The sequence below is a fragment of the Telopea speciosissima genome, chromosome 8, assembly GCF_018873765.1.
Source record: "Telopea speciosissima isolate NSW1024214 ecotype Mountain lineage chromosome 8, Tspe_v1, whole genome shotgun sequence".
Lineage (NCBI taxonomy): Eukaryota > Viridiplantae > Streptophyta > Magnoliopsida > Proteales > Proteaceae > Telopea > Telopea speciosissima.
Window position 1 is genome coordinate 18862840 of NC_057923.1, and position 56958 is coordinate 18919797.

General features: G+C 41.5%; 3 protein-coding genes across 4 annotated transcripts; 1 reads left to right on the top strand and 2 right to left on the bottom strand.

The window, feature by feature from the left end:
* Positions 1 to 21684: 21684 nt before the first annotated feature.
* On the top strand, positions 21685 to 26275 carry LOC122671451 (auxin-responsive protein IAA27). The gene is made up of 5 exons (XM_043868661.1): positions 21685 to 22446; positions 23076 to 23305; positions 23632 to 23773; positions 25094 to 25155; positions 25902 to 26275. Exons 1-5 carry the CDS (start codon positions 21938 to 21940, stop codon positions 25937 to 25939), a joined length of 981 nt encoding a protein of 326 aa, XP_043724596.1. The 5' UTR covers positions 21685 to 21937; the 3' UTR covers positions 25940 to 26275.
* Positions 26276 to 31983: 5708 nt separating this feature from the next.
* On the bottom strand, positions 31984 to 36162 carry LOC122672111. The gene is made up of 2 exons (XM_043869608.1): positions 35112 to 36162; positions 31984 to 34712 (listed from the first exon to the last, which is right to left on the bottom strand). Exons 1-2 carry the CDS (start codon positions 36160 to 36162, stop codon positions 31984 to 31986), a joined length of 3780 nt encoding a protein of 1259 aa, XP_043725543.1.
* Positions 36163 to 46948: 10786 nt separating this feature from the next.
* Positions 46949 to 52700, bottom strand: LOC122638295. Of its 2 annotated transcripts, none has more exons than XM_043831188.1 (4): positions 52346 to 52700; positions 50974 to 51418; positions 50705 to 50820; positions 46949 to 47401 (listed from the first exon to the last, which is right to left on the bottom strand). In XM_043831188.1, the coding sequence occupies exons 1-4, from the start codon at positions 52641 to 52643 to the stop codon at positions 46980 to 46982; spliced, it is 1281 nt and encodes a 426-aa protein (XP_043687123.1). In that variant the 5' UTR covers positions 52644 to 52700; the 3' UTR covers positions 46949 to 46979. The 2 variants fall into 2 exon arrangements, with proteins under 2 accessions (XP_043687123.1, XP_043687124.1); XM_043831189.1 differs by having other exon boundaries at positions 50974 to 51414; positions 52346 to 52484.
* Between the last annotated feature and the right edge of the window lie 4258 nt (positions 52701 to 56958).

Sequence of the window (56958 nt, forward strand, 5' to 3'; positions counted from 1 at the left end):
CCTCACCCAGGCGCGGCCACCACTCAGGCGCGACCTCACCTAGGCGTGGCCACACATCTGGGCGCGGCCACCACTCGGGCGCGACCTCACCTAGGCGTGGCCACACATCCAGGCGCGGCCTCACCCAGGCACGGCGGCCACTCAGGCGCGACCTCACCAAGGGGTGGCCACACCCAGGCGCGGCCTCTCGCCCAGGCGTGGCCTGCACCCAGGCACAGCATCGTGGGCACAAACGTGAGGTGGGGGCTACTCACCTATGACCCGATCGTATCGCGACAGACTCATGTCACCACCAGGACTCTAGGCCACCGCTTAGAAGTCACGTCATCTAGACGGATTCAAGCACCAAGGACGTTATCACCACACGCGGGTATCTATCCACCAAGGATCTTGATACCACTAGGACACTCCCTCCTGCGGGGAGATGATCAATCAGGATAGAGCCCCGTCATCCAGGGCCTCTATCCACTCAACGGCACAATCGCCATCAAACTGGGACTCTCCACACCGCCATACGCTACTATAAAAGGCAAGGTACACAACCCCATCAGGGGACATCTAATCTCATATTGAATAATCACTATTCATCTATTTGCGCCAGGAGATCTAACTTTGGCATCGGAGAGCCCTAGGTCGGGACCACACCGGTTCTCTCTGTTGACCCCTTTGGTCCACTTGCAGGTGACGGCACTCGCAGGACCGCTCGACGATTTCTTGATGCAACAGATTGGCGCCGTCTGTGGGAATGACGCTAGCCATTACAGCTACTAGCTCGCTTCCATATTCATTCAATGGCACGAAGGAAGACTACCACCACCAACAACGGAGCAAGGAATGGATCACCACCCCCAGAGTGCTCTCGTCGCAGAGCCAACAACCAGGACCATGTCCCTTTGGAGGAAGAGATCCCCCTTAATGACCAGCTTGTGGTCGACGAGCCCAACAATGATGAGGCAGATGATGTGGTGGTAGAGGTGATACCTGACCCCAATGCTCCAGCCACTATGGGTCAGATCAACGACCTGCAACGACAAATCCTCGATGAACAACGACTCTTTCGAGAGTACTTGATGCAGCATGCGACGTCTCACCGTCGAAGGACTTCACCATCAGCAAGGGTGGAGTCCGTACCTCGACAAGAGCCGAACCCTAGGAGATCATCTCCCAGGGGCGTGAGATCAGAGAGACTTGCGCAACAGGCAACCCCCACTTTGCAGCGGGGGGAGCCTTCCCAGCATCCCAGGAGAACCAGAGACCTCTCGCCACGGTCAAAACGTGGGAGGACGCCAACACCCAGGGCGAGGGTGTCTAGCCCACAGAGATCGGTCCAGAGGTCTGTGTTCGACGGACGACTTGAAGAAGGTCACATACCACGACGAAGCCAGACCTACAGAGAAGAAAGCCCCTCACCTTCACGACAGGGTTCATCACGGCATGACCATTCACCGTCCCGCCAACACTCAAGGTGGGAAGGGACATCCAGGAGAGAGCGTGAATGGGGTCACAGCGAACGTTTGGCCAGGCGTGAGGGACAGACACGGGACGAGGAGCTCGATCAAAGACTCCGCGACCTGGGGAATCTCTCAGGGAATACGTTACCAGGTTCACCAAGGAGTCCCTGGAGGTTCGAGACTTGGATGACCAGACATAGCATGCAGCCCTAGCAGGAGGTATTAGGGACCTGGACTCGATCAAGGACCTGGCACGTCATGAGACCAGGACTATGAAAGAGCTCCTGGAGCGGTGCAACGAGTTTGCAAATATGACCGAGCTACTACAAGCTAGAACAAAAATAATCGAGGCCAAGCCACAGGACAACAAGAGGTTAGCACCTGAGGACCGCAAAGAGGGTAAGAGGCCGAGGACAGAGCGTCGACAAGAGAAGAGCGACCACCCATCTAGGAGGACAGATCGTCGCCCAGAGAGAAGTGAGAGGGCAAGCACCCCTGAGTTCACACCACTGAACACCACCAGGTCCCAGATACTCATGTAGATCCAGGACCGTGACCTACTCCATTGGCCACGACCCATGCTAGCAGGACCAGAGAAGCGGAACCCTAACAAATATTGCCTCTTCCACAAAGAGAATGGGCACGACACAGAGGAGTGCTATCAATTGAAGAGAGAGATAGAACAACTGGTAAGAGCAGGAAGCTTGAACAAGTATGTGAAGGGGAGACGTGACAACCGCTCAGGCCAAGGAGATAGAGGTCGCGACGGAGACAGAGTGGAACCGAGATGAGAAGAAAGAAGAACAGATCGAGAGAGAGACCGCCCAGAAGATCGGAGAGATGCAACAGAACCTAGTGGCACCAAGGGACCTCCTATCCTCACCATACTTGGAGGACCAGGGCAAGAGTCCACGAGAAAAGCAAAAGCTCATGCCAGGTTCATGGGAGTGGCAGAGAAGCCCAAGACAAGATAGCCAGGACCGAGGCGGTGATCTCCTTCTCGGATGAAGACCTGGAAGGACTAAACTTCCCGCATGAAGATGCCCTGGTAGTACGGTGGAGGTAGCCAACCGACACTGCACGAGTCTGATAGACACGGGCGTCGTTGACGTACTCTCCTTGGACGCCTATCGGCGAGTTCGGGTTCGGGATGACCAGCTCAAACCAGAGCCCACTTATCTCTATGGATTCTCAGGTGCCACCGCCTCCATTAGAGGTACCATAGAGCTACCCGTCACCTTCGGGGTACACCCTCAACAAGTAACCATCATGGTGAATTTCATGATAGTCAAATCCGTGGTATCCTTCAACGGCCTCTTAGGGCGACCATCACTGACAGCCCTTAGAGGAATCATATCGCCACTTCACCTGAAGATGAAGTTCCCCACCAAGAATGGGGTAGGCGCAGTTCGAGGAGATCAGAAGAAAGCAAGGGAGTGCTACGCCACCTTCATGAAAAAGAACAATGGCAACACCCGTGGAATGGCACTCTGCCTAGAGAGCATGGTCAGTGACCAGAGAGATGAACTGACAGAGAGAAGGGGAAGGCCAGTGGAAGACCTCATCCCATGGCCCCTCAGCTAGGACGACCCCTCCAAGGTCGTTCAGGTTGGCTCGCTGCTAAACAAGGAACAGAAAGAAGGGCTTGGACACCTCCTCCAAGCGAACATGGATGTCTTCGCATGATCAACCTCCGACATGCCGGGAATATCACATTCCATAGAGGAACACCGACTACATGTCGACCCAACCAGGAAGCCCGTTCAACAGAAGCGGCGTAACTTCGCCCTCGACCGACAAGCAACAATCAAGGAGGAGGTCGAGAAGTTAAGCCAATCAGGGTTCATCAGAAAGGAGAAGTTCCCAACCTGGCTTGCCAACGTGGTCATGGTACCAAAGCCAAATGGGAAGTGGAGGATGTGTGTCGACTATACCGACCTAAACAAGGCATGCCCAAAAGATGAGTACCCACTGCCCAGGATCGACCTACTGATCGATGCCACCGCCGACCATGAGATGCTAAGTTTCATGGACGCCTACTCCGGATACAACCAGATCCTCATGCATGAGGGGGATGAGTCCTACACCGCATTTCGGACGGACAAAGAAAACTATTCCGTCATGCCGTTCGGGTTGAAGAATGCAGGGGCCACCTATCAGAAGATGGTCAACAAGATGTTCGAGGAGCAAATCGGGCGCAACATGGAGGTATATGTGGATGACATGCTCGTGAAAAGCATCCACCCCAACCAACACCTGACCGACCTAGAGGAAGCATTCACAGTACTGAGGAGGAACCAGATGAAGCTAAACCCTGCAAAGTGCGCCTTCGGTGTAACATCAGGAAAATTCCTGGGGTTCATGGTCTCAGTACGTGGAATAGAAGCCAACCCATCCAAGATCAAGGCCATCCAAGAGATGGCACCTCCTCGGCCGGTCAGGGAAGTGCAGAGGTTGAATGGAAGGGTCACCGCCCTTTCCAGGTTCGTGTCACGATCAGGTGATAAGTGTTTACCATTCTTCAAAACATTGAAGAACCTCCGAAGCCCTAAAGATTTCACATGGACGGAAGAGTGCCAGAAGGCGTTCGGAGAATTGAAGGAGTACCTAGAGAGCCCACCACTGCTTGGGCGACCAGAACCTAACGAAGAGTTGCAACTCTACCTGGCCGCCACCCCTGTCGCGGTCAGCGCAGTACTGCTGAAGGAAGAAGACAAAGTCCAAAGGCCCATCTACTACGTCAGCCATGTCCTGATCGATGCAGAGACCAGGTACACTAGGATCGAGAAGGTAGCCTATGCATTGGTAACGGCAGCCAGGAAGCTACGACCATACTTCCAAGCCCATAGACCTACCCCTGAAGAAGATACTGCACAAGCCGGACGTCTCCGGGCGATTGATAGCATGGACGGTGGAGTTAAGTGAGCATGACATCAGGTTCCAACCCAGGACTGCCATCAAAGGCCCAGCCTTGGCAGACTTCGTCGTTGAATGCACCTTACCAGAGATAGCACGACCAAGAGGCCACGGCCAAAGGGTCATGGTCATCATAAATGGAAGTCACCTATCAAGAAAAAAAAAAAAAAAAATTCATGAATGGGTGCCATCTGTCAAGGGCCACCGCCCAAAAGCAAAAAAAAAAAAAGAGAGAGAGGCCAAGTGGCTATAGCCAAGAGGCCATGGCCAAAAGACCACGACCAAGGGGTCATGGCCAAAGGGCTATGGTCATCATCAATGGACGTCACCTATCAAAAGAGAGAGGCCAAGTGGCTACGGCCAAGAGGCCATGGCCAAAAGGCCATGACCAAGAGGCCACGGCCAAAGGGCTATGGTAGTCATCAATGGACGTCACCTATCAAGAGAGAAAAAAAATAATTTATGAATGGGTGCCATTCGTCAAAGGCCGCTGCCCAAAAGCAAAGAAGAAGAGAAAGAAGCAAGAAAAATAAAAAGGGGGTCTTTGGCCATGGCCAAGGACCATGATCGACAAACCATAGTAGAAGTTCGAGGTTCAAGGTTCGAGGTTCGAGGTCTGAGGTCAGGAAGTTCGAGATGGTTCGAGTTCTAAGGATCGAGAATGCAACTGTTGATGCACTGTCCAGGCTAGCCAATGATGAACTCAGAAACCTGGCCAATGTAATGTATGTGGAAATATTACATGAGCTAACATGCCGGGAGAAGTAAGTTAATGAGATTGAGGAGGGGCCTAGCTAGATGGACCCTATACTCAACTACCTACAGGACGACGTCTTACCAGAAGACAAGGCCGAGGCAAGGAAGATCAGGATGAGAGCTGCAAAGTACACCGTCCTAGATGGGGTACTGTACGAGCGGGGGGCAACAACACCACTACTCCGGTGCCTAGGACCCAAGGGGGCAGAGTACGCCCTAACAGAAGTCCGTGAGGGGATATGTGGAAGCCACATGGGAGGACGAGCCCTAGCCTACAAAATCCTCCGCCAGGGACTAGACTGACCACGAATGCAAGAGGAGGCCATCCAATATGCCAAGAAGTGTGAGCAATGTCACTTGTTCGCCCCAGTACCCCATCTACCCGCCACCAAGCTGACATCAATCCTCAACCCCATACCTTTTGCCATGTGGGGACTGGACATCTTAGGCAACTTCACCGCAGCACCGGGAAATAGAAAGTACCTGGTCGTCGCGATTGACTACTTCACCAAGTGGGTCGAAGCTAAACCCTTGGCCAAGATAACAGAGACAGAGATGGAGAAGTTCGTCCGCGACGACGTCATCTACAGGTTCGGGGTACCACGGATCCTCATCTCAGATAACGGCAAACAATTCAACAACCCCAAATTCCAAGCATTCTGTCACAGCTACAACATCGACTATCGGCCTGTGTCGGTAGCATACCCACAGGCCAATGGTCAGGTGGAGGTCACCAACAGAACACTACTGGAAGGAGTCAAGAAAAGGCTAGAGGGAGCCAAATCAAAGTAGGTCGAAGAGCTACCAAGCGTCCTGTGGGCATACCGAACTACAGTACAGACACCCACAGGAGAGAGCCCCTTCCGCCTAGCATATGGCACTGACGCATTGGCGCCAGTAGAGGTCTGCGCCATGTCCCATCGGGTTCTGCACTTCAACGAACGTACCTATATCGACGGACTACGGGCGAACTTAGAGTTTATAGATGAGGTTCGTGAGAGAGCACTACTAAGGAACGTCGCCTACCAACAACATACTGCCAGGTACTATAATGCCAGGGTCAAGGAAAGGCTATTCCACCAGGGAGATCTAGTCCTACGGGGGGCAAGTGCATTACACCCACGAAGCGAGGGAATGTCGACCAAGCGGGAAGGACCCTACATAGTCTCCAAGCGGATACGTCCAGGGACCTACCGCTTGAAGACTCCGGGGGGCAAGAAGGTAGACCGTGCCTGGAACTCACTACACTTGAAGAAGTATTATCAGCAGAAGTAACAGCAGCGGAGTTTGACACCACCAACAGTAGCAATAGATGACATTACAGTTTCAAGGATGAATTAAAAAAAAAATTCGGGAATACTCGGCTTCTTCTACTACTCAACTGAGGCTTTAGGCCTAAGGCGTCATGCCACCACTGAGGCTTTATGCCTAAGGCGACATGCCAACACTGAGGCTTCATGCCTAAGGCGATATGCCAACACTGAGGCTTCATATCTAAGGCAATATGCCAACACTGAGGCTTCATGCCTAAGGCGACATTCCAACACTGAGGCTTCATGCCTAAGGCGACATTCCAACACTGAGGCTTTATGTCTAAGGCAACATGCCAACATCGAGGCTTCATGCCTAAGGCGATATGCCAACACTGAGGCTTTATGCCTAAGGCAACATGCCAACATTGAGGCTTCATGCCTAAGGCGACATGCCAACACTGAGGCTTCATGCCTAAGGCGATATGCCAACACTGAGGCTTTAGGTCTAAGGCGACATGCCAACACTGAGGCTTCATACCTAAGGCGATATGTCAACACTGAGGCAACACTGAGGCTTCAGGCCTAAGGCGACATGCCAACACTGAGGCTGTATGCCTAAGGCGACCTGCCAACACTGAGGCTGTATGCCTAAGGCGACCTGCCAACACTGAGGCTGTGTGCCTAAGGCGTCATGCCAACACTGAGGCTCTACGCCTAAGGCATTAACCAACCAAGGTCCGAGGATTACCAAGGCATGACGCCACTACCAAAATCCCATGACTATCAAGGGTCAGAGAGTATCAGCGCGCAAACAATCACCAGGAGACAATGCAGTCAAAGAGAAGCAAAAGCGATCACAAAGAAAGAGTCAAGTACATACAAAAGCAAGCATCACAATCCAAAAGTTATCATCCAAAAAGTCAACATCCAGAAAGAACATCTATAAAATCAGGGGGCATCTAGTGGAGGAGCAGCCTCTGATCCAGAAGGAGACATCATATCAGCCTCAACCGGACGAGCAACACTCTCCTCTGGTAAGACCGCGCCCTCCTCTGTCACCACAACATCATCCTCAGGAGAGACACGAGCCACTATAGCAGTCTCAGGTAGCAGCGTAGTGACCTCAGGGAACCTTGAGAAGTCATAATCACAAGTCTTCTCCAGAATGCGAACCGCCAAGTCCGAAGAAGTCAAGACGCTAGGAATGAAAGCCAACTTACTCCTAAGGTCACCAACAGAAATAGAAGCTCTGGAGGCCCTACGACCCCTACTAGGGGTGGAATCTCCAGAAACCTCCTCCTCCCCTTCACTAGCAACAGGGGAAGGCAAAGAAGAAAAAGTATCTGCAGGGGAAGAAGACTCCTCAAGGGATCCAACCATGACCGCAGTCGGATCAGAGTCATTAGGTGATGACATGGATAAATAATGAAGCAGACTAGCTACTTGCTCAGAGCAAAGATCTCCCAGACAAGAAGCTAGCAAGAAAAATGAAATGAAGACCACCTGCAAAGTATAAACAGCTGATCCATCACAGACAAGAAGAAGGAGAATGGACAAGCATGAGGGTCCATCACACCCACGCCGTGGCCACCATAGGCGCGGCCTCACACCCACAGGCACAGCCATCCCAGGCGCAGCCTCACACCCGCAGGCGACGGCCACCTAGGTGCGGCCTCACGCAGGCGCGGTGACCCAGCGGCCTCACGCCTGTAGGGGCGGCCACCCCAGGCGCGGCCTCAAGCCCCACAAGCGCGGCGACCCAGGCGCGGCCTCACGCCCCACAGGTGCGGCCTCTCTCCCGCAGGCGCAGCCACCCCAGGCGCGGCCTCACCTAGGCGCAGCCCTGCATAAAAATAAAAAAAAATAAAAAAAAATAAAAAAAAAAAAAGGAAAAAGAAAGAGAAGGGGTCGAACTTACCTCAAGGGGAAGGCGATCGCACGGGGAGGCAGACACACGACGACGCGGCCACACCACTGGCACGATCAAGTGACAGAGACCACCAGAGGCAAGGCACTCAAGCCAAGCACCACTGAAGCCCTCCCAGCAAACAAGACACCAAGTGAACACAAAGCAAACACAAGGACCCAAAATCAAGCAAAAATGGATGCTAGGCTAGGTGACCCAAAGACAAACACATGGTGGGCACCAAAAAGAGGACAAAAAACAAGAAAGAGGAATGAGAAGTGAAAGAAGAGTGCAGGAGGAAAGGTTTGAACCCCCAACCTCTCCTACCTCATTACTAGATTTACAGGCAAGCCTTGCAAGGAAAGTCTATTCGCAGCGGACCCCTCACTATGTAAAGGCATCTACTCTCTTGGACATCCTATCCCAAGAGAGTGGGGGGCAAATGGTACATCCAATATTCACCAGGCCAATCAGCGGCCGCCACGTGTCACAGGGCGACCCGCTCCTGAACCAAGGGGAATGAACCAGGGTCCCAGCACCCAGGCGCGGCCTCCACTCGGGCACGGCCTCACCTAGGCGCGGCCACACCCAGGAGGCCTCTCACCCAGGCACGGCCACACCCAGGCGCGGCCTCACCCAGGGGTGGCCTCACCCAGGCGCGGCCACCACTCAAGCGCGACCTCACCTAGGCGTGGCTACACCCAGGCGCGGCCTCTCACCCAGGCGCGGCCTCACCCAGGCGCGACCACCACTCAGGCGCGACCTCAGCTAGGCGCGGCCTCACCCAGGCGCGGCCACCACTCGGGCGCAGCCTCACCCAGGCGCGGCCTCACCAAGGGGTGGCCACACCCAGGCGCGGCCCGCACCCAGGCACAGCATCGTGGGCAAAAACGTGAGGTGGGGGCTACTCACCTATGGCCCGATCGTATCGCGACAGACTCATGTCACCACCAGGACTCTAGGCCACCGCTTAGAAGTCACGTCATCTAGACGGATTCAAGCACCAAGGACGTTATCACCACACGCGGGTATCTATCCACCAAGGATCTTGATACCACTAGGACACTCCCTCCCGCGGGGAGATGATCAATCAGGATAGAGCCCCATCACCCAGGGCCTCTATCCACTCAACGGCACAATCGCCATCAAACTGGGACTCTCCACACCGCCATACGCTACTATAAAAGGCAAGGTACACAACCCCATCAGGGGACATCTAATCTCATATTGAATAATCACTATTCATCTATTTGCGCCAGGAGATCTAACTTTGGCATCGGAGAGCCCTAGGCCGGGACCACACCGGTTCTCTCTGTTGACCCCTTTGGTCCACTTGCAGGTGACGGCACTCGCAGGACCGCTCGACGATTTCTTGACACAACAAGATTCAATCATACACAGAACACAAAAATTTATGTGGTTTACTAAAGATGACTATGTCCAGTGTCCACGGCTGAACGATAATCAGAGCTTCTAATATTCTGATGAAGAAATTATAAAATCCTCACATCCATTTCCTTACAAAATGATGGGACAAAAAATCCTCTCCAATTCTCCAATGGTGCAATGCGGTGTAGTTCAAGGTGGAGAGGTCGACACCTGGCAAGCGTGACATCCAACTGTGTTGAGCTTGAGAAAAAAAAAAAAAAACTAAAACTAAAACAATGAGTTTGGACCGTTGGATGTCGTGTCTGTCAGGTGTCAATCTTTCCATCCCAAACTGTACCATTGGGGAATTGGAGAGGATTTAAATCTCGAGATAACCCTTATATCTAGTGTTTCACACAGTAGAATATAGGGAAACCTACCCCATTATAAACGACTCCCAAATAATTTGGTTCAAGCCTCCTGCCCAATCCTCCGCCCACTCATCGATGAGCAGGACCACTGATATTGGGAAAGAATCACCAGTACTTTTTGGATTAAACTGAGATCAAGCTTCACCAATAACAAGTTGTATCATGTTTGATACAGGATAAAAAAAAAAAAAAACTCATTTCTTTTTATCAAAAAAAAAAAAAAAAAAAACAATACATCCAAATCCATATCAGATTGATCGATCCATATCCATCAATATCAAAGTATCGAACATGAATCACACGACCAATACTGATACCGATATCGATACCAATTTCTAAAACCATGGATGGATAAGGGTTCTTGTGGGCACATGCAACGAAATGCTCTCAATTACATTCAGACTTGGAATCTTTTATTAAATTAAAGAAAGACATGTGTGTAATTTTTATTTTCAAAAAGCTATAATTAAACGTTTTAAGCTAATCCATTCATCAGTCACCATTACATAAGGTCTGTGAAGAAATCAGTAAAGCAGGGAACCTTCTGTAACGCAGTGTTGGCGTGCGTGTTTTACCCAATTAGCTTCAAATCAGTGGGCCGTTGACGAAGAAGATTTATTATGATTTTGAACTTTAGATTCCATTTTCAAAAAAAAAAAAAAAGGTCCAACGGTTGGATTAGAATAAATTTTGGGCCCACCTAGCCACTTCGGATCCAACCATAATAATCTTCTTCTTATCCGACTTTAGCCAACCACGTGGATTTCAACGGAGGGAGCGCGTGAGGCCACCACGCGCCACCATGGAGACTCTTTAGGATTATGGAGATAGAGATGGAAAGTGTAGGGTAGGGGGGTGGTGGACTTTGGGAGTGTGGTCACCGCACTCACAAGGACAAAGCTCGAGGGCAACAAATCACATTGCCCTTAATGGGTCCCACAATCCCACAAATAAAATAGACTTTTGCCACTTGGATATCCTCCTCTTCCGTATGTGGGTCCCACGGCTGCTTCTTTTGTCATTCATGCTCTTAGTCAACCATAACATGGCGCAAATGAGCAATTGAGAATTTTGAAGAATCAGAAGATGCTTCTCCTCCTCTTTATCAAGTTTAGGGAGAGGGTCATCCATGCTGCAGCGTAGGGAGGAATCTGTATGCTATACCGAAGGATGTTTTGTAAAATATATCACCCATGTGAGAAGTAATATTTTAGAGTAAGTGATAGGAAAAAAAAAAAAAAACAAAGGAGAAAGAATGGTACTTGGGCATGTGCAGTGCGGTGCGTTGTCCTTGAGCCCAAACACAGGGGCAGGCGAAATGATCATCACACCTATCATGGAAAGGTAAAATTTTTCAAGGGCACGGTGGTTATTTCTCTCACCCATGTGTCTGGGCATAGAAGTAGTGTATCGCACACGCCAAGGTAGCGTTCTCTTGCCCTAAAACAAAATACGTAAGAGTTCTCTATGGAGGAGCATGGCCCTACACATGTGAGGCTAAACATGCACGATGACATCAACAAGGCAGTTATTACAATCTTTCATGGGGGTCGGCCGATCGGATGGTCATTTTGCCCCCTCTGTGTCTGGGAAAAGAGCACATGGCAAAAGTGCATACTCCCCCAAAGAACATCAACAAGGCAGTTATTACAATCTTTCATGGGGGTCGGCCGATCGGGTGGTCATTTTGCCTCCTCTGTGTCTGAAAAAAAAAGCACATGGCAAAAGTGCATACTCCCCCAAAGAAAACTCTCCCTAAAATAATTCATGTGAGAAGGAAACTACACATTGGTGGGCATAGCATTCTTTATCCCACAAGTTTATTAAGCATGCTCACAAATTACGATTGATGGGAAAAGATTCTTTCTTTTGCCCCTCGTAATTAAGAGTCCTGATTATTATTAACTCATTAAATTAATATCAAGAAAAGGGGAAAATTTTCATAGACGGTTGTGTATGCCATGTATATGAGAGAATGGGAATTTCAAGACATTAATTAATGAGTGGGGGTTTATGAGTTTTCCAATTTTATGAGAGGAGACATGGCCGTGTATGAAAACTTCCCCCTCCCCCCCCAAAAAAAAAAAAAAAAAAAAAAAAGGAAAGTTTACTAGTGCCCCATAGACCATTATAGAGAGAGAGAGAGAGAGAGAGAGAGTTGACGGTGGTAATGGGATTTGGTGTGTGTACTTGAGAGTTCAGCTAAGTGGAAGGCTGATTGCTTTACATAAGGACCTTAAAGCAAAGGGCCAAAGCCCTTCTTTTGTACGGCATTGGTTAGTTATGGTGTATTGCACTTTATTTTATTGAGAGAAAGAAGAATAAGTAAGGGCATATTTTTGGGGGATAAATGTATGAAACTTTGATATACTCTAATCCTATTGTAATCTTTCTTTTTCCATTTTTATTGGGAAGAGATATGATTGTATGAATTATCATATCCATCTACTTTAAGGGGTTCAGTCACAGTCACTTCTTCTATGTTGGACCCCATCACACCCCCCATGGGATAGCGATAGACAAGCGGATGAATGATGCTGCTGACCCACCCATGGTTGTAGTGCACTGTGTCAGATCGGGTATTGGTCACCTATAAAACCGATATAATATCGATAAAAGTATTGGCACGTATCAGTCCTATTGAACAAATTTGTCCCTGATTTTTTTTTGAAAACGGATTTTTTTATCCATATGTAAGTGAAATTTTTAATCTTGAAAAAAAAAAAAAAAAAAAACACTTTTGTAATCAATACCCCATGTGAATCGGGGTTCTCTATTTCCGTCTACCCGGTACTGTCTTATGCGTCCTAGAGGATCCGGACTCATGTGACTATGTGGGTAACTCCAAATCATTTTATATTTAGATATTAAATTTCACCTTTTTTTTTATTTAAAAAGTAATATAAAACTACATGTAAAATGTATCATTATTAAATATGATAAGAAATTTAAATTGGTTATCAAACAAAAGAAAAATTAAATTGTATACAATTTGTATTTCATGAGATAATGATTACAAATGTTTCTTTTTTAAGTTTGAAAATTTTAATTTTCCTTTCCTTCAATTTCCCTTGCAACCAAACGTAGTCTTCATGCACAAGTTCGGATTGGGAATTTCAGAATGGGTCAGGGAAACCCATAGGGCTGATTTAGGCCCAAACTTTAGAGCCCAGAAAATGATCTTGCAATTGCATGAATATACATTGAATTCCTTTAAGACCAAAAAAAAAAAAATTACAAATACAAACAAAACTATTATGAAATCTGCAAACAGTGATTCTATTTGGAGAGAGGGATCAGGCATTCCTAGAGACTAAAGTTCAGATTTGGATCTGCATAGACATAGCAGTGAACCCCCCCCCCCCAACAGCTGTGTTCAAAAACCCGGAATCGGGATCCGGATCAGTTTCAACCGATTTTGATCTTGGGACTTGGCTTTCCTCCAGCCATGGTGGGAGTTGGAGGATCCAGTCCAACCAAAACAAGGGTATTGGTTGCTTGTGAAATGACCTAAACACCCTTGTTTTGACTGGGCTGGATCCTCCAACTCCCACCACGGCTAGAGGAGAACTGAATTCCTGATCTTTGGGGGAGGGGGAAGAAGAATGTTGTTTGGTTGTGTGGTCACTATGTTAGCAGCTAGGTCAATGGCAACATGCATGGGCATTGACAGTTCCACGTGTCATGTGAATGGCCACATTGAATCCAAAAATTATTCAGTCCCGGCTTCAAACTAAGGGTGTATTTGGTTGATAGTTGGTGAACTATTTGGTGCCGGGGCCAATTGATTCTAGTTAGGTTGTCAGAAGCACGGTTTTAGGAATTGGTATTAGGTACGAAATCGGTTTCAATCGATACTGGTCTGAATCACCCATATCAGACAGATTTATCCCTGATTTTCAATAAAATTTGTTTCTTTACCTTTCTACTTTTTATTCGTATCAATCCAGAATTGATCGGCGATACTGATACAAATCGGGTGATTCCAATAATCCGATGCCGACTCCAAAAACCATGGTCTGAAATCAATGATAGTATTTGGTTGATTCTTAAGACCAAAGATTCTATAGACCGACCGTTCTTGGCCGCCTGCCCTACCTCCTAGTCCTACCACTAACCGGGTAAGACCCACAAAACAGAAGAAACAAGCATGGGCTTTCTTTTGAAACCAATTAAATGCATGGATGGCTCTTTTATGGATACAATGGTTTTAAAACTCCAAATCTCATAATAGCTGTTGGAGTATCCAATCAAAAACAAACTTTAGTTATTAAATTAAAAAATACTCACTTAGTATATTTGCAATATTTTCTCTAATTTGTTGTCTTGCTCTATTTTTAACTGACAATACATATGGTATGTATAACCTCTATTTAGCAACACTAAGACGGATGACGAAATACTAAAGATTGAGGAGAGAGATACACGAAATGATAATTTTAGATATCTACAGTCAATCATAAACAGAGTAGGTAACAAAGAGAATGATGTGTCACAGAGAATTAAAGTAGGATGGATGAAATGGATGGGTGCATTCGAAGTATTATGTGATAGACGTATTCTTTTAAAGCTTAATTGAAAAATTCTATAGGACATTTGCACGATCAGCTATGATATATGGAGCTGAATGTAAACTGTTAAGAAGCGATGTATAGATGAAATAAGAGTGGCAGAAATGATGATGTTGAGATGGATGTATGACAACACTATGAAGGATATAGTAAAAAATGATCATATTAGAGTTGACTTGGGAGTTGTCTCGATTGAAGGATCGCTGGTACGGAAAAGTGATTTTATTCAGATTGAAAAATCTAAAAGAGCTAGGGCATGCCTAAAATGACCCTAGGTGAAGTATTGAGGAAAGACATGCATAATTTAGGCCTAGTCCCAAGCATGACTGCAAATAGAAATGATTGGAGGAGTATGATCCATTTAGCCGACCCCATTTAGGTAGTTTTTTGCTGAGTTGTCGTCGTTGTTGTGCACTTTTTTTTTGTTATTTTGTCTTTGTAAGGATCCATGTAGTTGATCCCATTTAATTAGGATAAAGTTGAATTATTGTTGTTATTTTTGTATACATAGATGTTTAACTAAAGTAACGAACATGATGACTCTCATATAATGTGAATTATCCAACCCAAAAGCTTAAGTTAAAGCATTTTTCGATGAGAGATTAATACCTAGTAAAGCAACTTCACAAGGCTTTTACCATTGCAAAGGATTGGGTCCTAGTGCAGGGCAGGTCCCATTAAGATCCACTACTTCTTTGATGTGGTTCCCACTAATTAGTGGGATATCTACTATGCTTGGGGCTATGCATTGTTTTTTTTTGGGGGGGTGGTGGTTTAGGAGGAGACATGCATAGCAGTTCTAGGGAGGGATCTCTTGGCGAGCATTCTCATTCTATCAAGTAGAAAACTTAATGCAACCAATCTAGTAGCTCATTAGATAAGTGTCATTTAGATTATTTACATGTCAAATTTTTAGGCTAATCTAAAAGATTTATCTCTCTCTGAATTTTCATTATTAGTTAGTTGACAGTAAATATCGCAATTTCATATTGAATTCTCAATCTAGTACCATCTTCTCTAAATGGTGGAGATTTTTTGGAAAATTAATGTCCATAAAAAATTTAAAATGTTCTTTTGGCGCGTCTTAAATGCAGGATTGTCCGTCAAAGCAGCTTCCTCAAAATGGGTGGTGATCGACTTTACTTGTGTCTTATGTGACTCTTGTGATGAGTTCATGTGATATTTCTTTCTATCTTGTGATTGGACTAAACGTATCTGGGCATCTGTCCCCTAGGATTGAGAACAGGGATTTGACATTAGCAATTTTTCAAAAGTCAAAATTCAACCATATATGGTCAATGAATTGAATCCTTTTTCTTTACCCATCCAAACTTCCATCAAAATTGACTCGTTGATCTTACCATATGAGTTTAAGGATGACATGAAGCTCATCTCAGTTACCTCATCGCAAATGAAAGTGCGTAAGGTATCTCTTCAAGAGATAGAAACTCTCAAGATGCATCGATTCTCTCACAACCTATGGAGATATGATGTTACAAAAGGAGATTGAGAGGCTGGGGGATAAGGTGAGGAATAGGAAGCTCAAAACCGAGACTTTATGGGAGCTTAGGCTCTACCACACCAATTAAGTTCCTAACAACTGCGGAAGCAATTGTCCTCGGCCATATTAATAGTTGCATACATAACATGATTAATTCTACTAAGAAGAGTATATCAGTAGGAATTAATAAAATTTTAATATAGTCTGTATCAAAATATAGCATATACAAAATTGAACATCATCATAGTAATATGTTATCCCAATTCTACCAGTAATAATTAAAGGTCCATTTGGTTGTCTGAGCAATGAAGGAAAAGAAAAGTAAAATTAGATATGATAATTTTTTTTTATTATTATTTTTCTTTTTTGTTTTTGATGGAAAGACAAGTAAGAGAGTCTAAGGTTACATTTGGTATGCATTTTAAGATATTTATCATCTCAAAATGCATTATTGATCTAGAGTATATACCAGAAATGCATACCAAATGCAACCTAAATGTAATCTATATTGTGGTGTTTGATCAATGTGGGACAGGACGAAAAAAATATATGGAATAGATGGATGGATGGATGGATGCTTCGACGCTTTTCAACTTTTCTTTTTCTTTCCTTTACTTTCTTTTCCTTTCTTGGAATGAAGTCTGTAAATTTGATTGATTCTTCTATGCCTAGTCAAATAGGCAAAGATAATCAATCAAAGATAAAAAAACAGAAGGACAATCAAGCAACAGGAAAAACCACCTTTATTTTCTTTTGAGGTAGGCCATGAAGACGAGACTAAATGCCATGTTTGGCCAATAAACTGTCAAATGACTTCACCGATGGAGTAAGTCTGCTCCGTTTATTTCCTCTCTCTCTCTCTCTCTCTCTTTCTCCCTCCTCCAACTCGTTACCCCCTATGGAAAATCAAGAGAACCGTTACCCCGTTTGGGGAACCAAACAATACCCTATGAATGGCTGTATTTTAAGGAAGTGTTTATGACGTTATTGGTGAACCCAAGTTGTGTGACCGGTACAAAACATTATGAGGGGAGGAGTTCATCACCAATTGTATGCTAGGGATCACATTAGGGGGGTGTCAAATCCTAAACCAAACTAGTCCGATCGATCTAATTGAACCGCAAAACCCAAATGGAATCGATTCCTTATTGGGTTGGATTCAGTTTGGCGTATTATTGAACCGGTTAAAATTAGATAGCACTGGACCTGAAAACCAAACCAAACCAAACTCGATAAAACCCCAAAATTATTAAAAAAAAAAAAAAAGTTTGGGATAAAGAAATCTATCTAAGAGTGTGTGCTTTGTGCTTAGACACATTGGGGGCGAAATGATCGCCCCACTCCCCATGAAATGCCCAAATGACATCTCGCTTGATGCCTTATGCGCTCTTCCATTGACCCTTGTGTGCACGTGAAAAAAACACACTCTTAAATAGAGAATACTTCCCTAAAATGTTTTTTTCCCATTATTGTGTATGAGAAAAGGTTAGGTATGCTAGCACTTTGTGTATCTCTCATTATCTCTCTCTCTTCCTCCTTTAAGGGGTAAGAAAGTCATTTCAAAGGAGAGAGATAGACATATAGGGTGCTAGCATACCCATCCCTCTCCCATTTTGTATATATACATGATAAATTGAACCCAAATTAGATCAAACTTGATACCAAAGCAATAATAGCTCAATAAGAGAAAATCAAAATAAATCGAATCCAAAACAAACCAATTGAAATCAAATTTTCCTTTATTGAGCCGACTTTAATTTCGTTTATTCTCAACCCAAAATATTTTCCACCTGATCAAAACCAAAATGATCATTTGACACTCACCACTTAGACAAGGAAGAGAAAATATCAAACTGAGAAATGTTTCTTATAGGAAAATGTACCAACCACGTTTAAATACAAAAAAGTAAAATGATTGTCCCACCCTCAATGAAAGATAGAAATAATCGTTCACCTGATGCTTCCGTGTATGAACCCATTGACCCCTTGTGCCACAGGCAACCCTCCCCAACAAGAAACACTTCTCCATCTCAAAAACATGTTAGAGAGGAAAGAATCCCAAAGTCTTGTGGAATCAAGGAATGGTTAAAGAAAAACTTTCCCGTAATACCAAAAAATGTTTATAAAAAAAAAAAGGAGAAAATGTTGGAGTGTAGAATGGCAAAAGGGCGGAGAAGAAGGTGGGGCCCATCATAAAAGAAGAAAAAGCAAAAAAGAATTTTACATGGAGATGCCACTGAAAACGACATCTTGGTTTTTCTGTCTAAGAACTACCCGACAAGCTTGAAGTGGCAGGAATCGTTTTGTTTGTTTATGGGATTGCAAAAACTGACGAAATTTTTTGGGTTCTTATTAATCGACACACGTGACTTTCCTTTCATCTCTCTCCTTCATTTTTTTATTATTAATCCTTTCCCGGCCAAAAGCAATGCATTACCCCCAATTAATTAATTAATAATACCCTCCTTTTCTCTATCAAATTACGATAACACCACTCCTCTAAAAGTCCCTAAAATCGGCGCTCTCTACACTCTCCCGTAATTTACTCTACTTACCTATTAAACAAAGCTAAGTAATTTACCAAAGGTGGCGACAATTTTATCTTAATCTTCCACGTGTCTCATGAAAAAGGAGTGGGGCCCAAATAATTAGACCAAAGGCTGCTTGACAGGTGTTGAGGGATCGCACTAGTTTACGCCTACCGAATAATCCTGGCCATCGGATTAGAATATTTATGTGGAAGTTCCAATACGAGCTATGAGCATATGGTGGCACTCTTTTGGCTATAGATGAGGTGGAGGGGTAAAAATTAGAATAGGGTTGGGTGGGATTTGGGTCCGCTGTAGCGCGATATGGTGTGTAACGTACATTCAATGGCCCATACTGCTTGGACACACAGCCCAACACTTTGCTTGTGTGTTGGGCTATGTGCCCGAACACTGCTGGCCGTTAGATGGTGTGCTACACACCATGTCGCGCTACAGAGGAGCCCGATGAGGGTTGGATGGATGTAGGAGTGTCAAAATCTAACCTGATTCGATAAAACTGAATCGAACCATTGAAGCCAAATAGAAACCAATATGAGCTTATTGAATCCTATTTTGGATTGGGGTTTTGTGAGAGAGAAACTAAATTGGACTGCACTGAAACCGAAAAAAATTGAATCGACCGTTAAAAAAATCGGATTGAAGCGATAAAATCTGATTCCTGAAATTCATAAAAAAACATTTTTTTTTCTTATTATTTTTGAATATATTTACATGACAACCCAAAACCAAACCGATTATAAATCAATAAGAGAGATCGATACCAAACCGGAACCGAATCGATCCAGTGCACCCTTATTGGATCATGTTTCGAACTCACTCACTCCCACACTAGAACTAGGGAAACCGAATCAAAATCGATCCAAACCGACCGATTGGCAACCCTACGTGAATGGTTTCAGAAGTCGGATTTGGAATTGATATTGCAATTATTTTATATTTTAATTAATGAAATAGTAAAATAAAATCAATAAAATTAATTCTTAAAACAAGATTTACGAATCCAAATATTTATTTCTTCCTTATGATTCCAATTTATAAAGTTGCCACACACTTCAACCAATTTCGAGTTTATTCCTAACCTGAATCATAGAAATCTAATAATACAAATCATTTTATTCAAATCGATCCGAATCAAAATTAAATCCAACGATAAATTCCAGTTCGATCAAAACATGTGATCTTGTACCGATTCTTCTCAAACCATATTAATCTATGTCTAAGAATGGTTCTCACTCTAAACAATTCATGACTCTCATTTTAGACAGCTCTCACTTAGCGGTAGATTAACCCTTTATCATGAAAGTTTTCACTGTACTCCAGGAACCTAGCTTTGATGAATTCGAATCTCCTTGGACTATGGCGGAAGCTGGAGGATTCAGCCCAATCAAAATAGGGATGTTTGGGTCATTTCACAGGCGTTCTCCTCCCCCCCCCTCAAACCGTTCCTATTTTGATTGGGCTGGATCCTCCAACTCTCGCCATGGCTAGAGGAAAGTCAGGTTCAATTTTGATACCGTATATAACCGATACACCAAAAACACCAAAATTAATGATATGTTAAATCAAGTCTCTTTTAATGTGTCCCATACTAAACTGACCCAATCTAATGTACATAACAATCCAACCCCATTCAGCCGATATAGATTTGGGAAGGTTGGTGTAGGAGGACAAGGAGGTATGGTCACAATTGAGAAAAAAAAGTTTGAATGATGGAGGTTCGCACTTCACAGTCACGACCGTCACCTCAGTGAAACAAGACGCCGTTGTGTTCCCTAACAACCGAAAATGCGTGATGTGTGTACATCTGAACCAAGTTCAGATAATTGCATTACTGTGTTCCTCTCTCTCATCAATCGTCACTCGTCCGATCCATTCCTTGTTTATTCCCGATTCCCGATTCCCGATTCCCGATTCCTGATTCCGGATTCGTTCGTTCGTTCAATATCAACAGCGAGTGATTACCGAGTGAAGTTAACTCTGATCGAAGAAGAAAGAACGAACAAACTAACAACGAAGCAGAGGAATCTCTGTAAGGTACTCTGAACTCCAATCAAAATTTGCAGATCACAACCCATTTCATATTGCCGAGTTCTGGTTGTGTTTTCTTTTGATCTTGAATACAAGTATTCTGCTACTCTGCTTTAGAACTGCCGTTTTTCCTCCTCTTTTCCCTTTCTGATCTTTCTACGATTCTGCTCTGTGTCAGCTTTCCAGCAATCCTTTCGTTTGGTTTCTGTTCTAGGGTTTCGGATCTGGATACATCTCTCTCTCCTGTATGTGCAGTCAGTGTAACTTCAATTTCATTGTTTTCGCTTTAAAACAAAGTAGATATGTAAAGTGAAATTGGAAAAGAAGAAATCCAGCAAAAATCTTTATCAAAAGACGAAGGAGAAAACGAGAGATTTGTTACTCCGAGAAAACAAATCACCAGAGACAATAATCGTTCAATTCTAATCCCTTTCTGCATATTTTCCCTGATCAATGGGGTGGCCTTTTCTTCCTCCTTCCCCCATTTCACTGTCTTCGATTCCGTGCGATTCCTTTCTGAATTCTGAACCTGTTCCTCCACAGCTGCTTTTTTTTTTTTTGGAAATTTTATTATTTGGGAGATTTCAAAGTACGATTTACGTAGTGCGTACATTAGCTCTCTAAGCGTATCTTAGCGTTTTTTCGGTTTTTCCTATTCTCGTTCTCATCCATTAAATTTTTTAATCATGATTAGTAGATAAGAAAAAACATTATCTTTAGGATTGCCGGAAACTTTCAGTAACCTGTCGGTAGGGTTGCCCGAAAAAGGTGAAAGACAAAGCTTAATTCAGAAGAGAGAGAAAGCGAGATTAGAGAACTATTTCGGATCTTTCGGCTTTCTTTATTAAAATTTAGGAAAAAATTAGTACACTTTTGTTTGACAATAACAATTAACAGAGAGAGAGAGAGAGGATTATTGCTAGTTAGTATTGGCAAACAGTAGAGATTAAAAAGAAGGTACAGGAGAGAGGGCCAACGAAATTTCTCTTCAAGTTTCTAAATCAACAAAACCACTACTCCACCAAGCAGCTCTCTTGGGTCTTTGAGAGGTGTCTGATAGTGTGTGTGTATCACTGCTTCTCTTCTCTTTCTGTCTCTGTCTGGGTTTGAAATAAGCTCTTCTTCTTCTCTACAACTCTATAATCTTCATACCTTTTCATGCTTTGTAGTAGTATTTCTCTGAGATACCTTTGTTGTTAGAATTTTAATGTCTACGCCCTTAGAACATGATTACATAGGCTTGTCAGAGGTTTCTTCTTCCATGGAAAACTCTGAGAAGATCTCATCTTCTTCCTCTACGGTTTCCACAGAGCTTGATGACAAGAACAATGTCCTTAACCTTAAGGAGACTGAACTTAGGCTTGGGTTGCCTGGTTCTGAATCCCCTGAAAGGAAGTCTGGAGGTGGGGTTTCTATTCTCAAGACTCTCGTTTCTGGGGCTAAAAGGGGTTTCTCCGACGCCATTGATGGCTCTGGGAAATGGGTTTTCTCTGGGAACTCTGGATCTGAGGTTGATTTGAGTAAAGGTGCTGTCCTGTTCTCTCCTAGAGGTGGGAATGGTGGGAAGTCTCTCTCTGTTTTGGAGAATACAACTCAGCAGCCTGGTTCGACTGCTACTGTACTGAAAGACGTTGTCCCAGCGTCACCAAAGCCTGTGCAAGAGAAGAAAGCTCAAGTTTCTGCTGCAAATGACCATGGAATGGCTCCTGCTGCTAAGTAAGAGCTATTCTCTCCAACTTACCTGGAATTTAGACACTTGTATGAATTTTCAAAGCCGAAAGAAGGGAAAGGTACTGCACTTATCTTCTTGACCTCAGTACAAGGAGAAAACTAGTTGCAGTGCTCATTTGCTACCTTTCTCAAGTTGGCTTTTATTTTCTTTTTTCAATTTTAACGGTTCTTTGGTTCTGATTTTATCTTCACTTCTCCTTCTGCCACTCCCTTTCATTTGACTATTTTATTCCGTCCTCCTCTCTCTCAGCGGATTTATATTCATTTATAGAACAATAAATGGCTTTACTTATGCGTCTTTGCTGTTAAATGTTTCGATTTGCAGATCAAGAGTGTCTGGTTTTTCAACTTTTGCTTTGTTTTGATATAATTGTGCATTTTATTACAGCCAATTTCCTTCTTGGGACTCAGTATTCAATAGTGAGCTTTGAATCACTCCCCTATTCCGGGTTCCTTTTTTATTGTAGCCTGGTTTTCGCAAATTGAAAGCTCCTTCTCCAGAAGTCTCATGAAATTCTGTCTATGTTTACATATGTTTTGATTCTAGAGTTTTAAATTCTGGCGTTAATTTTGATCTTAAGATTATTTATTTATTGTATTTCTCTTACGAACAGGGCGCAGGTGGTAGGATGGCCACCAATTCGATCTTTCCGGAAGAACACCATGGCTACCAGCCCAGCAAAGACGGGAGATGATGCTGAAGGAAAGTCTGGTTCAGGCTGTCTTTATGTTAAGGTTAGCATGGATGGTGCTCCATACTTGAGGAAGGTTGACCTCAAAACCTACAGCAACTATACCGAACTTTCAACTGCCCTTGAGAAGATGTTCAGCTGCTTTACCATTGGTGAAATTCTCTCTCACCCTCTCCTTTCGTTTTCTTAATGCCTAAAGAACAAATATTTTTCAATTTTACTTGCTTCAAGAAACAAAGGGTGAAGATCTTATGGGAATTTGGATTTAGTTTTACTTCTTTACTGCCTTGGTTAGGAGAACTCTAATTATGGATGGGATATCAAGCATGCAGTTAAATCTGCTACGTACAATTTACAGATAATGGCTATGGCATTCAAAATTCTATTGATGCAGTCCTTCTGACTCATTATTTTGCTTTTGTTATATTTTTCTGATTTCTCCTTTTAAATTATGAGATTCTTCTTGACTGTGATTCAGGTCAGTGTGGCTCTCATGGAGTCCCAGGCCGAGATGGGCTTAGCGAGAGCCGATTGATGGATCTCATCCATGGTTCTGAATATGTGCTCACTTATGAAGACAAGGATGGTGATTGGATGCTCGTGGGCGACGTTCCATGGGAGTAAGTACAATACCTAACTTCTTTCAAATGGATACTGGTGAGAAAAAAAAAATCCTAGAATAAACGTGATCGGAAGATTTTCATTAGGTTTATAAATCAGTCTATGATCATTGTATAGTTCTCTGATGTACAGAGGTGGAAGTCTATTTGTATCCACCATCGCTGCTGTGGAATTGATTAATAAATAATAGTTTTTATTTAACTTAGTTAACACCCCCTCCCCCTCAAAAACAACTGCGCTAAATCTTATTCCAACTTCTTTCAAAAACCAAAGAAGTCTTATTCCAACTAATTGGGGCTGGCTACAAAAATTCTGTTCCAGTTTACCCTACCATATAGTAGGATCATGCCCTCTGTTAGGGAGAATTTCATTTACACTTTCCCGTTGAGATAATCGTATCTCAATGGTCAACTATTTGAGCCACGTGGGAAGATGATGTGGTGATTCTGACCGTTGGATAGATAGATCTATCTTTGGATTAGCCACTTTTCAAATTTCTGAACATAATTTAAGTACTTACCCTCCCATGTATTGGCATACATCATTGTATTTTTCAGCTACCTGTCTTTCCCCATGCACCCTCCCGTAGTTCCTTGATTTTAAAGCTTCATTTTTCCCCTTGATGGTATCTGTTTGGGTTGAAACTTAACATGTTAGGCAGGGACAGTCTATCCTTCCACATTCAGGCCTCAATCAATCTGTCACATGTCGATATTTTGAGCAGTTGAGATAGGCTTATCTCACCGGGCCGTCGAGGAAATATTTTTTTCCCCCTTCTGTTAACTCATGGAGTGACATTGCGGTCCACTTCAACGCAAGTTGGGGAGAGCTAATACAAGAATTGAATAAAACTGCATCATGGTCCAGGAAAGAGAATCCATCAATAGACTGTTTCAAGTTGTTTGACAAATGTAGAATATTGCTGATATCTATAAAATCTTCAGATATCATCAGGCAGTAGGTTTAGTGGCTGTCTAGGGGAATCTGTATCTTTGATGCCTATAATTAGAGACTCCCATCAAAGTGTAGTCTGATAATCCTGAGTGTATATATGCTCAACTCTGATAGTGTTTTTATTTTTTTGGAGGTGGGGTGGGGAATATGGGTGTTATCTATTGTTGTTTGGAATCATTCCACCTGTAGGTTTGATTTGCAATCTGATGATTTTGTTAAAATATTTCTTCAACTTGTTCTGAATTGTCTGATCCAGATTATTGATTAAGTATTACCTGTTATTATTTTATAACGTTATCTGTTGCCATAAAAATGTTCCCACCTGATTCTGTCCCCTCTCCCATTCTTTTTGTTTGTTATGGCAGGATGTTTACTGGCTCATGTAAGAGGCTGAGGATCATGAAGGGTTCAGATGCAATTGGTTTAGGTAAATTCTAATAAAATACAGCATATGATGATTTCTGAAATCATTCTTAAATTGTCCCTGTTTTACCCATGTGACCCACCATTGTCTAAGATCCTAGAGAAGCCTACATGGATCAGCTTTTGAACTTATATGTATAGATCTCCCCACTACAAATTTCCATTTTTTTAAAGTGCCTATGATTCCATTGCTAGTTGATCAGCCCGGATTTTGATTCAGCCCATGGTTATTGCTTGATTAGTAGCTGTGGCAATAGAACAGTAAAACCCAATAATAAAAAAAACCACGATTTTGGAATAGTTTTCCTCAAATTGATCAAATTGCTTCAGTACACCATCCTGGATGCAGAATATATTCTTTGCTGTGGGCCAGCAAAGCCCGAGTCAAATGCCCACCACTGTTAAACAAATTAGAAATTAGAGACAAACCTACCCAGTACTCTCAAGTCCTGGTTGACCTGCCCACTTGATTTCTTGATCTTCATCTGAAGTGCCAACGTCGTAATCAGTTATTATCTTTACTTTTGTCAACTTATGAGTTCTCTCTCTCTCTCACAGACACACAAAGCACACAGTTTTAACTGATTTGAATCTTTCAAAGTAACCATTGGAGAATCTCTTTTTTCTTTTTGTTTTTAAAAAATCTTCCTTAAAAGTCGATCTAGATTCTTTTTACTCACACAACTAAAAATTTTTCCCATTTATGTAAAGACGCTTAATAAGTTTTGCTTTGATATGGTCTTATTGCAGCTCCAAGAGCCATGGAAAAGTGCAAAAACCGCAACTAGCGGTGCTGTTATGACCTCAAAACAGATGGATAGGTTGGAAGTCTGAAATGAAGCAAAAGGCAATTGAATCATCTTTAATCCGAGTATATAATGTTGTTAAGGAAAGGGTTTTCAGAGTATGGGGCATGTGTTTCCAAATCCTATATAATTTGCTTTTAAGTAATTTATCCTTCTAAGGTTTGCTGTCTTTGATGACTGGGAGAACTTCCTTGAAGCCAAAGAAGAAAATATACTCTTTTTATAAACCAAAAAATTCCAGGTTATTCTAGTCTGTGCTTTTTAATTTGTATTTTGATTGACAGCCCTTCATTTCTATGAATGTAAATGGCTTGTTTACTTTGTGTCTGATCCAAATCTCCCCCTTCTCCTGCCTCTTATCTCCTCTCTCTCCCCAAAATCTGCAGGTTTCATTGCTTCTCTTTAATCAATCCATTGAGACTTTGGATTCCCTTCTTTTATTTTATGTGCATTAATTATTAACTTTGTAAACCCATTTGGGAGGTGAATGGGCATCTCCATATATTAATATTTTCTGTCCTCTTTATTTAATAATAAACATGACAAGAGAGAAAATAACATTAATAAGAGGGGCTGTAAAGGTTGTTGGAGAAATGGAAACCATTAATATTCTTCCTCAGTAATTGAGATGTGTTAAAATATGAATATGGTAGCCTGACCTGATATTGTCAACGATATTGATCGATGGAGCAATGGAGTGTTTGGAATTTTTAATTTTTTTTTGGTTTTTTGCCTTCTTAGGTTATCTGTTTTACTCTACAACGTATTTTGGGTTCATTCCAAGTGAGACAACAGAGTTAGATCTTCAATCATTCCGGTGAAAGTGACCAAGTTGCAGGAAACAGAACTTGGTAAGAAAATGGTGATAATGGCTGTGTCTTGTTGGTTGATCCACATTTGGTAATCAACTAAGGTTAAATCAAGATCATCAAGGGGTATCAGCTCAAGCACCACCGGGGTTAATTAGGATATTCAATGTAAACAGTGTGTTTTGGTTTGTTATTCTTAGGTTGAAACTGAGAAGGAGGTGAATCAGGATTTCCAAAAAAAATCTTACTGAATTTATTCCTTATCACTTTCAAACACACCTTTGGTATTCCTAACATTGATGGCACTCTCCAGCACTAGCATTAGCAAGCACTCCTAACACTACTATTTTGATCACCACACCCAGACACAAACTGGGTAAGGCAATCCCAAGTTTACCAGTTTCATTCATTGGCACTCACTCAATGATAGACACACAGACAATTGTATGCACATCCCATCTTTGCAACCACAAAGTGGTCAGGCCTACCAAATTGGGCACACTAATCATCACCATGCAATTCAACATATCCAAATAAATACAAATGTAAGGGAAACCTAATTTTAATGTGGTTTGACAAATTGACTATATCCACAGAGCACTGTCATGATCAAACATTTCTTGTGCTCAACCTAGCTACTAGTGATTTTTAGCCGCAATAACGACTCGGGAACACTCTCTTGCTTCAACTCTTGCTTAAAAAAAGCAAAGGCAACGACAACTCATGAACACCCTCTTCTGCTTCAACCCTTGGTAATACAAAGGCTAGGACAACAACCCCTCAAATCCTAATAGGCCTCGCCCTAATAGATTGCAACTCCTTTTTGTTCAATTCCCTACTAAACTCCCAACATACAATAATAATGGGCTTATGATTATACCCCAATTACAAGCACAAATATAAATGCAAATCCCCCAATACACTACAAACATTCACATGGCAATTTTCACAAACAAGAAGCCTTCATGTGATGTACAATGGAATAGGGACATGCGAAAGTAGATTATCTCAACCCCTTGTAATCTTACAATTTTTGGAATTATCCCCTTCCTCGCTTCATTTCTTCCATTTCTTTTTTCATTCTACTTCATAATCAATCCTCACATACACCCATTTCACATTAATTGCAGCATTTTCATGGTCTTGGATGCTTCAAAATGATGTAGCAATACATTCCAATCTTCCCCAAGCATTCCACATTCATAACCCTATAAATTTCAGCATTTTGGGTTTGTTTTCAGCTCCATTTGCTCCCTTAGGCAGTTCAGGGACGTTCTCCTTCGAATGCTGGAGCATTATAGCAAAAAACTTTGACTCATTTGGACTTAAAATGAGCCCAAAAAGTCAGTTTGAGTCCAAGCCATCAGATTGGTTATAGGGGTGACAGCTAGATTGTAATTTTAAAGCTTTCTCGTGACACAAGGCGTGCAACTACTAGATGGCATGGCGTTACGCATTGTAATGAGCCAGTCGGTTTAGTTCTCGGCCGTCAAATCAAGCTCTAAGAACACAGGTAGCCTATGGTTGCGTGGGTAAACTTCGACGAATGCGCGTGTTGAATATGGTCCAAGGAAAGGGTATCTTTGGCAAGCTTTATGTACATATGCGTAACACCCGAGCAACAATTGGATCATGTGTTCCGCACTGTATTGATGTTCCTACACTCGACAAATCATAACAGTCACGACATAATCTTTTCCGTAAGTACCTTTGCACCTAAGCATGCTTCGAATTTGAGACATCAAATCAGGATCCATGACACATTGGGTTTCTGAAGCCGTTGGATTTAAGCCTAACTTCAGCTTCACTTCTGTGTGGTGCAATGTACAGAAGACTAATTCACCCGACCAATTAAAAAATCCTCGGCCAACGTCAATGTGGTGTTGTCATCAAGAGATCATGAGTAATCTATACCAGTACATCGGGGCACCGGTAGTTGCACCTCAAGTCCCTAATAGATTAGCACCTTAAAAGGAATGAGATTATGTTACAATGAATACCCTTCCAGAGCCATTAGAAATCAAAAGGGAAAGAAAGATGAGAGAGAAGCTCGAATACCTTTCAGAGCAGTAAGGGGATAGAAGATGAATTAATGGATATATATAGAAGGAATGTTTTTCTTTTCAGCGGTTAAGATCTTGAGAAAGTTTAAGTAGTCGTCGGATAAATTTGATGGTACTGGAGATCCCCAAGACCTACTTGAAAACATATATGTATATACGATGAGGATACAAGAATTTACCGCCTATCTGATGAGATAAGAATTTTGATTTAAATTCACGGGATTGACCCTGTAATGGCTCATACAATTGAATTCATCCCAAGCCTAGACTTGGGTAAACATGACCAAGGTCTTCACCAAGAAATATTCATATAATGTGAAAGTTTGACATAACTCGTAGAGATTTGGAGACCTTAAGGCAAGATCCTAGAGAAGATTTTTCCAAGTTCATCACGAGGTACAGGAATATGGTCACAAAAATGTGGTGTCATCCTTTTGAACAGGAACAGGTCAAGATGATCATAAATAATCTTTTATTTGAATATATGGATCTCTTAGACTTCCAAAACATTGAGATCTTCAAATCCCTCATTGGGACAAGAAGAAGAATTAAGGATAAGATATACAATGAAAACACAGAGCCGAGCTACCAATCCCTCACAAGGAGCGGATGGGAGCCACCTCCATCATGACGTCAATAGAGCTCCACGGCTAATCAAAGGACAAAACTCAAAGACGAACATGGTCAATTCAACCCACAAAGCCATCTCATGTTCTACGCTGCACCCACCGAAGAAAGTGGCAGTGCAACCTCTAACCCCCATCGTGATGCGACAGGATCTGCCACAACAATCTCAAAGACAGAGGCGATAGTTCACGAATTTAGAGATGCCTTTATGTGCAACATTTTCCCAATTATATACAGTAGGGCCCATAACTATTGTCCTCTCCACAGATTATTCGGAGTCCCCTACCTCATTGGTATAAGTCGGATCTCTATTTTCAATATCATGCCCAGAATAGGCACTCCATTGACGGTTGCAAACCCCTTAAATATGCAATTCAAGATTTATTAAAGGTCAAAAACTTTGAGTTGAGACCTAGACAGCAGCAATCATATATGATCACCAATCAATTTCCAACACACAATACTGCCAACATGTTGTAGGGGATTCTTTAGGGCCAGTCTCCACCACCTGTCAAGCTGCCTACTTGCCCAAATAGGGATAAGGTCAAACGTCACTTGTCAAAATGCACCTAGATAGAAAACAGGTCAAACGTATTTCAGACAAATGGTTTAAGGGATGTCAAAACCTTGATAACTAAGTTCCATCATAATTGAATAAACTCAAAAATTCGATGAAAATATCATCATCATTTAGTCTAGAAAAACTTACTAGGTTGTGATAGGGCTTGGAACTTAGGCTTCAAAGGAAGGTAAAAGCTCAAACATATCCCAGGGTCTAACAAGGAATGCCTCAACCAATCTTGATTTTCGTCCTCCCTTTTTTTCAAAATTTGTTTTACTCAACCTTATGAGAAACTTCTCTTCCTTGCCCCTACACTGGCTAAGGTTGAGACTACCCTAAAAAGGGAGAAGGTAGTAGTGATGAAAACTGTAACTAAATTGTCAACTTCAAAACTCAAAGTCATGAAAAAGTTGAAGAAAGGTACTAAGGGAAAGACTGGAGCAAATGATCTCGAAGTTCAAGAGGGTGGGGTTCAGAAAAAAGGTTGTTGAGGGAAACTTTTTCCATTACGAAAAATTGGGTCATTTGAAAAGAAACTGTGGGATTTACTTGACAATTATAGACATCTCATTTTGTCACCCCGGAGTAGCCCAGACAATGATGAGTTGGAATTCCCATGAAATGTGGAGGTATTGTTTACTTATAACCGAGAGTGTACCCCTAGCCTTGGGCAGTGTTCTGAGTTCTCATACTGGTATAGGAGGTTTAAATTTGACAAAAGAATTTTCAAAAATATGGTTAATTGGGTTTGACATGTTTAGATTTTACTAAAACCAACCCCAAGGACCAAGACCGGTGTCAATTTAGGCTTAGGCCCTAGCCAAACCCGATCCATGGGATCAACCCGAGTTTGTTTATAATGACTCAAAACAACCCCAGCTGCCAAGAAAATGATGCCATTTGCCAAGGAAATAACGCCGTTTGCCCAGTAACGACATCATTTAGGTTTCAGTACATGTCTTTCGGTGGACGTTACATGTTGTTTCCTGTGAATTTATAAGGATTCGTCCCTATTAATGTGAAATTCAAATTGGTCTTGCATTTGCCAACCTTGGCTCCCACCTAAACACATTTTAAGATCCTATAACCATAAGAATCAAATCAAAATCTTCACTTTGCGCATGGAAATGATTTCTTTCCATGCAAGAATGGAAGAAAAAAAAAAAAACTTGCCTTGGATGAAATTGGAACCTCAAGGATATAAATAGATTAACCCTCTCACATTTCAGGAGGATTATGTACGTTTGAGAAGAAGTATTACGTATTGAGAGCACTTCTAGAGCTAATTTTATTGATTTGTTATGCTAGATCCGACTTGAACTCTCTAAAACCTGAACCTAGGCCACTACAACATACTTTCCTTCACAAAATTTGTAGACAGATGAGTCTATTTTATTTTGATTTTTACTTCATTTAATTTCATCGCTTATTAAGTATTTTAATGTTGTTTTATTGAGCAAAGGTTACTGTTATCCTCAATGGGACAAAAGTTATTTGCATAATTATATGGATTTTTAGTGGGGTTTTCTCTAAGGCCCTTTACATCATATGTTAACCTTGTGTTTCAGCTTTCTACCCTCATTTTTTTAGAATTTTTATCGAATGTTTGGTTTTTTTTTTCTCCCTCTTTGATCTTCTCCTTTGCAAGTATAGATTTCAATGTAGGTTCCTTTTATTCTACATCTTCATTTTTTATGATTAGTTACATTCTTTTTTTAGTTTTCGTTGTTGTTTTTTGGCTCCCTTGTGTTTTTGTGCTTAAAGTCCGTTAATATATATATATATGAATGTCGCTAACTAGAATTTTCTTTTGTTAAATAACTGTGCCTTTATATAATTGTTTGGGAGATTGAATTTTATACTTTATGAAACATGTCGTAGGATTTCCAATAAAAATATAAAACAAAGAGTATTAAGATATATGTAACGCTTAGGTGATAAGTTTTTTTTTGGTAAACGGGAAATTTATTGATGAGAGGGGTGAGTACAACCAGTGGCATCAATCACACAAAGGTCCTGAAGCCACTGAATGGAGTTTGGCCAATCTGTCATGTACCCAATAGACAGCGCCTTCCTTGCTAGAGCATCCGAGACACAGTTCATAGCCCTAGGAACAAAAGAGAAGATAATAGAGGGAAAAGAAGTCCTTAGCGTAGTCACGTCCACTACTAAGTCCTCCACTTCCCACCCTGGGGACTTTGACCCCTCAACAAAAAGAATAGCATCCAAGCTATCCGATTCCACCACAAGATTATCATATCCCAGCTCTAAAGCCAGAAGTAGAGCATCACGAATTGCCAACAGTTCTCCCTGGATGATCGAACCAAGAACAAGAGGGATGGAGCGAGCCTTAACCAAAGCACCAGAATGGTCTCTAAAAATAATTCCCAGTCCTCCCCTACTCGTCTCAGCAGTGAAAGCCGCATCACAATTTGCTTTAACCGAGCCCATCGGTAGGGGAGTCCAAAAAGAACAACGATGAGAACTATCGTTCCCCAAGCCAACCGAAGAGGAGTTTGAAGCACCCCCTGAAAATCGGACAGCATTAGAAAACTCCACGAAAGCTTTGTCAGCCATTTGAAGCACATCCGATGGATCCCAGGTCTTGCCATTAAACACCTGCTCATTTCGGGCACGCCAAAGGTACCAACAAATGAAAGAAGCCCTAGAGATAGCTTCTCGAGCCATCTTTTTATCCTGCTTGAACCAAACATTCCAGCTATGAATCCAATCCACCAAGCTCGGCCTTTCAGGAGGAGAGAATTGAAGAGGACTACCGAACCAAACATTTCGAGCAAAGGGACAATCGAAGAGAATATGGTCACCATTTTCAGGCTGAAAACCACATTTAGAACAGCTTGGATCGATGTTCACATGACGAGCTTGAAGCCCCGCTCCAGTAGCCAAAGCTTCATTACAAGAGCGCCACAACAAAGCTTTGATTTTAGGAAGGGATTGAATAGACCAGATTCTATTCCAAACTACATCAGGGATATGATCCCATTTATGGCTTCTAGACGTGGAAGCCCTCGCAGCAAGGTTCTCCTCCTCCTTCCTAGCAAGCATTTTATAAGCCGACTTGACTGAAAATCGACCATCTCTAGAAGCTCCCCAAAATCTCTTGTCTTCTCCACCAAAGTGACTCAAAGAAATTTTAGACACTGCAGCTAGATCTGAAGGGTGCAACACAGCTTGTAATAAATCAAGGTTCCATCTCCTATTTGAATGGTCGATAAGATCCACCACATACAATAAATTGCAATCCTCCGATTTTTGAAATTGAAGCTTGCCACCTGGTAAGGTTGGAACCCACCTATCTTCCCAAATTTTTATTTTGGAACCGTCCCCAACTCTCCATATCAGACCTTCTAGGAGAACCTCACGGCCTACAAGAAGACTCCTCCAACCCCAAGAAGGGCGATTTCCTTCTTTAGCTTCCAGAAAGTCACTACGAGGAAAGTAAATAGATTTCAAAAACTTAGCCCAATGGCTGTCCGGAGAAGACCACAACCTCCAAGCAGCTTTTGCAAGCAAAGCACGATTCTGAAGCTTAGAATCCTTGAAGCCCAAACCACCTCTCGATTTAGGTCTACACAACCTCTGCCAAGACATCCAATGAATTCGCTGCTTCTCATCAGAGTCACCCCAAAAAAATCTAGCAGAAGCCTTTTTCACTGAGTCATGAAAGGACGAAGGAAGCTTGAAATGAGAACTGGCATAGTTAGCCATAGGAGCTACTGCTGCTTTAAGTAGCACTTCTTTTCCAACATGAGACAATAACTTCCCTTTCCAGCCTTGGAGTTTACTAAGAGTCCTTTCCTTGATATCATCAAAGACCTCTTTTTTGGTTACCCCAAAGTGTGTAGGTAATCCCAAATACTTTGATGGTCCATCGCCATGCTTCACCTTAAGAATTCTAGCAAACCATCTCTTTATTCTTTCATGAGTATTTGGACTAAACATAAGGCTGGATTTATGAAAATTAATGGCTTGACCTGTAGCACTACAGTAGAGATCCAAGCAGTCCTTTAGAGAGTTAACCTCCTGTAAGTCAACTTTAGCAAAAAGTAAACAGTCGTCAGCAAACAAGAGGTGGGTGATGGGTTCGCCTCTGTGACGAACTTTCACCCCTTTGAGATTACCCTCCATTTCAGCCTTCTTAATAATAGCTGTAAGCGCTTGAGAACAGAGAATAAAAATGGAAGGCGAGATTGGATCCCCCTGGCGGATTCCCCTAGATGGGGAAATATCCCCCTTAATACACCCATTAACAAGAAGACTATAAGAAACTGAAGTGATACAGGTCATAACAAGTTGCACCCAATTTCTACTGAAACCCAACTTAAGAAGCATACCTTCAATGAAACTCCATTCCAACCTGTCATAGGCCTTCCTCATGTCTAATTTCAGAGCCAGGTATTTCTCTTTCCCTTTTTTCTGCTTCTTAATGTAGTGAAATAACTCATGCGCCACCATAATATTATCAGAGATTAACCTGCCAGGAACAAAAGCAGACCGGGAAGGCGAAATCAACTGGTCCAAGACCCCACTCAGGCGGTCAGCAATAACCTTGGTGATGACTTTGAAGGCGATGTTGCACAAGCTAATAGGCCGGAATTGGTCTGCACTCTCAGGAGCTTTTACCTTAGGAATGAGGCAAATAAAAGTCTTATTTAACTCCTTAGGGATATGACCTGTAATAAAGAACTCCTCAACTAGAGCCACCAAATAATCTTTTACTACCTCCCAATATTTTTGGAAATAAAGGGGGGGGTAGCCCATCTGGCCCAGGGGACTTCAGGGGGGCCATTCTAAAAAGTGCATCATGAACTTCCTTACTGTTAGGGACCAAACACAACATATTATTTATATCATCACCCACTATAGGTTGCACAAAGATCCAAGACCGAATTCAAAGCAAGATATTTATAGGCTCGAAGCGCATGACTCTTGAAAGTAAGTACATAAAATACTAGTAACTTCAGTAGGAGAGGTAGACCACTCACCCGTAGGTGTTTTAAGCTTTAAAATTTTATTTTGATGTCTCCTCCTTAGAGTGGTAACATGGAAAAAAGAGGAGTTCCTATCCCCACCTTTGAGCCAATCCGCCCTCGATTTCTGGCGCCACATTTCCTCTTCCCTCTCTAATTGAGTGTCAAGCAGTTTTTGAAGCTCGGTTTCTTTCTCTTGAGAGTATAAGGAGCTCAGTAAACCCTGAACATGAGCCAATTCAGTTTTCAAAGCCTTAATGCTCTCGTGAATATTCCCAAAAACCTCCACATTCCACTTTCTAAACATCTCTTGACAATGAGCAATCTTCAACAATGTTTGCTTAGAGGCTTGTCCCGTAACAGGAATAGACCAAGCTTTTTGCGCCACATTTTTACAATCCTCATGCATGGTCCACATGGACTCAAATCTGAAAGGCCTTTTCCCCCTAGTCCTTCCTCCTTCAGTGTCCACCATAATAGGGCAGTGGTCGGAGCAAACAGCAGGCTTAATAAACACAGCAGTATCCTCAAAGGATTGTCTCCAGGCCGCATTGCAAAGGGCTCGGTCGAGCCTTATTCTAATATTAGCATCCCCCTTTCTTTTATTATTCCATGTAAAAATGGAACCATTAAAGCCTAGGTCGAAGAATTCACAGCTGTGAAGAAAGTCCCTGAAGATCTCACCATCGTGGGAGGCACCCCTAGCACCCCCCTCTTTCTCATGCCAAGAAAGATAGGAATTAAAATCCCCAAAACATAACCAGCGGCTTCTATGATGGTTTAAAGCCGTAATTTTATCCCACACTGCTCTCCTTCTATGACGGACTGGGTCTCCATAGACACAGGTGAGGTAGAAAGGAGGGGCATGTGGACCATTTACCTCCACATCAATAAAGTTTGTTTCAGCCACAATAACCGACAAGTTCACATTTTCCTTCCACAGAAGCGCCAAACCTCCTGAAGCCCCTACAGGGTCCACTGTAATGTAGTTCTGAAAATTACCCCTTCTTCTAACTTTATCGATAACAGCTTCCTTGCTTTTTGTCTCCATGATAAAGAGAATTTCTGGATTCTCAGCCTTGAGGAGATTATTCAGAGCACGAATTGTCGAGGGTCTCCCCAGCCCCTGACAATTCCAGCCAATGAGCCTCATTGTCTCCCGTGGAGCTGGACCTCTCCAGCCTCCACGGGGGTAGACATTAAAAAAGAATCACCTTGGCCATTTCCAATACTCTTCAACCCACCTTCACTGCTTCTCAACCTCTTTGATGGTTGAACACGGTCCTCCACAATCGGGTGAGGTGTAATGGGTTGCTTTGGATCAATTAACTGGGGTTTATTTGGAATGGAAATCTCATTAGCCGGGTTTGGGATAAGGTGGGTGGTTGGGGTTTGAGAATTTGGTGCTTGATTGGAAAGAGAAAATCCCGAGAGATGGGGGAGGATAGTCGACAAAGCAAGAGACATTTCTGGGGTCTGAGGAAGATGAGAAAGGATAGAAAAAATAGGATTATTATGAGAATCTGGGACGTGCATGGGAGAAGGGATAACGGTTTGGAGGGGTGGGATATTTAAAATGGAAGAAAAGGTGGGATCCACCTCAACATTGGAAGGTTGATTATTCTGGATCGTTTGAAAATTATTAGAGAGGGAAACCTGCCCATTATTAAAGGGAGAGAAGAAATCAGATTGGCTTGGATTGAGGCGTGAAATGGGGGATTGAGGATAAGGCCTTACTTCCTGATTTTGAGGAGAATTACCCGATTCTCGATCCCTACCAACCGTCGCCTGAGACGGACGACCCTGTCGGCGATGAGCAGCCGGAGAAACCATCACCTTTCGAAGAATAATAACAGCTTCTTCAATGAGGCGAGCGTCAGGTGTAGGGCACCTTAGATATGGCGGGAATTGTCTCTTCAAGAATTCTGGACAGGGGGAAGTTCGATCACATCCATGCAGTAACCTATGATTCTCTTCAGCCTCGAACACCACCCTGCACCTCAGTTCATCGTGGCCAATCCTACCACAGAAATAGCAGAATAAAGGCAACCTTTCATATCTTAAATCCACCATGTGATCAACCCCACTTCTTCTCTTAATCTTCAAAAATTTCTTCAAAGGTTTAGTGATATCCATTCTAATGCGAGCACGAAAATAGGATAACTTTTGTCCTCCTCTAACTCCACTAATGAAGAGCAATCTGGACACCTCTCCCACCTTACAGACCAACTTTGCAACCAAGCCATGATCGTGCAGTTCTGTTGGAATATCATGTAGTTGAACCCATATCTCCGTGTAGTCGAAAGTCCAATTCTTTGACGCCTTCCATCGCTCCAGAACTATTAGATTCCCTGCAACTGACCAGGGTGTTTCATTAAGGACATTAGTCAGATCCATAGGGTGTTCAAACTTGAACAAATAGGTATCCACACGCAGTGGTGAAACAATAACAAGAGCAGAAGTGTTCCAGGCATTGATCAAAGCCTCTGTAACCGCTTGCTTTCGGTATCGCCTTCCTGCTAGAACACGCCCAGCTAAAGTGAGAGATTCACTGTGTTCTATTAGGTCTTCCAACTCATCATCTACTATTAGGGTATCCTCCTCTTCAGTCCCTTCATTGTCCATCTGCGGAGAAGGAGCAGTGTTCGGGGGTAGTGGTAGGTGGGCAGGGATCATGATACCACTCAAAGAAAAAAAAAAAAAAAAAAAAAGAAAGAACAAACACAGCCGGAAAGAACAGCAGTCAACACTCCAGACGGAGGAAAAAACTTTAATCCGCTTAGGTGATAAGTAAAGCAAGGAATTTTCACTTTTCTATTTTTCTTCTTTGGGGTAATTACTATCACTACCCTACACTTAGCCTATATTTATTAAAACTACCTTATCTTAAACTTTTTTTCCAAAACTACCATGCTTTTGAACTTTTACATCTGCTTCTACCCTCATGTTTTTAAATACCCAGATTGTCCTTCCTTTTCACCTAGTAACCTACTAATCTATTTAACCTACCATTCTTCTTCTATTTCTTACTATTTTTGTCATTAAATAGTAAAAAATGAAAGCCTCCACCCGTTTCTTCTCTCTCCTATTTTTTACTCCATTTGTTTTTTGTTTTGTTTTTTCTTCAATTTTTTGTATAATTATTTTTTTATTCAACTTTCATCCTCATCGTTCTTCTTCGAACAGATCATGGTTCTAAGTATCGGTATCATATCGCCTGTACTGATTTTACTAGTCATTGATACCATATCGATAACACGATACAGACAAGGGGTAAAATTGTTAGAAAACAAATTTTTAAGGAGATTCAGGGGTAATTTTGATACGACTGATCCAGGCCGATACCGCATCAGTATCGTATCGGTCTTGCAGGTTACCAATGCCTGTTTTGATACCGTGCGCTAAAACAGTGGAACAGAACGATTCTATTCAAAGCACCCCATTTCTTCTCTCTCTTCCTCTTTTTATTCAATTTAGTTTTCTGTGTTTTTTTATTTTTATTAACCTACAATGCGATTCTCGAGAAATCACTCTTCTTCTCCCTCTTCATATTCGCAAATAGCAGGTGGGTGCTTTCATTTTTTAATTATTTTAATGACAAAATAGTAAAAAGTAAAAGAATGGTAGGTTAAATAGGTTAACAGGTTACTAGGTGAAAATGAAGGGTAATCTAGGTATTTAAAAACATGAGGGTAGAAGGAGATGTAAAAGTTTAAAAGCAGGGTAGTTTCAAAAAAGAAGTTTAAGATAAGATAGTTTTAGTAAATATAGGTTAAGTATAGGATAATAATATTAATTACCCCTTCTTCTTTTCAAAGGAAAAGTAATACTTAAGTGAGGAGAAAAGGAAGAATTTCTCCATTTCTATTTTTCTCCTTTTAGAGACGAAGAGTAAATAAATTTTCTTTCAATATAAATTAACAGCTCAGGAGAACATCTGGGTAGTTATGATTTAAGGAGAAGAATTACCCAGATATGCCCGCCTAGAAGAGCTATGAACTCCACTACAAGGTCCAGACCCTCACCTCCAGTGCTTATCTAGTGAATCGGCCTACAAACTCTCGGAAAAACTCGTCATTGTGTTGTTTTACGGCCATCGGATTGACTATATTTTTCCATTTGGCTCCTACTACTTAGGAAGTTGTTGACGAAGGCCTTACTAAACTCCCAAAAGCTCTTGATGGACTTAGACTTGAGGCAGGAGAACCACACATTCTTGATGCTTTCTTTAGAGTGACGAATATGCTCGGCACAGGATGGCGTCAATGGCGCCCTGGAATATCATCACAGACTTTAGGACGCGTTTGGTTGGAGGATTCTTTAGAGACGGATTCAATGGAATCCGAATTCCCAAAATTTTGGAGTGTTTGATTTCTCGGAACCCAATTCCGTGTTAGATTTCAAGAATCCATAAAAATCCATTTTTTAATGTAAATTTGGGAATCCACAAGAATTCGCCCCTTGAGGATTCTAGCCCTTCATATAAATGACATGGATTCTTGTGGACTCCAAAACTCGAGATTGAAACGAAGCACTACATTACCAAAAAAAATAAACGAAGCACTCCATCTCTCAATTGCTAGGGTTTGGTCTTCAGCGGCTCTTCTCATTTCTTCTCCAAGGAACCGAAGACGATGCTAGTGTCTGCAACTCTCTTTCTCTATTTGGTTTGAAACGAAGGTTGTTCTTCCAAGCGCATTAACAACTAGTGTCTGCAACTCTCTTTCTCTCTTTGGTTTGAAATGAAGGTTCTTCAGCCATCTCGAAACGAAGACGAATCTGCAACTCCGACAAATCATGACTCTCTTTCTCTCTCTGGTCTTCAGCCATCTCTTCTCCAAGGAACCGAAGACGATCTGCAACTCCAAGGAAGCGCAGGTTCGTTTCTGCTCTCTCCCTCTTTATCGTTCTCGTTTTTTGTCTCTGTGATGAAGAAAATCTGCAACTCCAAGCGCAAGTTCTTCTCTGCTCTGTCCCTCTCTATCGTTCTCGTTTTTTGTCTCTGTCTCTCTCTCGGTGTCTATGTAGTTAGGGTTTTTTAAAAAAAAATTGGAATTATTGATTGCTGACTAATTTTTTCCCCATTTCAGGTTCTACGAAGTTTAATATACTCATTTCTCACCAGTTCAGGTTAGTTCTCCATTATTTTCCCTTCTTCCTGGCAGTACCCTGTTTTTACCCTTATTTTTGAGCTATGTAATTCTTCCGTAACTTCTTATTTCCTTTTGCTTTTGAACCAAGAGCTTAAGTGCTACCTCTTGGTATCAATTCTCACTGAATCTGATAAAAAAAAGAGTCAGATTTAAATCCTTTCATGTCTGTCGAACTAGTTGCTGTAGTTTACTTTAGTATACAATTTAGTGGATTAATGTTGAATCTATACTCTGTTCACAGTGAACATCCCTTTCATCTCAATCTTCTTGTCTTTTCTTTTATTTAAACAAGCTTCATTATTAGATTTAGTCTATTTTGCTTCCTAGTTGTTTTGATCGATTTCTGTAATGGTCAGAGACGTGACTGAATGTGGTCTCAGATATTGATGCCAAATTAATCCGCTATTCTTTCCTGTAATCTGTCTTATGTTTAATTGCTTCTACTTGTAGATCCTGAAACTTGATTAATTGCTCTCTCGGTGTCTATGTAGTTAGGAACCCAGTGTGAGGTATCCTTCTTGAATGCTTCTTTTTTGTTAGGGGTTCTGTTCCCATATCTTCTTGTTTTCTTTGTATTCGTCCGGCTGGGAATACCTTTAGCTCGCCAATATAATTGTGAATAGTTGGAAGAATTTAGAGAGAATAATCTTTTCCTCCACCTTTTCTCACCTTTTAAATAAAAGCCCCTTAAAATGAATCACAAGGAATTTCAAAATGTTTATGTCCTCAGACATTTGGTTGTTTAGAAACATAGAATTTTCTATTACCCATTTATGTCTTGGGCATTCAGTTATTGACTGAGGTCATTTTATTGTTTAATTATTCACTATTTGTTTGTTAAGTGAAGATTCAATTCTTTGAACTTAGCCACATGTACTTACCCTATCGTCTAGTATGGGGCATATGACAAGTCCTGATTTTTTCATGGATTTTTACCCTATAAAAGCCTCTTGCATTTAGAAGCTGGCCAATCCCACTCAATTTTACAAGGAATGAGACCACTAGTATATGAGGCAATTGAAGTATAAAAGATTCAAAAGAATAAGAGTTTAATGCTAAGTAACCATAGGATCTAAACTTCATGACTTACAACCCTGCTCCTGCATGGAGATGAACACTTCCTAGTTCCTTACTCTGAGGTGTTCACCAATACAGACAATATCCTCCAACCTCATAATCATTTAATCCTCCAAAAGCCAAAGTCCATATGCATCTGGATGACAGAGATGACATAGCTATAATTGGACTGCCCTTTATGAAAAGACTAAGAGTACCAATCATGGATCTTAGATATATAATAACATATCCACAGCTTCTTCTAGAGTTTCACACAAATCATGTCCCATATAATAACACACCCCTCATCAAGCCTTTTGTTGTTTTACAATCTAAACTACCAGCATCCTATAACCAAATCAGGGCACACCCAACGCATGAGGAGAACCACCAGACTAGAAAACCCCCTTGCGGTTGTGGTTTTGGGGTGTAACAATGGTGTAGTTCTGGTTCTCCAAGTGTGGGTTAGTTTAAGGCGTGTTTATCTTCTTATTTTTTTATTAATTAGTTTCCTTGTAAAGGCTGGAATCCTTGCTATTCCAATCCTTTTTCTATTCTGTTTTGGCAAATCCTAGTCAGTATAGGACACCTCCTATAGCTTGTGATTAGGAGAGGAGTTTTCCTGGTTTATGTCCTCAAACATTTGGTTGGGCTTGATCAGCCCCTACCGGGCAAAAAACTGGTTGGACTGATACATAATGTGGACAACAATACCCTACTTGTGCTGAGATTAAAATTTGAAGTTGGGTGTTGCCTTGTGATATAACCTAATTTATATCAAATAAATGAATAGTTTAGAACCATGGAGCAAGGCGCCACCAGTTTTTACAAACTAGTTTTAAAGGACACACTAAATGAGCCTCTTAGTACCCTCTTTATATTGAAATTTTACTTGTTCTAACAATCTATTTTTGCTGATTTTTATAACCACTGATCAGAATTGATTGCTCGTATTGTTAATTCTGTACTCTGATTTCTATTTTGAGTAGTGAATTTACAGTTTTTTACCCCTCTCCTAGCTCCAATAGGATTAGATCTTAATTTCTGATCTGACCCTTGGACTGAGTTGAAGGAGTGCTCGCAAATACTCCTTGAGTACACTTAAAGGCATTCTTTCACTTTCATCATTTTCTTATCCACTTCCATACATCAGGATTTCCTGCCCCAGGACCTAGTTCCTACTACAAGTAGGCATTTACTCTCATTTCCTCAAGATCAACTTTCTCCTCCACCATAGTTCACTTCACACTACAGGATGACCATACTATTGCTCTAGAAAGGTATACATTCTCTCATTATCACTGACCCAGTTGTAGATGCTGAGAAGACTTCGCCTAAGAGATTAATACTTGCTCCATATGTCACCACATAACTTTACATTTGAACAATCTATTGGGACGCTGAGGAAACAGTTCAATTTGCTACACAATACCCAGAAAGGGTTTGTTACTGATTCAAAAATCAGAAGACCAGAAAGGGTTTGTTACTGATTCAAAAATCAGAACACCATATTTGTGGAAATAAGCCTGAAGCCATCCATTTAAGCCTGAATCTGTTGCATTCTATTAGCAAGTGAGACAAGTATAGGAAACTAGGAAATAAGCTTGAAGCCATCCATTTAAGAAAGCTTTTTTTGAGGTTCATTTTGCGGGAACTACCATCTCAAGCTCACCTTAACTCAAGATGCATTTTCCAAGCTCCACTTGAAGGGTCTCTAGCTCAAATTGGTAGAGCACTTGGAACATGCGCATGTTCCAGGGATGGTGGTTCGAATCCACCAAGGCCCTTTTTATTCAACTGTTCATAGCATAGTCAGTTATGACACTAATCCACACAAGAACCCAAATTTAATGACATCTTTGAAATTTCCCAAAAAATTTATATGTATGTACTTAAATTAAATGGATATAGATTTTTTACCATATGTAGAGAACTCTGTTGTTTGAAAATGCCCATACTATGAGTTTTGCTTTTTTGAAGTAACATAACACCAATTAGTGCTAATTTTGTAATTTTTATGGACACATGAAAAATTGGGAAAGACTTTCTTTTGAGAATTTTAATCCAATTTTTTTATTATATTATTTTTTATAAAGTCATATTAAATGTATGCATATGTTGTATAACACAACAAGGTTGAAATATTTTTCTAGACAAAATTCAAGTAGAATCCAACTGACAGACTCAAGGTAACCAAACAGTCATACATATGGATTCAGTCGGATTCCACTTGATAGAACCAGGGCAACCAAACAGTTTTTCAGCTGGATTCCACCTGACAGATTTTGGGTAACCAAACAGGTTTTTTATCAGAATCTAAATCCACATGAACCAGATTCTTAAGAACCCGATCCAATTTAAGAATCCGACTCCTACGACACCTTCAACCAAACACGTCCTTAAGCTTTCCAGGTGATCCATGGGGTCTATAGTGTTGTCGTATGCTTTGAAGGTCAATATCTTGAATCCCTTTGGAAGAGGTACCTTCATGATCTCGTCAGAGAGAGCTGTTTCACTTGAGTAGTCTAACTTGTCCACTCCTCCTCGGTTTCCTATGACTTTATCTTGGGTTTTTGGCTGCAATTTGTGCAGCTCTTTCATTTTTGGTGATTTCGATTATAGTCATTATAGTGGGTCTCCTTCATAATTGCTCTTTCTATTCCCACAAATGGCATCAATCTGTTGCCAATGAAATTTGCACCGACGTAACGACATGGAGACATGTACACAATGGATCAGAACATGAACAACAGGAGGACCAAAGCGGACTAAAGGGAGGGCTCTCTGATGCTTAAGTCAAAACTCAAAGCAACAACACTATACATAGGGATGCTGAAAGAGCAATGGCTTGAGAGAATTAATTTTTGTGATTGAATCAAATGTATCTTATGTCTTATCTTTCTATTTATAGGGTAGGCAGTTAAGAAGTCTGATTCCTAGTAGGAGACAGAGAAGGTTTCCATGTAGAGAGTTCTTAGCTCATGGGTAACAACAAAGAGAGTCCAATCCCAATACATACGTTCCACTTATTTGATGTTTAGATCTCAGCTGTGAATCATGGTGGGTTGGCTTGATCCACGATTTGGCTTCATCTCTTCTGCCATGTGTCGTCTGTTCCTCAAAATGGGATTTGGATCCTCTCCAATGTCTCGGGGATCTCCTTGTAGGGTTTCTCCCTCTGACATGTATGCTTAAGAGAATCTAAGGGCTGGTCTCTCTCATGTACTCTCCCAATCTCTCTCTTTCCTCTTCAATCCTTCCTCATTTTTTATTCAAAAGCAATCAATTTTGTTGTCTTTTTTATTCTTTATTAATTCTTCTTATTTTTTGGTGTTGGCAAAAAATCAATATCGGCAAAACGATCGTGCCATATCGCTATAACGATCACGTCATATCCATGATCAAGCCATGTCGTGGGATGGCGCTAGATCGAGCCCCATTAGGCACATAGTAGATCACTATGCTTCCATAGTCGTCGTCCTCGATTGCTCTCACTCTAGCGGTAGGTAGCCCTTTCCAAGTGGCTTCAATCTATCCAAGGGTTTCTACCTAGCAGCAGGTAATCCTTTCTTGACGAGATTCACTCTATTCTAGGTAGCCCTTTTCGTGACTTGAATCCATAACGTTGTGCCCAGCTTTTATACCAAATGTTAGATACTTGACAATATGTAAAAATCTTCAGAGCTGATGAAACGAGTTAAATCAAGCCCTTTAACCTATCTCATACTAGGATGATCAATCTAACGCCCATGCACTAGATCGAGCCTCATTAAACACAAAACAACATCTTAATTGCCTTCATGGTAATGGACGGCTTAATTTTACTATGGATAGGCATTGATGGAGAGTGAATTGAACGATGATGAATCTGGAACCATTTTCGTTCATTTCACTATGTAGGAAACTCGAGTGTTTGACCTCTCAAACTCGATCGAAGGTTAAGAGTGAGGGGTGAGGGTGTACTTGTGCCAGAGTACTACCAGCAATCGTATAAGACAAACAGTACCTCTGGTCCAAATAGGTGTAGGTTGTGTCAAGCTGATTACCTTTTGTGTCCATCTGACAGAAATATCCACTCTGCGTTTTGTAGTCAGTTGGACTAAACAAGAGCAGCCCAAATGTCTAAATGTTACGTGGAAATGAACCAAACCAAATAATGAGGAGGGCAGGGCAACCCGGCAAGGCAAGGCAAGGCAAGTGGGCAAGAATTAGATGGGTGGGGCTGGACTTTATGTTATGGGATCGAATTCACAATCATCAAAACATGGGCCAGGCCAGTTTTTGCTGGGCTGGGCTGGGCTGGGCATAGAATGTAGGGGCCTGGAGTAGGCCTAGTTCCAGGATGGACAACTGGACTTTTTGGAACCACTATAAGAATTACGACTTATGAGCACGTATGTATAAGGGCCTTATATGCAACCAACAAACCCAACAACTCCTAGTTAAGAAAGGAACAACAAACCTTCATGGGTGGTGCAGTTAGCCTCCTCTTCCTCCATGGCCAGTGTCTGGTCAATATAGTTTTTGTGTGGTCATAACTAACCATTCATGCATGGCATGCACAACAGCCGAAGGTCTGGTATAGGTTGCATGGTGATGTTCAAAAGAAGTATCACGTACAATTTCATGGACCATGTACGGAGACATGAATTTGCAGATATCACCTGATAGGCATCATCTAGTTCCATTAAACAGCACTGGAGATGGAGAGTATGACTTCATTGGCTTCTAGCCGAATCCTGTTTAGGCCTTAACTATGTGTACTTTTCTCACTCCTCGAATCCAATTTTATAGTTCTTCGTAGTGCAGGTCTAAAGCACTTATATTTCAACTTCACCATGTGGGTGAACAGAGAAAGCATTTGAAACAGCAATGAGAAATACAAATCGGCAGCTTCATTTGTGAGAACCAATGCCCTGGAATAATAACCAAATCTATGTCAAACTGAGGATTTTTGTTGTTGATTTCAACTATTATGAGCTGATGGTCCTTCTACACCAAGGCAGAACCAAGATGTCTGGGAAGAGGTAGAGCAGAAGGCATTCTTCAACTATGACGCTAGGTCACATTTGGCCAAGAATAGCAATCTCACATTCTTAGATGTAGTGCAGAAGTATCCCAGCTTCAACAAGTTCCTCATAGCCACAGCAGTTGGACCGTCGAAACATATTTCTTGTGATGTATGTGCCTTGGACTGGCAATGTGTCTACTCAGAAGACAGATACTGTAATCCAGGCAAAGAGGTAGTGTTGCAAACCAGGCCTTGTTTATACAGAAGCTTAGTTATGCAGATACACTCCACCCTCCATGGCCTAGAACATCCTGCAGAGTTTGATGTAATTGCTACGGAAACACAAGGAACATAAAAATTATTTAAGTAGTATTTCTACCGAGAAAATCAAACAAAAAATCAATTCGGATTAGCCAAAATGCTGTAAATTGGTCTGGCATTCAGGCAACCCAGTTATCCAGACAGGTTCAATTCAGAGATGGACAGATAAAGAAATTCTATTTTAAATTTTCACAAGATATCCAGAATGACAATAAGCAGATGTGGACCTAACTACATTCGACCATAGTTTGTCATCACACTGTGAATCAAATTACTACAATTACGTTAGTACAACTCCCACAGAAAATTTTGAAATTTGAATACATTGAAATAAATAAGATTCTTGTATAATGTTTGAACTATGCGTGTACGAGGGCTTCTATTAACACAGCAGCTAATGAAACATTTTTGTATCTATTGTTGGCAGATTTAAGACCCAGGTTCAGATATTTGAAGGTATACCATCTGAGTGTACCCATTGAATACAGATGTTTCAAGCCTGGTTAAACCAAGCCTCTGAAACAAGCCAAACCTACCATCTTCAACAATAGGACTGGGTGCACGAGCAGGATCATATCTTGTTTGATGAGTAAGGGAAGGACCGGCCACTGGAGGTAGCTCCCAATATACATCTAGAACTGATTCCACAAACCTGCTGTTTTGAAAATGTTCCACAAAGGAAATTGCCTTGTTGCTGTGGTTGAAATTATCCCGCATCTCCCCTCTGACACCCCACCATGCTTCCCCTGGCCCGCATAGTTCTTCTATGTCCATTGCCTTTTCCCAGAACTTCTTCCGTTTCGTCCTTATCCTGGCTTCATCACTATCTCTAAAGCAGCTATGCCCACCTCCTGGAAAAGTATTACCAATCATAAAATAAAGAAACCATACCCAAAATGACGAGCTTTAAAATCAAATTTATATAGATATAACACACAGCCTCCAGACCACAACCACAACAATAGATGGACATAAATTCAACTGAAACATATTCTTGCAGAGATAACCATGGTCTTAGAATCAAATCTCTCCATCATTACCAGAATTATCCCAACAAATGCAAGGACAGATGACTCTTCTCTTTATGTATCCAATAGAAACTTTACAATGAAAATTTAATTATACAAGATACCATGGCTAGATCCACAAGATTTCAGTTCAATCATAGTTTTGGAATCATTCCCTCATTCATTACCCAGGATGAGCTCGCAACAAATGTGAACATTGATGCCTCTGCATTTTCAGTACCCAATACAATATTTACTCTGAAAATCTATTACTAAAGACAATACAGAACCCAGTTAGGAGGATCAGGCTAACACAGTCCAAAAACTTCAAAGTAAAACAACATAATCATCAAGACTCCACATCGCTGAACACCGAGTTCAATGTTTTGGATTAGCAGATTGTGTTTCATAGATCTAGTTTTGGTTGTCTGTATCAATGAAACAACTACAATTGTGCAAGCCATCTCAAAACATAAAGGTAGCATCAATGGAAGCCTTTAGGCCTCTCTGTGGAAAACATGCAATAACTAAGTGAACTACTATGAGATTAATGCTGTTGTGAGCTAAGAATCTGGCAGAACAAAATCTCCAGAGGAAATCGTTGTGGCTACGTTAGGTTGCAAGGGAAATTAAAGGGAAGGAAAGGAAAATGAAAATTTTCAAAACCTAAAATAGAAACTCTGGTAATCATGACACCAATGTGATTGTATAAACTTAAATTTCTTACCATATTTAGTAATGATACATTTTACATGTAATTTTTTATTTTTCTTTTTAAAATAAAAAATTTAGAGACTGCAAAAAAGATCTCCATATGATCTTTATTGACCTACAAAATGCTTATGACAAAGTCCCTAGAGAGTTAAACTAGCACGTACTAGAAAAGAGAAGTGTTTCAAGTAAATATGTGGACAAATTAAATATATGTATGATGGTGCGGTAACAAGTGTAAGAACTATGGGGGGTCAAGGTAGTGAATACCCAATTACGATTGGGTTACATCAATGATCAACTTAAAACCCTTATTTGTTTGGGCTTATCATGGATGATTTAACCAGAGACATTCAAGATGAGATTCCTTGGTGTATGCTATTTGCTGATGATATTCTTTTGATGGATGAGACAAAAGCAAGGATTAACGTCAAGTTGGGAGTTATAGCAATCAACCTTGGAATCAAAAGGTTGTAAGATAGGTAGAACGAAGACAAACGTATCTGGGTTCAATCATAAATAAAGAAGGTGATATAGAGGATGATGTTTCACAGAGAATTGAAATAGGATGGACGAAGTGGAGATGTGCGTCTGGAGAGTTGTGTGATTGACGTATTCCTTTGAAACTTAAAGAAAATTTTATAGGACAATCATACGACCGACTATGATGTATGGTGTGGAATGTTGAACAGTTAAGATGCATCGTGTGGATAATCTCAGTGCAGCAGAGATGAGGATGTTGAGATAGATGTGTGGCAAAACTAGGAAGGATAAAGTATGGAATGATCATAGTAGAGCTGGTTTGGGAGTAGCTCCGATACATGATAAGCTACGAGAAAGTTGTTTGAGGTGGCATGGCCATGTGCAACGGAGGAGTGATTTGATTCAGGTTGAAGGAACTAAAAGAGCCAAAGGCAGGCCTAAAATGACCTTAGGAGAAGAGGTGAGGAAAGACATGCATAGGTTAGGCCTTGTATCAAGTATGACCTCGAATAGAGCTGATTGGAGGCTGAGTTGTTGTTGTTTTGTTTTACTTTTTGAACCAAAAGGATTTGGATGCAAAGTAAAGTGAAATTTAATAACCAAATATGGAATGATTTGGAGTTAGTGATATAGTCATATAGGGTAATGATTACAAAAGTTTCTTTTTTAGGTTTGAAAATTCCACTTCCCTTCCCTTTAATTTCTCTTGCAACCAAACAGAACATGTATACCCAAGCATCAGGTACTAGAACTCACGTGGCACTCATACCATTCCATGGATATTAGGCAAGGAAACAATGTCGGCTAGGAAATGAACAATTGGAGATATTGCAAAAGACAAGGGTCATCAGTGCTTCATTTTCTACTACTTACAACAAGCAAGAGGAGTTCCTAGAAGTATTACTCTTTTAAATTTCAAAATTCCAATGAACAAAAGTCAGTTTATAAGTTAATTACTTAAGCTTAGGGTTTCATCTAATTTTTTTAAAGGAAAAGGATAGGCACGCCGACAGGGTGCTCAGCATGTATCATGCTCTCTCCTCCCCCTTTGGAGAAGACCCCCTTGCCCTCCTATGTCCAGCTCTGTGATTGGAGCATGCCGCTAGCTTACTGAAAGCTGGCGGCATGCCCAACCCTCTCCCAATTTTTAAAGTTCCAGACAAATATTTGAATTTTATATAATCTTATAATTACTAAGCAGCCCGATTTTATATAATTGCTATACTCAAGGAAGAATTTGCACTTATAAGAGGCCTTTTCAAAATGGATTATTCGAAATATACGTGCTAACATACATATTTAATAGATCTATTTATAAAGTATAGGCACAGATATTATACAGATTGACTCATCCATGAGGTTTAAGGAACAAACAAATAGATTATAAACGACAGGAAATATAACTCTCATAGCATTTAACTTTAAATAACTAAATAAACTACTACAAGACTAACATTACTACTTAAAACGAATTATAAAGGAGGCAAATGCTCATGAAATTTGTTCCTTTTTCCTTTGGGGGGGGGGGTTAATAAAGTAGAAAGAACTAAGAAGGAATTCAAATAGAGGTCAGCAAGTTAGAGTAAGGGGTAGCTCAAAAGAGATGGATGGTCCTTGTTTGTGGGGTGCTGGGGGGGGGGGGGTAGCTGTGGTAGTTATCTTCATACGAATGGTGTCCTTAATTATCCATTTTTCCCTTTAATAGAATCTATTCTCAATGTAAGGGTTTCAGATTCTCCCCCAAAATTAAGGAATTGGATTCCCTTTATAGTTTAGATAGGTATTGAACAGAAAGCATTCATTTATTATTAAAATCAGGCCTTCCAACCCTATATCCTTTTACAGCATTCTCATAAAATGATCTTAGAATGTACCATGCTCGAGCTGCAAAAAATTGCTATTGCAATGCAAGTGCATCTTACTAACTAAATAGTAAAAGATGAGACCGTGCACCTCTTATATAGAACTGATCACAGATCTGCCTCAAAGAGTAATGGTCACCAGTTCCCGTATCATAGTTGTCCTCAAAGATGAGATGCCGGAACCCAGCTTTCAATGCCTGCTTAAGCCTACATGTTGATATAGAATGTAAGTTTACCAGTTAGCAATTTCTAATAGAGCAAAATGAAAGGTACATGTGGTGTAAATGCATGGACTACTATATGTGACTGAAAATCATTCATAAAGAGTAGAAGAGTTCAGTTTTAAAATACGATATGCACCTTTTTAATTCATTCTGATGGTCATCAAAGAAGATGAGAACTTGATTGACATCAGTGATCCCATGTTTCTTCATCACACTTCCCCAATCAACGCTTCCAAAATCTACAAAGTCTTTTCCAGCAAAGTAAGTACAATTTACATCAACATAGGCAGGTCCTTTCTTCAAGTACTTCTCTGGGTGCCGAGGTGTAAGTGACACAATTGGTTTGTCTGGCATTGCTTGTCGTAGAACCCAAGTGGAATGCCCCTTGAAAGCACCACTCTCAATCATCAAATCTGGTTTCAACCATCGAGTAATGAACCAAAGACCAAAACTGTGGTCGAAACCCATTCCATACATGTTATTTTTTATGGGCCTAGTTTCGTAAATTGGTACAAACTCTTCCAAGCCCTTAAGCAAATCCTTCAATGTCCATTCAACCATTTGCCCGTGTTTCGATCTGCCTTTTGCCAAGGATAAGAATTAAACAGGCACAGTGTGTAATCACTAAGTGATTGGGCACTCAAAACTCACATCTTTGATTTGATTCACTTGAATAGGCTTCAAAGACTCGACTTCAAACAACATACCACACCATCCACAAAGAAACACGCAAACAAGCTTAAAGAAGATAGAGATATTAACATTTCACACACAAAAGAAAATCTAGTAGGAAAAGAGCCCTATGCAACACAGTATACTTTTGGGGTTCTGGGTTCTGGGTTCTGACGCAAGAAATTAGATACATGCCAAAACGTTCTTTTTTTTTTACATCCAACGGAGAAAGAGTCAACATCCTACTGTCTGAGAGAGAGGCCAATAGAAAAAAGAAACTGAAGAACAAACAGGAGAAGAGGAGATACGATGAAACCAAAAACTCAACCACGTGAAGAAGCAGAAATTTCAACCATCCCTCGATCATAGACAGGAAATTAGCTTAAAACATGTCACCCAACAACATTGCAACCCTGACCAAGGAGAGTCTTTCACCTCTTCTGATCAGCCAAAATCCGTTAGAATAAAATTAGAATACCGTAGTTATGGGTTTTTTCCCCATTTTATTTTTCTCTTCCCGGAGAGGTGTGCAACGTATCTCCATAATATAGTTGCAAAAGCCATTAAGAATATTTTATTATGGAATCAATCGTTACTGTAAAGCATGATAGTGAAGATAAAAATAGGTAAAAGCTCGATAAGAGAAAAAATAGTGAGCTCTTATATACTCTGATCTGGCTATAAGAAAACCCTAAGATAGCAAAATCCAAGAACGTTACAGAAAAGAACTTCCAATACAGTCGAATGATAGAGCATAAGCGTCCCAATGCTTTAAAGAACAATGTACTAATGACAAATATCGAAAATGATGTGGATCAGAGAAATAAAATACTTACACCAGGGCACGCCGAGAGATCCAAAGTCAGATTCAAGGCCATCAATGCCAAAGAAGTTCATCCGAGAATAGGGTTCGAAAGAAGAAACGCAGACGAGGCGGCGAGAATGCATTACAATAGAAACGAGAAGAAGGCTGACGAAGAGAATGATAAGTGGCCATAAAACCCCAATCTTGCTCATCAGCTTCGTCACTCTCATGGCAAAGGAGATGCTCTTTCTGGTCTTGGATTCGTCATCTTCATCTCCTTCTTCGTTAAATTGCGGTCCTCTACGCACAGATAGCACTCTCTCGAGCATATTTCTAGAAGAAGCAAAGTTTGAAAAGAATGGAATAGATTAAAGGAGTTCAGCAACGATGAAAGAGACCCAAGGTGCGCTTTTGAAGAGTGAACACTTCAGAGTAAGGTGAGGAGGTTTCTAAAAACCTTCCATGAATTTATGTGAAACTGCCAAATGAAAGAGAATATGGAGATCTGCTTTGGTCTTGCTGCTTTAGTTGGGAGGAAATCTGGAATCAAATCAAAAGAAATAAATGCAGTGACCCTTGTCTTCCGTTCTCTCAAACACTATAGAGTAGAGACTAGAAAGGCAAAATTAAAAAAAGTATCCATCCGGGGCCAGCGGGACTCTGGGAAATAAGGATCAGGATCGTCTCCACGGAGCCCAGCGCCCTGGGTGCTGCAAGGGGGCATCTAGCGGCTGGCCTAGGGATGTGTGCGGTATAATCTAACGGTTGGCAGCACTCTGGGCGTGTTGGACTCTTTGGAGACGAACTAAATTCGGAAAATGATCAAATGAACCCGATCGAGATCCTCTATTTCCGAGCTGCCCCTACTTCAGTGTACCCCACACATAGCAAGGTTGAAAAAACCGCCTTACCCCTGCTCGGGCAGAGGTAAGGCGGTCTTTTAGCCACCTTGCTGTGTCTGGGGAGCACAGTGCGGTACGGGCAGCTTGGCAGTAGAGGGATCCGACTAAGGGTGTCAATTGGGACGGTTCCCGGTATTTGGGACGGGACGGTATCGGTACCGATATTAAAAGTGCCAATCCCAGTATCGTCCCATTTAGTTAACGGGACCAAACCTAGATCCCAGTTCCGATTACTAGCGGGACGGGATGGTACCGGTTCTTAAACGGTTCTAGGCACTGTAGAAAAAGGGAAAAGAAGTTTAATTGTTTCTAACAAGGCGGGTTTATTACTGTTGTGAAATTTTTTTACTATCATGAAATTTAAGTTGTCTACTGTTTTTTATAAAGCAACTTAAATTATGAAATCATAGTTTTACTTCTTCAAACTCCCTAAGATCATTTGTAAATAAGCTTATCATTTTTTTAAATCTAGAGAAGTCCTACAAAGTGGAAGAATCCCGTTGTGTTTCCTCTTTGATTTTCCCAAACAAAACTCTATTTATCACACATGTCACATGGTAGTATGGTACGAAGTGCAAAAAGGAAGAACCTGGTAGATGTAATTGGTCGAGGGAGGAGGGAGGAGGGAGTAGCACTGTAATAGGTTCTGTGAGGAGAGACTTCAAGCTACGGCTGTTGACCTGTTGTTCCTCTTTATATTCAAAAGGCAATTAGTGAAACCCTAATGAGTCGTAATTCTTATACCCTTTCTTTTTCTTTTTTTTTAAAAACATCTTATATACTCTTTCTTTTTAAATGGTACTAGTAGTTTTGGTACCATTCGGTACCTAATTGGTATTTCGGTACTGGTACCATTGGGAATCCCGTCCCAGAATCGTCCCATCCCATTTATCATTCGGTACCAAAATCAGATACCAGTACTGTCCCATGTACTAATGGGACGGTCCGGTACCGAGTTTTAGCGGGACGGTATTGGGACGGTTCCTGGTTCTTGTCCCAAATTGACACCCTTAGATCCGACCCATCCTCTCCAGCACTCAAGTGCGTGCCCGGGTGCTCCCAGCCGTCGGATGTGTGCTTAAAGGATAGGCCGTTGGCACTGGAGAGGATCTCTTTCCATGAGAAATAGTGTCGAAGTCTCATGTCTCAATGAACATAGCGCCAAACAGATCCTCCGGGTGTCAATCGGTTCAGTTTTGGTTATTCGATTCGGTTCAAGATATAAAATGTAGAAATCAAAATTGAACCAAACCTAGAATAGAAACATATTTTCAAATCCTTTCGGTTTTCACTCGGTGTCATAGTTGGTTTCTTATTCGGTTTTATATTCGATTTAGGTCATGTTTTAGGTGTTAGGGTCAACTTTTTATATATTTACTAGAAAAAACCCCCCTCATTTGTTAGGATCAGAATTCATCAAAGCTTTTCAAAACATTAAAAAAGAATATAATTTATCATCCACATTTGATTGTAATATTAAAAAAGAATATAATTTTACTCAATTCCTTATTCGATTTTGAAAATAGGTAATTCAATTCGGTTTAACGGTTTTAGTCATAACATTGAAATTGAACCAAATTAATTCAGTTCGATTTAAACGGCTGATTTTGTTTTCGGTTTCGATTTTAAATTGACACCCTTTACATCCGATCTATATTGGAACCAAATACCAGTTCTACTCATCCCCAATATAACTTGAGAGATGTAATCAGACAAAGTTGAAAGAGGATCTACAATCGCATCCCACAATAAATCTTTTTTATCTTTTTCCTTTTTTTTTTCTCATTGGACCTCTCCAGTCGGAACTAGCTCTTGTCTAGCCGTGGTGGGAGCTGGAAGGTCCAGCACTCAAAAACCACCCCAAAAACAGGGGTGGGGTGGTCATTTCACATGTGGGGCCCAGGTGGGACCCACCTATGAAATAACCACCCCACCCCTATTTTTGCTGGATAGAATCCTTTTCCTCTCCAGTCACCTTGAGAGGATTCCAGCACCTTCACAAGTGGGAGAATGGTTCCCTCTAGTCATCTACATGAGAGGATTCTTACACATTCAGAGTTAGGGGAATGGTTCCTTTGATGGCCAGCTAAGGGTGCCAAAATCAATCCGAAACCCTTTACTGATCAGAATCGAATCAAACCATTTATTAAAGAGTAAATATCATCCCCCTCCCCTCTAAGTATCCATAATATCAAACCCCTTCCATAATGATAATGCCCTCCCCTACTTTTGAAAGATTCTATCAACCATAACCTAATCATTAAAAAACGTCATTAAGTGATGATGCGGCATTTACAAATTTTCTAAAACCCCATAATATCCTTGATATAACTTTATTCCAAGTTGGCCCTCTTCAACCCCAAAACCCCTTTTGCGTCTTCTTCCCCCCAAAACCCCTTCGTTCGAACACTCCGACGGTAACCAGAATAGACCAACAACTGTCCAATTCTGGTTGCCCGTAATTGAATAACAGAGCCAGAAACCACCAAAAACGAAAAAGAAAGAAGACCTAGTCAGGTTCACCTTCTAAGATCTCAAAAGAATTTTGAAGAAATCGAAAACACGCTGATCAAAGAACATGAACCAGATGACAAAAAAGGGTACCGCTTTTAGTTCAAATTGTCAAGAAATTCGACCCCTGAGAGACGGGAATCATCCGTAAGAGGTTACTGGAAAAAAAAAAAACAAATCAAATGAAGAATTAGAATCCAGAAGGATTCAGATGATCGATTCATGAATTTGCAGAGGCGGTAAGTCTGTATTTTTTTTTTTTAGTTTCTAATCTTATGCATCTTTCAACCTCTGTTATCTTTTTTTTTCTAACCTTCTGTCGTTTCTTGTTGTAGAGTGTTAGAAAAGGAAATTTATTGGGTGAATATTAGATATTCAACCCAATATTTGATTCCCCTAACAATGCATATCTTTCTTTGTGGGAAAAGCTTAGATGGGCTAGCAATTGAGTTCCAATAGGAAACTCAATATGCCTTGCCTATGTGAGCTACCATATTGGGATTGTGTGAGGTGCAATCTATATTTATTTGGGGGATTGCAAAATCACACACAAGGAATGCACAAGGCACCCAAACGTGGAGCTCTCCCTCTCCCTCCTAAAACCGTTTTCTCCTTTCCCTCTCTTAGTGTTTGATCTTAGAGATAGTCCATACTTTGTGCTCTTGGAAGTGTGGAGGAGACAGCTTGACCGCGTGGGAACGTAAAGCTTGCGTGGTGCGTGGAACGATCGAGAAAGGGTTATCATTGATTGGAGGTATTGCACTTGTGAGGCTTAGGTACTAATCGATCCCTGTTTCGTTCTATTGTTGGGTAACTTCTCTCATCAATATTGTGATATTGTTTACGCTTCCGTTGCGATCGCATCTGTGATGCCTTCAGTAGTATCAAAGCTTCTTTATCGATGTGGTTGTTTTCAATTTTGTTCATTATTATGTGATGCTCATAAAAAATTTATTCAGTTTTTTGTTTATTAAAAAAAAAAAAAAAAGGGATGAGATGCATGCGCACAAGGGGGCCGCGGGCTTGCTGCCTGCGTGCGCCCCACTTGCCTCACGCACCCCAGCCCAATGTCGCCCAATGCCCCCTGTCCGTGCGTGCCTGGCTGCCTATGGCATGCACGCATGGTTGCCAGCCACGTGTGTGCGTGGGCAGCCTTGCTGCGTGCTGTGTTGCCTTGTGCCTTTGTGCACTTGGTCTCATGATTTTTCCTTTCTTTTACTATATTTTGTGT

Excerpts from the sequence above, each read along its gene's own strand:
- LOC122671451 (XM_043868661.1), top strand. The coding sequence starts at position 21,938 with ATGTCTACGCCCTTAGAACATGATTACATAGGCTTGTCAGAGGTTTCT. Across the intron at positions 22,447-23,075 it reads GGAATGGCTCCTGCTGCTAA|GGCGCAGGTGGTAGGATGGC; the intron begins GTAAGAGCTATT and ends TCTTACGAACAG. Across the intron at positions 25,156-25,901 it reads TTCAGATGCAATTGGTTTAG|CTCCAAGAGCCATGGAAAAG; the intron begins GTAAATTCTAAT and ends GTCTTATTGCAG.
- LOC122638295 (XM_043831188.1), bottom strand. The coding sequence starts at position 52,643 with ATGCTCGAGAGAGTGCTATCTGTGCGTAGAGGACCGCAATTTAACGAA. Across the intron at positions 51,419-52,345 it reads ATCTCTCGGCGTGCCCTGGT|GCAGATCGAAACACGGGCAA; the intron begins GTAAGTATTTTA and ends CCTTGGCAAAAG. Across the intron at positions 50,821-50,973 it reads CATCAGAATGAATTAAAAAG|GCTTAAGCAGGCATTGAAAG; the intron begins GTGCATATCGTA and ends ATCAACATGTAG.
- LOC122672111 (XM_043869608.1), bottom strand. The coding sequence starts at position 36,162 with ATGAGGCTCATTGGCTGGAATTGTCAGGGGCTGGGGAGACCCTCGACA. Across the intron at positions 34,713-35,111 it reads GAGGGCGGATTGGCTCAAAG|GTCATATCCCTAAGGAGTTA; the intron begins GTGGGGATAGGA and ends TCTTTATTACAG.